This window comes from Gobio gobio, assembly GCF_949357685.1.
Source record: "Gobio gobio genome assembly, chromosome: 7".
Taxonomy (NCBI): Eukaryota; Metazoa; Chordata; class Actinopteri; order Cypriniformes; family Gobionidae; genus Gobio; species Gobio gobio.
The window spans coordinates 44,058,167-44,130,255 of record NC_137103.1 but is presented as its reverse complement, the minus strand read 5'-3'; the positions used below and the strand labels follow the sequence as shown (position 1 = coordinate 44,130,255).

The 72,089-nt window shown below is 37.7% G+C and overlaps 1 protein-coding gene across 4 annotated transcripts; it reads left to right on the top strand.

Moving 5' to 3' along the window:
• Positions 1 to 12,108: 12,108 nt before the first annotated feature.
• ikzf2 (IKAROS family zinc finger 2) lies at positions 12,109 to 44,254 on the top strand. 4 transcript variants are annotated; one of them, XM_079822280.1, is made up of 9 exons: positions 12,109 to 12,326; positions 12,404 to 12,535; positions 16,666 to 16,714; positions 22,693 to 22,797; positions 28,594 to 28,797; positions 31,906 to 32,073; positions 36,598 to 36,735; positions 39,689 to 39,814; positions 40,900 to 44,254. In XM_079822280.1, exons 3-9 carry the CDS (start codon positions 16,681 to 16,683, stop codon positions 41,625 to 41,627), a joined length of 1,503 nt encoding a protein of 500 aa, XP_079678406.1. In that variant the 5' UTR covers positions 12,109 to 12,326; positions 12,404 to 12,535; positions 16,666 to 16,680; the 3' UTR covers positions 41,628 to 44,254. The 4 variants fall into 4 exon arrangements, with proteins under 4 accessions (XP_079678406.1, XP_079678408.1, XP_079678405.1 ...); XM_079822282.1 differs by having other exon boundaries at positions 12,142 to 12,326; positions 28,594 to 28,785; XM_079822279.1 differs by lacking the exons at positions 12,109 to 12,326; positions 12,404 to 12,535 and adding an exon at positions 13,514 to 13,917.
• The last annotated feature ends 27,835 nt before the right edge of the window (positions 44,255 to 72,089 follow it).

The following is a 72,089-nucleotide window of genomic DNA, read 5'->3' as shown; positions in this document are numbered from 1 at the left end:
TGGAATATCATACATCTTGTAAGTTATTTAGGTAAAAACGACAAGTAACCAAATATAAGGTTATTTTAGCTAGAAGTGGCTGAATTCTGTCATCATTTACTCATCCTCAAGTTGTTCCAAACCTGTATGAGTTTCTTTCTTCTGCTGAACACAAAAGAAGATATTTTGAAGAATGTTTGTATCAAAGCAGATAGAGCAACCATTCGTATTTGTTTCCCTACTATGGTTGTCAATGGTTGCTCTATTTGCTTGGTTACAAACATTCTTCAAAATATCTTCTTTTGTGTTCAGCAGAAGAAAGAAACTCGTACAGGTTTGGAACAACTTGAGGGTGAGTAAATGATGACAGAAATTTCATTTTTGGGTGAACTATCCTTTTAACCGAGACATGTGAAATGATGGCTATTGCTTGCTTGGAACCGGCATCATATAGGATCATATTGTCACATGCCTTGTCTAGTGTAGCACATGGGTGTTTTGTTATTTTGGGCCATGTGCTCCTGTTTCTGTCTGATCCCTCCCCCTTGTTATCTGATTATTGTTTGATTTCTTCCACCTGTTCCCTCTTGATTTGTTACCCTTCTTAAGCTCCCTGTGTTAGGCTGTCTGTGTCGGTACGTTGTCTAGTGACTCCTGTTCCCCGTGAGCCTATATGGCATGTTTTCAAGTTGGTTTTAGTTATTCTTGATTGTTTGCTCCCCCTCCCCACTCTGCATATAAGTCCTCACTTTAGTTTTTCATTGAGTTAACGTGACACATAGCCTACTCTGGGAAATTGGCTAATTTCGAGATGGAGTGACTATCAGACAGATCCGAAAGTGAGTTTAGATTGAGTTACTTGTAGATCTGTGCTGACCCAAGCCGCAAACTGTTTCAGATGGTTCAGTCCGATTTGGCAAACTGGTACAACCAGTTCACTAGAGAACCAGTTCAAAAGAAAGATTTGTTTGCGAAATACAGACCTCCAGTATAGATATGTCCTGGGGTCCGTTCTTCGTACCTCGATTAATACATCTGAGATGATTTGACAGATCCCAGATCTTTTAATCGTAATAACAGATGTCTGGCTAATTTGGTTCTTCAAACGAATATGCGGATTGGATTTAAACAACTGGATTAAATTATCTAAGATTACTGCGTGTTCTCGTTTTCCCTGAAGAGGGCAGATGCATCGATACTCGAAACCATGATCAGCAATGCAGCGATTGGCTGGTGTCAAGACAGCAACGCATTGACATCATGTAATTAAAAAAGCCACCTGCCGCAAAACTTGGCAAATTACACACCAAAAAAAAACACGAATATCTGGACCTTTATAAGGAAACAGCTAAACGACCAAACCAACATAAGTTATAATAGATCAATGAGAAATATATAAATATATATATATATATATATATATATATATATATATATATAATTTTTTTTTTTTTTTTTTTTTTACATGATTACCAATTATTTATATTCATGACTTTATTACGTATTTGTACACCCTTTACATTTTTATTTCAATGTTGTAATTACATTTTTAATTCAATTTGAAGCAGATTTGTAACATGACAGTATTAAAGTTTCTTAAGGGTCAAGATCAAATTCTCTGCAACTCCTGCGCTGCATCAAGCTACTCCCATAATATCCATCATCACTTAAATTACAGTTTTTCTCCATTGGTTTGGCTCATTTCTTGAAACAGAAATTACATTCTCAAAATTGTAAGATCATTTGGCAAAACAGTCTTACAGTTCAGCACAACACTATAGCTCACATCCAAAAGCTAATATCTCTCCCAAAACTGTTCACTCATGCTTCAGAACTAAATTCCTTTCCCATATAAATAGTCAGTGCCACGAAAATGGCAAAGATCCTTCTCATTGCTTTGGCTCATTTCTTGAAACAGACCGGACGTTCTCAACACTCTTGGTGCTTTTGCCAAAATAACGTGGATGGTTCGGCACAACACCATGGTTCATCTGCAAAAGCTCATACCCCTCCCAAAACAGTTCACTCATGTGTCAAAACTAAATTTCCTTCTCATTTAAACAGTCAGTGCCCCCAAAATGCTTCGTCCCTTTGGCATTGTGTAAGCACTGCAAGTCAAAATGTTTAGATGTTTTGTCACTATGGCAGAGGACCATTGAAATGTTCCTCATGTCCACCTTTCAGTTTTAGCCCAGTCCTTCATTTTTGTCTAACAGAATACAATTGTGTATAAAACTGAAAAAAAAAAAAGAAATAGGATTTTAGGGTAAGAGTAGCCTCCAAGGTTTGACATCACACATTGCACTCATACTGCCAAGGAAATTGTAACCATTATCATTCACACACATAAAGTAACTTCCATACATCAGAGTAAAAAGAAAATGTATACAGCATAATATACTGTAATATAAACACACAAACAAAAAAACTATGAAAATGACCGTCCTCACCCTCCTGGCCATCCACACGCTGCTGTTCTCAATCTTACTGTAAACACTTGTAATATTGTAAAATTTCTATTTTTCTAATGATTTTTTTCAGAGATATTGTTAGAGTGAAGTATATGAATATATTGACCAAACAGTACACACAAGACCAGTATTGTATATTGATGAAAATATTTATTTCTCTCCACATTTGTAAAATCATTCGATTCATTCATGCATTTTCAATGGTTTGTTTTTTATATCTACTGAGGTTGGACTGAATTCTCTGTCCAGCCTCTCTCAATGTCAACCCATGGGTACTCAGTAGAATCGCATCTGATAAATTTGGTCCCCGTCTTCTTTGGCCACATCCTACTCCAGGTCTACCTCTTCCTACCCCTCTCTTCCCCTCTCTTCCCCTCTCTACCCCTCTTCCTCCACGGGCTCCCCCTCTCATCCTCACTCTTCTTCTTCCTCGAGCAGGCAGTTGCCCTTGTTCATTTACTTGGCCAGGTGCCTCCATGTTCAGAAATTGTACTGGTCCTGCTTGGTCAAGCTCTTTACATATATGTTTGGCAGCTTTCACAGTCATGGACAGCACCTGTCAGGTAACTAAACATACTGTTTGATTGGTCATCTGAGATGTGTGAAAGTCCTCCTTCATTAGTCAAGTTCTAGTTTCACCTGACTGTCAATTGCTGTAAGAAATTTATCAAATGTTCCAAGGGATTCATATATGGTATTCATGGTATTATGTTATTGACTAATTTTGACAATTGAACAGACTATTGTGCATGTGAAGACTTATACAATGAAATGACGCTGATATGTTTTGGAGCGAACGACCATTAGACTGAGAATCTAACAATCAGTTTAGATCAACAAGATCTATTCACTTGGAAATTGTGCTAAATGTAGGCTACCTGTACTTAATCATTTGCAAAGATGTACTGAGACATTGAGACATGTACTTAGACATTTGCAATTTGATGAAATGAATGGGGAATGCTATTCTGTTGTGAACAATTGCCAAGTGGTTTGGAGATTTGTCCATGTTGTTTTGAGAATGTAATTTCTGTTTCAAGAAATGAGCCAAACCAATGGAGAAAAACTGTAATGCACGGCTCAGATTAACTGTACAACATGTGTGTAAACCTCCAATAAAATTATAAAGTAATTATTCCATCACAAATAAATTGCTCAATCCAGTGGCTGTGTCTATAGTATTATACACAACATTATAATATTATATACATTCGTATATACATATAGGAAATTTGGAGAATTCTTCCATCCACAACAACACTATCACTGTGTCTGAAATCAAATACTTCCCCTACTATACACTCTAAAAAAAAAAAAAGGTTCTATATTGCACCAAAAATGGTTCTTGGCTCGTAATCATAGGGGAACCTTTTTTAGTGCTATATAGCACCAATTTTGGTGCTTCAGTGGTTCTTCAGCGGTTCTTCAGAGGTTCTTCAGCGGTTCTTCAGAGGTTCTTCACCGGTTCTTTGACTAAGGTGCTATATAGCACCTCTGAAGAACCACTGAAGAACCACTGAAGCACCAAAATTGGTGCTATATAGCACTAAAAAAGGTTCCCCTATGATTACGAGCCTTTTTTTTTAGAGTGTATAGTATGCGAAAGACAGTATGCCAAAAAGAGTAGTATGTCCGAATATATAATATTATTTGAAAAACAGTATGTGAAAAGTCCCTGTATGACCTACTACTTCAGCTGAGATTCTGAAGTGTGCATTTGATGGATACTATCCCATGAGGCCACAGGAAAAGATTTATGAATGGAAGTGAAGCGACACAACTGACGCTGATAGGTCACATGACAGTAACAACATGGCGGATGTAGTAGCCTACATCTAAAGTTCATTCATACTACCCATATTCATACTATATAGAGCATACTGTTTTAATGGTCGTGAAGTACTTACACAGACAGTGGACGCATTTTGGACACAGAGTATGACTCTTTGAGGACGATTTATGTTCAAACAGGGCACTGACCTTAAACACTGACCAATAAACCACACTGGAGTGGCTCAAACTAAAAAAGCGTAATTTTTGCAGTGGCTCAGTCAAAAGCCTTACAATTCAACTAATCATCTGTGGTATAATACATAAAAATGTTTGGAAATGATTTATTTTGAAATTGATGTAGTTTAGGAAACACAGGAATAGGGACTTACCCAAAGATAACTTGCCAGAGCTACTATGAGATGGTCTGTGGATGTAGATTTGGCTCAAGATATTTAATTTAAAATTAGTTGGAAAAAAATGTCTGGGTTTTTTTAACTTCTACCTGCTTGAATGAGAAGCATTAATGGCAGTTCCTGACTAAAGTCATTCCACAGATGCTAAATTGGATTGGATTTTGACTGGGCTAATCCAGGGCAGACATATATTGTATATTGTAGGTCATTGTCCCATTGGATGATGACTCATCCCCTAAATCCCAGTGACTTGTGGATTTCAGCAGGATTTCAGTTGTCTTTCAGGATTTTTCTGTGCTCGCATTTATTCTTTCTTTCATCTTTATGAGTTTTCCAGGCCCTTCTGAAGAGAAACTCTCCTAAAGAATAATGATCACCACAATATCCACCACAGTGCTGCATGGGAAAATGCATTCATTGTTTTGTTGTTGTCACACATAGCACTTGAAACCTTGATTTACTGTTTTTATTATTTAAAAAGAGCACATTGATTTGATCAAAAGTGACAGTAAAGACCTGTATAATATTACAAAAAAAGAAGAATATATTAATTAAAGGACCCTGAAAACAAAAGTGTCATGGTTTCCACAAAAATATACAACTGTTTTCAACATTGATAACAAAGAAATGTTTTTGAGCACCAAATTATCATGTTAGAGTGATTTTAGAAAGGATCATGTGACACTGAAGACTGGAGTAATGATGCTGAGAATTCAGCTTTGCATCACAGAAAAATAAGAAACATTTATTTTAAAATTGTAATAATATTTCACTATATTACCATTTTACGGATTTATCTTTTTCACAGCCTTGGCCACAGCCATAAGAGACTTTTTTCAAAAATATTAAAAAATCTTACAGACCCCAAACTTTTAGTAGTGTATATATATGTATTACTCTGTGTTTTTGGGTTTGTACCACAACATAAGTATCATTTTAGGAATTGTGTTTACATGCTGTCACTAGGCAGTGAAATGCTTCCTATGTGCAAAATGAATATGCTCGAGGTACCACGTTTAGTCAAAAGCAGGAAATGGCTTTCTCCTGTGAAAGACCTTGGGTTGTTTCCAGTGATGGGTATGAAGATGTTTCCTGTTTTAAAGTGCGTCAGTGGCTGTGAGAGAAGCCGATGTGCACCCTGCACGTTCTCACATGCTCTCAAACATTTTCACATCTCTGGCCATCCATCCCCAGTGCAAGGCTGTGCAGATATCCAACCTCACTACATGTGATCTCAGTGTGGGTGTCTGAAACTCAAGCCTATCTGAGGTTGCTTTGGTTCTCTTTCTGTGTGTAGAGAGCATAAGTCTGGTGACACAAGTATCTGTGGTGAATTAGTACATGTTGATTATGTGTGTGTGCTAGCTAAATTTGGCATAAGCCTCATTTTGGACCTTATCAGTTATATCAAAAAAATGTTTTACTATGTGGGCTTGTGTATACATAGATGTGCATTTATTGTGAGTCCATCCTGAAGATACTGTGGCAAAAGATTAATATAAAGATCAGAGATATAGTGCAAAACATTAGAAAGAGTGCACTGACTGCTGTTGCACATGTTTTCGTGCATGTCTGTATGTTTTTTTTGTATGTGCGTGTGCATTGGGGTACGAAGGGGTGGAACTGGGGGAGGTTAATGCAAAAAAAAAATGAGAGAGAGAAAAAAAAGTTAAACATTCTCAATTAGAATATGAGGAAAATGAGGCCTGTGGTTTAGGCTGTTTTTCTAATCAGTGGTTTTGTGACACATTTAAGCTTAAATATGTGTTGCATGTTGTTATACACGAGTGCACCAGCATATGCCAGAAGAAGATGAAACAAATTCCTTCGTTTCGGTTTAGAGGTAATGAGACTCGCTTCTCTTCTCGACTGAAACCAAGACAAGTTTTTGCAACCATGATTGTCAAAACTCAATCATATGATCCACACTTTGTCAGATTTTCTTGGGTATTTCTTAAGTCTTACAGACTTAGTTCCAGTGTTCCCGGTCCTCGATTTTTTCAAATGGAGAATAGTTAAATGATTTTAGAATCATAAGGAGTCATACAACAAAATAATTAAAAAAATAATAATAATCAGAAGACTTTCATATGGTAATCGGTCACCATAACTCGGCTATAGAGCACCCGTGAACAGAGGAACCATACATCAGTGAGATTGTTTTGAATCCTATTGAATTTATAGGAGATGATTTTTCTGGAGAAATAGTTCATCCTGATCCAGACATCTTTTGGCTCTGTATTTTCTTCGTGAAATCCTTATCCTGTCTTCTTACCCTGATTGATAGATGCAGTAAAATATTATTTTATCTATAACAAGTTATGTCGCAGTCTAGTCAAGTAAAATAAAGGGCACCCAAGAGTAACAGCATTGAAAGAAGTGAGATGAACTACTTCAGGAATAAACTGGAAAGCTTTATATAGAGCTGTGTGTGTATCCTGGTAAACCCGAAAGATGGCAATATCCGAAACCCTTGTCTGTGTGGGGACATTTTTGGCTGGAGGAAAGCAGCTTATAAATCAAACTAAGTGATGTTTTTTGAAAATATAAAAATGCAGAAAGTTTTCTGTAAGGGGAGGTTTAGGGGATAGAATATACAGTTTGTACAGTATAAAAATTATGTCTATGGAAAGTGAAAAAATTTGTGTGTGTGTGTTCATGTTTTTATATCCCGATGGGGACTTCAACCTGAATGCACAGTGACTCTTGTGGGGACTCGTGTCATGTGGGGACCTAAATTGAGGTCCCCATGAGGAAAAAAAGCTTATAAAAAGCTTATACATTTTATTTTTTTTTTTAAATGGAAAATGTAAAAATGCAGAAAGTTTTCTATGGGTAGGTTTAGGGGAAGGGTTAGTGTAAGGGGATATAATATACTGTTTGTAGAGTATAAAAATCATTATGTCTATGTAAAGTCCCCATAAAACATGAAAACACAATGTGTGTGTGTCCTGGTAAACCCTACATTATGGGAAAAAACTGTCCCCACAAAGATGGCAATATACAAAATCCTTGTCTGTGTGGGGACATTTTTTGGTCCCCATGAGGAAAACAGCTTATAAATCATGCTAAGTTATGTTTTTTTGAAAATGTAAAAATGCAGAAAGTTGTGTATGATGGGTGATGGGTAAGTTTAGGGATAGGGTTCGTGCAGGGGGATAGAAGATAAAGTTTGTACAGTATAAAAATTATTATGTCTATGGAAAGTCCTCATAAAACATGAAAATTGTATGTATGTATGTGTGTGTGTGTGTCCGTGTGTGTGTGTTTATGTTTTTCTATCCCGGTGAGGACTTCAACCTGAATGCATACTTACTCATCGGGACTAAATTGAGGTCCCCATGAGGAAATAAGCTTTTAAATCATACAGAATGTGTTTTTTTTTTTGTTGAAAATGTACAAATGCAGAAAGGTTTCTGTGATGGGTAGGTTTAGGGGTAGGGTTAGTGTAAAGGAATAGAATATACCGTTGTACGGTATAAAAACCATTATGTCTTTGGAGAGTCCCCACAAAGATAGCAAACCAGACAAGTGCGTGTGTGTGTGTGTGCGTGTGTGTGTGTGTCCCTGTGTGCGTGCGTGTGTGTGTGCAATAAGCAACATAATTTTCCTAAATGCCTCCTGTTGCTATTCATCCATTGGAGTGAAAGAACAAAAGATTGGTTTTGTGGTAATTTGATCTACATTTATGTGGCTAATTACAATCCCTGAAATTATCACATATTGACATTGCACTTTATGATTTTCAGTTTTGTTCAAGGTGAATTATTGAAAACATTTGAGCACCCACAAACTAACCTACCATAAAAATTTATTTTTATTCATAAACTTATTTCCTTATTTCTTTTCAGACAAATTGTGCTTAAGATAGATCTTACACTTTGGGACCAAAAAAACAGTAGATTTTCTCATCGTACCCTAAGTGCAAGTGAAAATATGCAATGTTTGTAAACCTCTCACACATACAGAATAGAGTGAAAAGGTGGAAATTCAGCCCATTTAATTATAAGACGTTATATTGTTTGAGGTTCCACAGAACATTTACAACACTTTACATTCATTAAATGAACCTTGTTACCCATGATTAAACCAGCACAGGATGTACAATGAACTTCATGCTTCAGTTAGCAGATTTGCTTTTCTATTGTAAATACTGCATGTGCCCTTGCAGCTGAAAGCATGTAATCATGTCATCCATCAAATCTGTTCGAATCTCGTTTTCATGTGTAAACTTAACTGAATTCATTTATTTAACTTATTCTTTTTATTAGGTGACTGGTTCGTCTTCTGGCTTCAGCGTCCATTGTTTAACTTTACAAGTTAAAGTTAACTTGTTTCTGGCAACAATTTTGTTAGATTTTTATTAAAAAATCTTTAAAAAAATGTTAACTCTTTTAACATTTATTTATTTTTATGGATGTGTATTTAAATACTTCACTAAGTACTACAAATACGCTGAATTTAATCTTAGTCATCTACTGACACATTTTGGGTCCAGTTATAGCCTAGACTGTTTGCTAAAATGGAAATATGCTGACACTCAACTGAGAATATAGGACTGGGCTTAAATCTACATCCGGTAGACTGTCCATTTACTGGCACTAAATGTATTGTGATCATGTAAGGATTTTTGGAGACCATTACAGAATGAATGAGGGAATTCATGGATGGCTGGAATCTTAAAAAGGGGAGGAAAGTAGACAGTAATGTAAAAAATAAAGACATAAAAGAAAGGCGGTGGAGAGGGTGGCAGAGGAGGGGGCGTCTAACGGTTTCCCCTCTACTTCAAACAGTGCTCTTTAACCCATGGAAAGTTAACCAGCAGCCTCTGAACAAAAGCAACTGATTTTTATCTGAGGATACTTCTACAAATCAGAGAGTTGTTAGAGTAAACAAACAATGCGGCCTCAAAGAACACCGTTGAACACAAGCAAACGGTGACCTTATTATTGTTCAAAGCCAATTAACTTTTGTTCATTTTCCACAAGATCACTTTTATAAATATTTGTGAGAAATGATCTTTGCCTATTTCTATAATTGTTTGTGTGTTTAGTTTTTATAGTTTTAAAATATACTTTCTTTCATTTGAATTAATTGATCAAATTATTGATTAAACGTGTAATGTAATGTGTAAAATGTAATGGATTACGTTACTAACTAAAACTTTTGTCATGTAATCTGGAGTCTAAAATGGACTACAATTTGTAAATAATCTAACCAGCAGATGGATAGATAGATGCACTGCAAAAAGTGATAAGTTGAACTAACTTAAAAAAGTGAGGAAACCCGTTTCCTTAAAATGATTAAGTGCTCGCTAAGTGAACTTGACAATTCCACATAACACGTTTTCTTTCAATTACGCATGACGTTTATTTACTTAAACTTGCACTGTGTAAATTTTAGCGGCATCTAGCGGACATCCCCTTCGAAGCACATAGAGAAGCTATACAGTGGCCGACACAAGACAAAGATGTTGTCGTCTGAGACAGCAGAGAGTGCCTTGCGCTCTGTAGAGCAGTTTATCCGTTTGGGGCTACTGTAGAAACATGACGGCGCAAAATGGGGACTTTACTACAAGGGGATCCGCGGTGTATGTAGATAGAAATGGCTCATTCTAAGTTAATAAAAACATAACGGTTCATTATGTCTTTATACACCACTGAAAACATAGTTATGTATATTGTATTGCATTTCTGTCAATAGATCCTCATAAATATTACACACTGAACCTTTAATTTTAAGGCAACAAGTTTCCTCACTTTTAATTTCAGTCAACTGATCACTTTTTACAGTGTGGATAGATAGATAGATAGATAGATAGATAGATAGATAGACAGACAGACAGACAGACAGACAGACAGACAGACAGACAGACAGACAGACAGACAGACAGACAGACAGACAGACAGACAGACAGACAGACAGACAGACAGACAGACAGACAGACAGACAGACAGACAGACAGACAGACAGACAGACAGACAGACAGACAGACAGACAGACAGACAGACAGACAGATAGATAGATAGATAGATAGATAGATAGATAGATAGATAGATAGATAGATAGATAGATAGATAGATAGATAGATAGATAGATAGATAGATAGATAGATAGATAGATAGATAGATAGATAGATAGATAGATAGATAGATATTAGGGCTGTCAAACGATATGTGTTTACATAATATATGTGTGTGTACTCTGTTAATTATTATTTATATATAAATACACACACATTCATGTATATATTTAAGAAATATTTGCATGTATATACTGTATATACATTTATATAATCTATAATATATATATAAATATAAATGGTTTATATATGGTTTAATTTTTTTTTTTAAATATATACATGCTTGTGTGTGTATTTATATATAAATAATAATTAACAGAGTACACACACATTATGTAAACACAAACTTTTATTTTGGATGTGATTAATCGCGATTAATCTTTTGACAGCCCTAATATATATATATATATATATATATATATATATATATATATATATATATATATATATATATATATATATATATATATATATATATATAGCACACAATAAGATTGATCCAGATTTTTTGTGTAACCCACTTAAAGCACCTCACTTACAGTAATACATTTTAATATCACTTCTTCAATTTACTGTAAAAGAAACAATGAAAAAGTGGAAATGCCTTTCATGACTAATAATATGACCTGCTTCGGTTCCACGGCTATTCATCTCAGTGAAACATCTCCATCACACGTATTCTTATTCAGAACCTAATGACAGCTTCACTCCCGAGGATGATAAAGAAATGACCTTAGTGATCAGTTTCTCTGACTGTATAGTTAAAGATCTGTCTTGAAATTGTAACTGATATGTATTGTAATAGCCTACTATGAAATTTAATGAGTTGTGATTCCTCAGCATTTGCAAAAAGGACTTTTGTTTCACTGGCATCACCAGCTCTACACAGTTCTGACAGGACTCCAACTAGGTCAGACGTGTATTTCTCTCGTCGACCAGTAGAGGGGGGCCCAAGAGAAATATTAGGCTACTCATTTAAACTGATGCCCACCCTGAATCTTTTTATTTTTTAACATAAAAACAATTTTGCCTGTAATAATGTATTAATTTATCTCTTTCTTCCTCTCCATTATTAATGGGATTGAAAATATTATACTAAAACGAAAACTAGTAGCCTAAGATACGCTAAGAGACCATTCAATAGGTATTTGAGGACGTGTAAGGACTGCAGCCCCAACAGTGGTCATTAGGCTAGAATTATAATGTATGCCTAGATAATCGTACTAAAGGCTTATAATATTAATAATTGTATTAATCAGTTCAAATGTAGGATGTGAATGTAATATACAACACACCACCGGGTTTAGAATAGCAGATTTAATTCCAGTTTCTCTCCCTTGTGTTCTTATAGATACCACACTGGAGATCACGCCAAACGCATTTTAAATGCAGTGATAAGGCGTCTAATCGATTACCGAGTGGAACTGATAGATCCGTTTCTCTGAGTCAGACGGTCGCTGCTGTCCGTTCTGAAGATGGAGGAAGCAGGCGAAAGGAATCACTATTGCAACGCGTCTATCGCACTGCAGTGGATACTCTGCATTTAGACGCTGTCTATAACTCCATATCAGATGAGATGGACGTGTGTCACCCCGTGCATTGCTGAAGGTAAGCTAAATGTCCGTTTCAAATGTTTTCTTTATTTGTTTAAAGGGTTTATGCGTCTGTATATTCTGTTTTGACAGGTCCAGGACGTGTATGGATCAAGGTGCGAATTATGGGGGAGTTTGACCCCACCTAATGAAGGAAGGGGTTGTACCCCTAAAAATAGGTCAAAGGAAAAGGTGTTGGTCTTACAGTGTTTATTCTTGTCACATGTAAGTATACGTGCGTTTCAGTAACAAATAAAGTTAACTTACATTTTTGTTAGTCAGGGTGCGCTAAACTATCGCTCGCGAACAGAATTTGTGGTAACCATAGCAACAGGTCTCTGCTTGCTTGCCGTTTGCCTGGTTTAAAACATAAATACTATCATTATTCTTTACTTGAATAATTCGTACAATAGCCTTGGTCACTTGTTGCGAGTGTGAAATTATTTGCCCCTAACAGTGTGCGAATTGGTAAAGGAATTTAATAGTAATCAACTTTTTTTTTCTTTTTTTTAAATAATTGCTGTAGGGCGCAGTCGGTTGAGATTGTTTTGGCGCCCCTAGCGCGCGGCATAGTTAATCTTAAACTTTATATTTTGAAGACGTTTTAAACATCTCTAGGTATTTTTGTGATATATTTAATGGTTAAATCAGTAACGTGATAAATCACGCTAGAACTTATGTTTTGTTCGAGTAGCTGATGCTGTGGTCATATCGTTATTTAGCACACTCTAACTTGTAATCTAACTTTGTAGTAAACAAAACGCTTGAAATGATTTTTAAACGTAACTTATTTGAAAACTATAGCTATAGCCCCCCCGCCCCCAATCCATACACACCAAGCCTTGTGAATTGACACCCCCCATAATTCGCACTTTTATCAATATTTATGACTCGTGTTTGTAAATAAATAAATCTCTGTAGCTATTTATTGCGCATCATGACAAGTCAATGACTGCATTTAATGGATGTGAATTAGCCTGCTGTCGGCGTATGTGTCATATGAATACTGAGCTGCACATGAAGCATATAGAAAACATGCACAGAGTCATCCCACAACCTTTTCATGGACTGTCAGACAGGTGGAAATATTGGGCTCTAAGCCTGTTGTAGGCAGTTCCCATCATTTCCTTATTTATGGCTTAATTCCCTTGGAACCGGTGGATCCAGTTGAGTGTTCGCCCTAGCCTGACATCGATTGACCCAGGTGTTGGAACAGGCGCAGGTTTCACTTCACTATGTCAAAGCAGTTTCAGATCAGAGGAAGAAATCTAATAGTCGGGGGAAAGGCGCTTAGACGCGTGTGAAATGGAAAAGCTGACGGGCTTGTTCGGCGCAAAGGAAGTCACCAAACGATAGAAACCCAAGAAGCAGCGCTTCCTAAGTTTTTTTTCTTCTTCTTCTTTTTTTCGTTTTGGTGCAAGATCGTCCCCTGTTTGTGACCAATATGAACTCCAGTTGAACATGACAGTCATCAGAGGACTTCATCATCACAGTAGACTCTGAAAAGCCTCTGTCATTGGAAATAATTTCACGCGTTTCTTTTTTTTAACGCAAGGATTTCTTTGGACACTTATTTGCGTTTTCACAGGGGGGAGACCATCAAAAAGGTAAAAGTTTCGTGCATTCATTATGATTAACATCTCGTAGAGTCTTGTAGTTCAATTAAAGTCCGGAAAGACTTTTGTATTATAATGCTAATATTTATATATACTTATTTTGCCATTTTGTATTAATTCTGTTGCATACCTCAAGTGACATATAGGCTCGATACTGTATAAAAGCTTTATTAACATCCGTTTATGGGACAGTGATGTGAAATAAAATTTTTGTTCAAAATTGCTTGAGTAGACACTACATATCCTCTATGATGAATACCTCAAGTGACATTATATATATATATATATATATATATATATATATATATATATATATATATATATATATATATATATATATATATATATATATATATATATTGTAACTGTCCAGATAATGTAAATATGTATATATAATAAGTATCACTAAGAGGTTAACATTCTTGTAATAAGTTTGATACAATATTGTATTATTATTATGCTTAAAAAAAGAAAAAAAAGCAATTATGACATATTAATAAAATTTAATATTTATTATATTTAAAAAAAAAACAATTAAGTCAGGGTGGCATAACCAGCATGCAGGAAGCCATTTTGTTTGTATGTGACAACCATAAAACAGAGACCCCTGTAGACCCTCACAAGTGTGTCATGAATTTTTTCATGTATTTTTACTTTTTCATTAAAATATTTTTGTCCATGTCAAATAGAGTAACCCTATGAAAACTTCCTGATCTTCGTGACTCAAAAATAATTTAAAAATAATCATAATAATAATAAAAATGATAATGATGATATAGTGTACGTCCGTGAAAAGTATGTTAATACTTTTTACGTGAGGGTTACACCACATGACAAGATTTTTGTTTTAGTAGAAAATTGTTTAAATGCCCCAACCCAACTCCCCACAAATGTATGATACAACATGAACCCAAAGATTACATTTCTAAGAACATGGTACATGTGTTTTGCATTAAATTTTTAGCAGTTCTCTTTTTTTTTCGGACATCCTTATTCATCATTGACTGATATAACGCATGTAACATCCATTAAATCTCAAAGGGGTTTAATTAGTAGATGAAAGTAGTGTCCTGATATTCAGAAATTGATTGGGGACGGTAATACTGGATGGTGAAGGCTGTGTACGTGCGTATCGTGAATGGTGTGTATGCTGGGGTCCCTGGAGAAGTGCAGCGCCATATATAAGGCCAACTTCACTCCTCATGCTTAGCATGACATTTCATCACGCTATCATTGTTTAGTGTTTTTTATCTGAGGTATCATTTCTTGTACTAATTTGGTTGTATTTCCATATCAAGGAGCTGTAATTTGTGTCTTGTTTATTTCAGAACACTTTGATCAGGGTCAGAGTATCCAGGTGCAATCTTGTGTAATGTCAGCATAATTTATGGGATTTTAGGAAAGATGGTTCATTGTATTGTGTAGTTCCTGACTTGATGAGGGCTTAAAATCGTATAACTTTATAGTTTACTGATTTGTCAGTGTTTAATGTATGTGTGCACATGATTGTTATTAATGCTTTAAGGACTGTGCATTGCCACATCTCGTTATGGAATATGTAATCAAATATTATTTTTATTTTATTATTCTGTTAATGAAACAGTTGTGCATTTAGCATCTGCAATTTAATAAAGCACAGCAGTGAATGTTTATTTATTAAACTGCTTGGTTTACGTGATATTTACTGATTAGGTTTAGAAATACTCATAAATCACACAAGTTGAAATCGAAAAATATCTCGTTTCTCTTTCCAAACCTGACCCAGTGCTTGTAGATGCCCTAATCTCTGTCTTAAGTGAGGTTCTATAAGGACAATTTGGCTCCATGCCAAGATAATATATTTTTTGCACTTGTACATGTATTTTTTTTTTGCACTTTTCGTCCGGCAAAACATAAACAGCATACAGTAGCTCTTATTTGTCGTGCTCCATAAACGTCACGGAATTTCTCATTTTATCTGTCATCACAAGTGAAAATTACATTCCTCCCAGTCCGTTTTAGAATATTTAACCATCTGATTGTGCTCTAATATAAGTGTTTTAGTTTACATGAATTAAACTCTTATAGTTTATAGAATCATCTATATCGTGGCTAAACGTGTTTCTATCCAGCAAAGAGGCCAGCTTGATATGATCCGATAGACTATAAGCTGTGCATTTTTACAGCTCACTTGCTCTGTCCAAGCATTTAATTTTAGACTTATTTTATAAGGACCTGAAACTCCGCGAAAACATTTAAATTTTCACACTTTGCATGTATCTTTTTTGCCTAACCAGGAAGTTGTCACTTTATATGTTACTTCCCTAATACTGTACAAGACAATTAAGACGTTTTATATAAAGCGAGAGCATACATGGCAGTGATATAGACAGTTGCATTCAGTTCAGAAGAGCTAAAAAGTGTAACAAAAAAGGTCAACAGAGAAATCGTACATTCATGTATTTTTTTCACAGCAGCTCGTTTATGTGCCAGAGATGTGTACTGATTTTGAAATGAAAAATATATTACAAATGAACTGTCGACATTGAACGTCTAGTGTTTTGCACCTTGGTGTTGCATGATTTGGAAGAAAAACAGAACATTATTATATAATTTCTCTTATTTTCTTCATTCAATTTCACAAGATGCTAATTACTAAAGATTACTAAAGTGCTAGTAATGGTTGTTAAATTACCATTTGTACATTATAGAATAATGCAAAATCCTACATCTAATTTATAACTCATCTTCATTTCACAGCTCTGCCCCCTGAATATGGACATGGAGGCGTCGAATGGCTATATTGCAAGTAAGTAAAGTATTTGCGTACATTTCACTTAAAAACTTAAAAAAAAAAAATAAAAAAAAAAAAAATAAAAAAAAAAAAAATATATATATATATATATATATATATATATATATATATATATATATATATATATATATATATATATATATATATATATATATATAAATGATCCTTTATTTTGTACATAAAAACATGCTAAATGGCCTTTGTTAGGGGTTAATGTCTGTCGTGTTCAGTCAAAAATGTTTCTTTAACGTTTATTTCCTCAATGTTGCCAATTCTGTTATACTACTCGAAAGCTAATCAGTAACAATGAAAGATTAATAGGAAAATAACAGTACAGTAATAGTTCTACTGTAATCAATCAGAACACATACAGACCTAAAATAGTCAAGCAGTTCCGTCATCACAGTGTTTTTATCATGTCACCTGCTTCTCTGTTTCTCTCATGCTGGGTGTGTATGTGGCACACACTTCATTAGGTTTAGACGTAAGCCTATTGATAATGAATTAATCATTTTCCCGACTTAAAACGAGCAACACATATTTGGACCAAGGTTTACCAAGGAATGCTTTCTGTAAATCAAATCGGAAAACCTGGTCAAAAAAAAAAAAGCTTATCTATTACTTTTTGCATTGTAGAAATATTTAGTTGCTTTTTTTACGTGTTGATTTATTTTAGATATGCTATCTAATTCCGACAGCACTGTGGGAGTTTGTCTGCAGCTGTAAAGCCAGTTCTGCTTTATGAATATGTGCAGTAGTCAAGCACACTAGCTGCCCCCAAAATCCAGTTGAAAAGCATTGACTCTTGGCTCCCCTTGAGATTTGTTATCTGGACGGGGCTTCAGTACCAGGTGCACAGTGGTACCTTCAAGCCCGTTAACTCCCCCGGCAGATTCCCACAGATGGAACATGCTGATAAAACGTCCCTCATCTAAAAATTCTTGCAGGTGTCTTGGAAAATGAAAAGTTTACAGTTTAACTTGGTTCCATAGACTCTTGAAGGCATTTTTCCTTTCTTAAAGGGCTCGTTATATTTGAAAAACATGAATGAATGTCGAACAACACCATTGTCAGCATTGTCACATCTCAGAAAACGTAACTCTTTAGATATCGAAGTGGTCAATGACTGTCAAAGTGTCTTCACAGCAATATTTTCACATCATTTACACATCTTTTTTTTCTTTTCTGGTTTAAAACTACTTACTGATAGTTTCCCTCAAAACTAGGAATAGTCAAATAGCTTGGTTTCTGTTTCCTAAAAAGACAGTCTTAAGTTTGTCCATCTCAGATCACAGGCTAACACTTGAACCTTTTGTACAGTAAACTGCTATTGATATGCTAATAAGACCTCGTCCCCTTCAGTGTGTCCTTTTAAAGAAGAGCAGTTCAGTGGTGGCAGGTGGCGAGGAGCGTGAGTGGGAATGTGTTTTGTGTTTGATGTGGAAGGATGGTGTGGAGGTGTGTGGATGGACAGGATAAACCTGATCCACGCTCGAACTTTAGCGTCTACGACATGCCACAACCAATCACTCTCTTTCCTGGGAGAACCGATCCTGTTAAAAACGTCTCTTTTTTGTCTAGTATCGCCGCTCTGGCACCGAACTTGCCTCCAGGCTCCACCCACTACTAATACAGCCGACGGCAACCAGAAGGAACAAATCACATCAACGTTCTAGAAGTCATTGAGTTTAATGAAAATATTTGCACCAGTGTGGTTTCAAACAGCTTCCGGTAAAGTCCACACGAAATCCAGTTTGACCATATTTATATGTATCATTATTAAATGATTCTTGGGTGCATGTTATTTTAATTTAAAGGGGGAAAAAAAAAATTATATATATATAATTTTTTTCAGTATTTAACATTCACTTTTTATGATTCAATCAATACCTCATGAATATTTTTTTTCCCCTCTCATTGAATATTTGCTCTGAAAACATATTACACAAGTCATACGTGTTGTGTTTTATGTGTTTTTTTTTACGACTTTTACCCGTGGGCCACTATTAAAAACACCCCCGATTAGTTTCCTCATCGATCCACTAAAAAAGTGCATGGAACAGTCCATTCTGTAGGTTGCTGTTTGATTTGTATACACAGTCTCAGCGAATGAGTGAATCGGGATCTGATTCTGACTCAGCACTGTCACAGGCCAGACCTGTAGTCACTCCAGTAGTCTCCAAAGGGCCTACGGATTTTCGGCATGCATCACTGCATGGGGGCAGATGGTAGCCTTATTAATATAAACCGTATGCTGTAGGCTGTCATTACAATAGAGCTCTAGGGCCATCAACAATCATATGTGTAGGAATCTCAATGTGATTTATAGAACAAATTAAACAAAGTGGAATCATTCTAAAACTGAGAAAACCACATATTTAAGTGCGTCAGAGATTGTTCAAATGATAACATAGCCAAGTGCTTACTGCAAGACTGGGAAGCAAGAGCAAGGAAACGAATAGCAAAGAATTTGAGCATAATTTATAATATACCAATATTTCAATGTTATTATTTTTAAAATAAATAAATAAATGTATTAATACTTTTATTCAATTTCGGATGTGCTAAATTGATCTAAAGCGACAGTGAAGACATTTATAGTGTTAAAATCTATTATACTATTTATAATATATAAATACTATACTATATAGAATCCTGAAATAAATGCATCATGGTTTCCACAAAAATTATTAGGCAGCACAACCATTTTCAAGATAATAACACATGTTTCTTGAGCACCAAATCAGCATATTTAAATGATTTTTGAAATATCATGTGACTCTGAAGACTGAAGTAATGATGCTGAAAATTCGGCTTTGTCCTCACAGGAAAAAATAAAATATATTAAACAGAAAACAGGTATTTTAAACTGTAATAATATTTCACAATATTACTGTTTTTACTGTATGTTTGATCAAGTAAATGCAACAACTTCTTTCAAAAACGTTAAAACATCTTACCCTAAACTTTTGAACGGTAGTGTGTGTGTGTGTGTGTGTGTGTGTGTGTGTGTGTGTGTGTGTGTGTGTGTGTGTGTGTGTGTGTGTGTGTGTGTGTGTGTGTGTGTGTGTGTGTGTGTGTTTAGATGGGAAAGAGAAACGTCTAATTGACTTTAAAGTCAAGCTGTGAGTCTATAAAAGTGCACAGGTTGATAAGCTTCAGTCTTCTTGTATGCGCCTGGCATTAGAAATATTTATCGCGGTTCTGTTTAGATGTGGGATAAGAGAGCTCTTTCGGCTGCTACTGTACACGAGTTTAGTTTGCTCTCACAGATCTTTTTTCCTGAGAACCTCTCTCATGCCGGGAGGCCATCAGACACAGCGCTCTGTTATGGAAAATCCTCCCCTCAGCCGTCACTCAAATCGAAGTGGCTGCTTGTTTCCCGTTGCCAAGGGACTGCCGGTTACCTGAGATTTCCCTCAACCCCGGCACCGTAACCGGAGACAGGCTTTGGGATTGTGTCATTGGCTGTGTCTCCCGAGTTGCTCTCCCTGTCAGAATGACAGTGTCTGTCTGCCAACCTGACAGCACAGATATCTGTCGCCTGATATACCTCAAAGGCCCTCGTTTACTGATTCATTTACTGTAATCACAAATGTAATGTTTTTAAAACCTTTATAGTTCATGAAGGGTGGCGTTTATTGTTGCATAGTAGTTTAAGGATTGAACCTGTTGATTCACAGGAAGAACACAGACAAATTAATCATTAAAAATGCCATGAATACTATTTTAGAGTCCTTTGGCAGACTCACTCTGCTACCTAACAAACCTGTTTGAAGAAGGTGCTGACTAGATTTAGTGCATTGGTTAGAGATATAACAGCCAGCTTAACTGTGACATCCAAGGTACTTTCCAGTCATAAACGTGGAGTTCAAGGAATGATCTAAGCCGTAATACCGCCCTTGGTGGTTGTGTGTATGCATAATGCAAGCATTAAGAGCTGTCTAATGTCGTTGCCGTTGTATTGAGTGTTTGGCTCTGAAGGGGTCAGTGGGTAACGGGATCAGGGATCAGGAATCGCTCCCCCTGAGTGGACACGCTGAAGTCGTATTATTTCCCGAAGCCAGTGCGCGGCTAGTGCGGAGAGATGAGGAAATCCAATCTGAATCTTAAGGATGTGGCTGAAAGCTTAACAACCTCTCCACAAATGAGTTGATGGCTCACCGTCTCTGTAAACTGAAGTATTGTGCTGGTCATTGACCCTAGAGAAATTTCAGCTGCGGTAACAGAGACGGGTTCTATTAAAAGCAGTTAGTGTGTACAGTACCTGAAGACCATGGGATAGGTTGTTCTCTTTTACCTAGGTATCAGCGAATATTGTAGAGGATCGTAGAACATTTTAGATGGACATCTATTAGAGTATTAAACAGCAGGGTTCAGTACTGTGCAAAGTGAATATAAGCCGTTGTTGTGTAAACTAATCAGTCAGATTAATTCAGTTATTTTATCATATTATATGAATATTATTTTAAAGGTTTCAATCATTTATTTAGCTGGACCACAGCTTACCTGGCAAAATTCAGTAACTGTGTGTGTGTGTGTGTGTGTGTGTGTGTGTGTGTGTGTGTGTGTGTGTGTGTGTGTGTGTGTGTGTGTGTGTGTGTGTGTGTGTGTGTGTGTGTGTGTGTGTGTGTGTGTGTGTGTGTGTGTGTGTGTGTGTGTGTGTGTGTGTGTGTGTGTGTGTGTGTGTGTGTGTGTGGACTGGTAATCATCACGTTATGGGGACAAAATGTCCCCACAAAGATAGCAATATCCGAAATCCTCATCCTTGTGGGGACATTTTTAGGTCCCCATGAGGAAAACATCTTATAAATCAGACTAAGTGATGTTTTTTGAAAATGTAAAATTGCAGAATGTCTCCTGTGAGGGTTAGGTTTAGGGGCAGGGGCAGTGTAGGGGGATAGAATATACGGTATGTACGGTATAAAAACCATTACGCCTATGGAAAGTCCCCATAAAAGATGAAAACACTACATGTGTGTGTGTGTGTGTGTGTGTGTGTGTGTGTGTGTGTGTGTGTGTGTGTGTGTGTGTGTGTGTGTGTGTGTGTGTGTGTGTGTGTGTGTGTGTGTGTGTGTGTGTGTTTTCATGTTTTTCTATCCCGGTGGGGACTTCAACCTGAATGCACACTGACTGATGGGGACTTGTGTCACCATGGGTACCTAAATTGAGGTCCCCATGAGGAAACAAGCTTATAAATCATACAGAATTCGTTTTTTTTTTGTGGAAAATGTAAAAATGCAAAAGGTTTTATGCGATGGGTAGGTTTAGGGCTAGGGTTAGTATAGAATATACAGTTTGTACAGTATAAAAACCATTATGTCTATGGAGAATCCCCACAAAGATAATGTGCGTGTGTGTGTAAATATTATATAGTATAATTTTCAAAAATCATTCAGTTCATTTAGACCACATTAACCACATTGTTGTTACCTGACAAATATTGTTTACATTGTAGGGAGTATATTTGAGTTTTAAACTGTATGATTGAATATAGGAAATAAAAAATATTAAGAAGTAGGCTACAGTATGAAGTAAATTTGTGATTTGAACAGAAGGCTACATGATTTTATTAAGCAAGTTCATCTTTGCTCTATAATATAGTCCATGTTGTGTAAGAAATAACATTATTTAAGTGAACATGTGTTTTACTTCATATATTTTACTATATTGTGTATCATTGCTAGAACACTGTATTAACCAATGAGCATCTCAGACCGGAACTGTTGCATAGTTGCAAACAGTATTCAGTACGAAACATTAAAATGCCAGTAAGAAATGAATCTAGAAGAGTTTGCTTTATTCTGTTTTGTCTTTGACTGATAATCAAAAAGCATGGCTTTTATAAGAGAGTTGTTCCTTGAACTGTCTGCTTGTATGAATCTGAGTTCAGAGCTGCATTTAGCCACAATAGCTGTGCTGCCTGGAGCAAGGCAATGTCCTCAGTGCACTTGTTTCTGTCTGTCTCCTAGGTAACGGCGATTGCTCTCCCAGGAAGGAGAACTCGAGAATGCTGGTGGACCTGTCGACCAGCACACCCAATGGCCAACGTTCCCAAAGTCCTGATTCCCCTGCTTGTAAGTAGGCCTGTCTTCTAACAAGTCCACTCCCCTCAATAATAATAATAAACATTTATTTGTATAGCACTTTTCATACATGAAATGCAACTCAAAGTGCTTCACAAGCATAAAAACAAATAATAGGTATACAAATTCACACAAAGTCAATATAAAAAGTTGGGCTGGGTAAAAAATATTGATTCCTCGATTTTAATCGATTCTAATTTTTTTATGACATCCACCATTTAAATGCTTATATAAAAAAAAAAAAAAAAAATTGCAGTATAGAAATATGATTATGTAATTGTAAAGTTAATATTATAACTTAAAAAAAAACATAAGTGAGTGTAATTTAAGTGTTTGTATACAAATCAGTAAATTTTTACCTTCAATATTATAGTAGGCTACAACTGACTATCATAGTTTAGAGCATTAGTGCAGAGATTTGTTTTTCTTGAGAAAATTTGCCATGTTATTGTACCTGATATATATCCAAAATAATCGATATTGAATCGAATCACAAGCTTGTGAATCGAAATCGAATCGAATTGTGAAATGTGTGTCAATACCCAGCCCTAATAAAAAGATTAAAAAACAGAAAGGTTCAAAATGTAAAATAAAGAAGTTGGCAATACAATGTCACCTCAAAATCAATGATAAAACTGACAAAACAAATAGAAAAAAATCAAACACTTCACACCATATTGTTATACCGATAAGCAACTTTAAAAAGATATGTCTTAACCCGCCTTTTAAAAATATGAATGCTTGGAGCCTCTTTTACTTAATCTGGTAGAGAATTCCAAATATTTGGAGCATAGTGGCTAAAAGAAGTACCACCAAATCGTTTATGTTATGGGAACCAATGTAATTCCATTAAAACGTTTTAATTTCATTATTACTCTGGGTGCTGCATTTTGTATCAGTTTTAACTTTGCTACAGAACACTTAGCTAAGCCAGTGTATATAGCATTACAATAATCAAGATGAGAGAAGATAAAAGCATGAATACATTTTTTAACATCATCCAGGGATAAAAAAGGACGAATCTTGACAATATTTCTCAGATGATAAAAGCTAGTTTTGTCACTTGATTAATTTGAGACTTAAAACTCAGATTGTTTACTTCTTTCTTAGATTGTAGGGTTAAGCTACCCAATCCAACTTCTATCCTCTCCCGCTCATATTTTGAGCCTACAATAAGAATTTCATTTTTTTCTTTGTTCAGTTTCAAAAAATGTGTGTTCATCCACTTTACAATGCTGGACAGACAGTCAGACAACCTCTCTAATACAACAGTGATAAATATAACTGTTTATCATTATGTCATTTCTGAATTATGCTACCCAAAGGGAGCATGTATAATGAAAATAAGATAGGCCCAAGGTTTGATCCTTTTGGAACACCATGCAATATTTCATGTGTCTTTGATATACAGTTACCTATATTAACCAAAAAGTTCCTTTCTGTAATATACGTTTTAAACCTATTTAAAACATTACCAGAGAGACCTACAAGCTTTTCCAGTCTGTTTAACAGAATACAATGATCAACCGTGTCGAATGCAGCACTTAGATCCAAAAGGATTAAACCTGAAGCCTTACCTTTATATGTATTTAATCTCAGATCATTTACTACCTTTAGTAATGATGTGTCAGTATTATGACCTTGCCTGAAACCTGACTGATCTTTCTCCCGAATATTATATTAATCTAAAAATTGACTACAACTTTTTCTAACTCTTACTCAAAAATGATATGTTAGAAATTGGTCTGTAGTTATTAAGGAGAGAACAATCCAGGTTTCTTTTCTTTGGAAGCGGGTTGACAACAGATGCCTGTTCTCATTTGACTTTCTCAGATGTGGTGCATTGATTAGATTAGGTTAAAGGGATAGTTCAGCCAACAATGACATTTCTATCATCATGTACTCACCCTCATATTGTTCCAAACCTGTATTTCTTTCATTCTTAGAATGGAAAAAGCGACATTTCAAAATGATGGGTAAAACTTTATTTTGATAGTCCACTTTAGATATTCTTCTGACTGACTATAAGTAACTTTACAACTACGTCAAATTCCAGTCATGCTAATATCTGCATGGATGCAAAAGCGCTAGTCCATATGACTCTATCTAAAGTCTTAAAGCCTGATGAATACCTTGTTTGGTCGAAACATTGTAATTTAGTGATATGTTAAAGTTTCATGGGAGCAGATAAAGCAGATAAATAATATAATATCCTTATATGATGAAAAGAAAACAATTTCACGCGTTATTCAATGAAAGCATGTCTCACAATTGTGCCACTGAGAGCTAGCGGTGTCTCTGAATCATTCTCTGAGTCATATTTTTTAAATGAATCACTGATTTGACTCCCACTTGTTTAAATGATTTGTTCATTTGAATCAACTCACTGACTAAATGATTCAGTTGCAGCAGCAGCAGTTGTCATGTTAACAGCTTACTGGAGATGAGGATTATTAGTTAAAAATTAATTCATCTGTTTTGCACAACGCTTTCAGATGGCTTCAGAACATTAGCACATGCATCGTATTTACAATATGACTCATTTTACAGTATTTTACAATATTTTACTGTGCTTTTGTTTCCTTTTCTAAGCTTGAAAGAGTTTTAAAGCTTGAAACAAGGGTGAGTAAATGATGATAGAATTGTTATTTTTGGGTGAACTATCCCTTTAACATTAGAATATGAAATGCAATATCTCGTTTTCTATTGCAAAAGATAAGAAAAAGGAGAAATGAGTGAGCATCAGCTTGCAAGGGACAAAGGAAGGACCTTTATCTTGCAGTATTATAGAAGTTACAGCTTTATCTGCGATCTGATGGGATAGGCCCAATGTGTGACATCTCCCTTCCTCAAAATCAACTGCTGGTCAGCATGAGCATGCATACTGAGAAAAGGGAAGCGCTCGCCACCGAAGGATGGAGGCACAGACCATGATCCCAGATGGAGATAGTTCTTGTAGATAATTTATTGGTCATATTGCGCAGGACGTTGAGAAACATGTTACTGGGTAAAGAGAAGTCTAACCTACACATACATGGTTTAGTTAACACCATGCTTGCACAGGACATAATGTGTCTACTATATCGTACTGCATAGAAATTAAGTGCAAGCCATAATTTAATATTTAAGGGTTAGACACTGCAACAAGAAGTTTCTGCAAAGGTGAAATTTTAATAGAAAGAGACCTTCGAGTTAGACTGGCACGTCATTTATGCAGCCAACTTACTTTGCTTATGTACTGTGCCTGTCATGAGAGTCTGTTAGTCGATGACTCGGGTGAATGTATCCCCAGCACTGAGTGCGTTTTGTTCTCATTCATCTCCTTTGATCTGTTGATGATGAGAATGCTAAAGGATTCTGTATGTTGTCCCGGCAACCATTTCAAGTTCACTCAGCTGCAGCCATCATAGACACTCCGTAACGTGTACGCTAGAGATAGTTAAACCACAGGCAGCTGTTTTCTGATTGACAGAATGGACAGAGAAATAAGAAGAAACATACAGTACGTCTCGACGCATTGAGGTAATGCCGTTCGACTGTGATTGTTTTGACATTTGCTATGGGTATAGAGTTTTTGTCTTGAGCTCCGAGGCTTGCGATTGTTCATGCGAGTCATAAGTGTTTCTTTGAAAGTGAAGATCTCTTGTGCAATATTAAGCAACTATGGCTGTAATACTTCATTGGAAGTGCCAGCGGGTGAAGCGAGGGTTATGTTGTGGCACTGCCACACAGCACTTACAGAAGTATCTTTCAAAAGCTCTGTGAACCTGCATATCACCGTGTGTAAACAGTCTTTTAATCAAAAAGGGACGTTTTGCTTGAGTGTAATTTGACTGTAACTTACTTATAATCTGTGTTCTTGAATGTATAGCACTATTTAGAGGCGATTTTCGACCACAATACTGAAATAACATATTTTTTTATAAAATAAAACCATTTTAATTTTCTTTTTATTATTTACAATTTGATATCAATGATTAACTATACCTAAATTACAATTTTTAATATTTATATACAATCAATCCAAAATTTACACTTTCAACATTTTCTCACGTTATCATAGTTTATTCGCTATATTTTAGAAAATGGTAATAAAATATAACAAGAACTCACAGTTAAACTGTGTCAGAACAAATTAATCTTGATAATATCAGATAACTTTGATAGAAAGGTATGTAATGGCTAACAATCAACCAATCAGGTGTCAGCTGTTAAATTTAAGTACACAATTAGATAATACCAATTTAGGTCAACCAATTACCAAGCAATGCTTCAGTCTGTGGTGTAAAAGGTCGCATTAGCAACTAAAGGAAAAAACACTGAAGCAAAACATGGTCAGGTCAAAGTGTCTGAATAATTTTGGTCCCAAATTTGTACCAATATTACTGGTAGTCCACTGTATTTTTGGATATAATATGTCACAGTTTACTTTATTTTGCCATCCTCACTTACATAAATGAACTATAGTGTCCTGCACCCACTTGTAAAAAAATTATATCTGGTGTCTGAATAATTGTTGAATAATTTGAATAATGTATGTGTGTGTGTGTGTGTGTGTGTGTGTGTGTGTGTGTGTGTGTGTGTGTGTGTGTGTGTGTGTGTGTGTGTGTGTGTGTGTGTGTGTGTGTGTGTGTGTGTGTGTGTGTGTGTGTGTGTGTGTGTGTGTGTGTGTGTGTGTGTGTGTGTGTGTGTGTGTTTGTGTATAATAATGGATGGATTAATGAACCTTTCCTCACACTCAGACTTATAAGACTTCAACCCATAACTACAAGATGGCAAAAAGGTTAAAATCCATAATGAGGGTGCACTAAGGAGCACAACGATAGTTAGGTATTTAAATTAGGAACGTCAGTGTTTTTACCAAGTTACCAAGGAGAAAATACAATTTCATATGTATGTTTGTGAAACTCACATTTACCTCCTCAGGGAAAACTAGTCCCGTTGGAATTGTGTTTATGAGTGATATCGCACTGGTGTGAGAGTCCACAAACAGTAGGAACTACTGAGCTTTTTTAAGGGGGATCAGACAGATTTCAGTCATACTCTCAGACTGTGACTCAAATCTAGCGAAGCAGCAGAGCGGTTTGCCTAAGGGACAACACTCATACGGATGGGAAAGACGGAGGTGACTCAAAGCTTAGTCTCAAGCTCTCGCCCAGAGATTAAACTCATGGTAAAATTACAAACAGGTTTGTCTGGATGGTATAGAGAGCTGCCTGCTCTTTTTCCACCTGTCGTGAAACCTGGAGAGTGTGCGTGGTTGAGACGGAAAACTTGCGGGCCGGGCTGTCGCGTGTTTACGTGTCGCTATGTGTTTATACGTCCCTTTGCATGTCTATTTTTGTCACGCTCTGTGTGTCTCTGCGTGTGGGGGTGGCCTCCCTGGAGGTGCTCGACAGCCTGCGCTCTGAGATAAATGGAGAGGCCCGCTCAGTCCAGACCAAAGCTCTGGCCCACCTCCTCTTCTCTGTCTCCCACTGTCAGTCATGTAGAACTCCACCTGCCCACCATTTGCCTCGCTACACTAGAGACTACAGCTGCATCTGCCTTTTGTCCTGTTTGCTGTCATCCCAATGCTATTATCATGTTGGAGAACAGATTTCTTGGTCAATGTGCTGTCATAGTAACGAGTGACTTCAAAAGAGTCTTGTCACAGTCTCAATCCACACGTTAGTGCTTAATCATGTGTATGGAAAGAAACTACTGTAGTGTGCAGTGGGTTATGTTTGGCTTATGTGGTTCGAACTGTTTGAAAACTTGTTTTCAAAGCTTGAATGTTTTCTACAGCACGCACAATCAAACAAGAGGAAGGTACCGAGGAGGAGACGGAGAGAAGGCCCAATGGTCCAGATGAGGCAGGTCACAGTGGCGAGGAAGGCTCTGGGTTGGAGGAGCCCATGATTGACAGCCCAAACAATTTACAAGATACTGGACCAGGAACAGATGTGCAGAGTGAAACGGGAATAAGACTGCCAAATGGTAAATATAATGGTAAATATTAACATAATTTAAAAAAATATATTTCTGAAAAGTCATGGGGAAAATTTTTGATTTACTGTATTGTTCCAAATATAAGGCAAAATGAAAAATAAAAATGGGGTTGTCCTATTATTCAGGGTCTAGACTTTTACATTTCAATTATACACCTGCAACAAAAGGGATCGCCAAATACATGTAAAACCAGTGTTCCCCCCAGGACTGATAAAGGCAGCGGAGTCCTCATACAAATCTCATTAATCAGCCAAGAAATATGGTGTGTCAGAGTTTATTGTTGGAAAATGGAGAGCCCAAAAAGACAGCCTTAAAAATGCTAACAGTCAAAGAAAAGCACACCGCGGTCCTAAAAGCATCCGCTTCGAAGAAATTGACAGGCAAGTGTGTCAGTACGTAGCCGAAAAAAGAAATGAGGGGCTGCCCATAACAAGAGCCCTCATCTAGCTGAAGGCACTGGATATCGCCAAAGAGCTGAACACACCCACCAGCGAGGCCCATCATTTCTTATTTCGGCTATGTACTGACACACTTGCCTGTCAATTTCTGCGAAGTGGCCGTTTGGATGTGGCGTAATGGATTAGCATTACTCCACAGAACAAAGAACAAATCTTGCCCAGCGCTTGCCCTCCGACTTCAAGGAGAAACTTTCCAGCGCTTTATGATCATCCTAAGGAAAAAAAAAACATTCATATCCCCTGGATCAGATAGCTAATGCGGAACAAACACTTTTCTGACATGTTGACATCTGTCACGGTACATAAGAAAGGTGAGAAATCAGTCATTGTGAAATCTACTGGAAATGAGAACTATGGGTTATTTTTATGCCATAAAGTGTTTATTTTAAAATGTGATTATTGGTACATTTTACCAGTATTTACCACAATTTTCAATATAAAAATTTCAATTAGAAAAATATGCAATATGAAAATTATTTTCAAAAAGCCTCAAAAAAGCCTTTTTATAAAAGGTACGTCTTGAAAAAGGTGGGGGTCATTTTATAATCAGGGTCGTCTTATATTCGGAACAATACGGTATATTACAAATTTTGTTTGTAATATACCGTATTGTTCCGAATATAAGACCTTAAAACCTTATGGAGAAGTCATGGAACCTTCTAAAGTGATTATATTTCTTCTAGTTTTGCTCTGGTCTAAAGATTGCATCAGCTAGGTATTGGTCTTTGTGAGGGCTTGAGTAAAACTTTACAGAAAAGAGAGACAGAAAAGGTTATGGGAAAAGTCAAAGAATTAGTAAGTGTGGTAACCCTAAATAAAACGGAAGTTTAAAAGATAAAATATATTTTTTTAAAGATTCACTTACTGTATGTATATTTTATAATATAACAATAAAAAAATAAAAAAATCGAATTATATCATGTCCATTTTATATAAGGCACCACAATCCAGCAATTCAAAGTGCAAATGATTTGCCTAAATTTATTGTGACATTTCTCAAGTAAGTTTCGACAGAGCATATTTCACTGACTTCCCATTGAAATAGCAAAACCCTTTCGTGACCAAGGCTTGTCACTCATGTGTTCTTCCTTTTTTCAGTGTTAAAAGGGTGTGGAGCTCATAGATGTTCTATAAGAAGACAATAGTTAAGACTAGGAGTTATTCTCAGGGAAAGCATCCCTGGAATCCTCCACAACCTGTTCCCAAGCCCTGGGCTGACGCTGATAGTGCACGCTAGCAGGACAGGGTCATATTTCACTTTTCCAGGTTTTCATCTCTGCCTACAATGATAAAACGTTCACCTAATCAAGCCACGGGAGCACCCCGACGCTCAATGTGGGGTTAAAGAAACTGAGGATTGAAATGTCTGTGTGTCCATCACACAGATGTGTTTTAGAGTCACAGGCTTTAGAGTTAGAAGGCTATATTTAGAGCAGGTGCTCACGCAGCAGGTCTGATGTATGACTAATCCAATTAATTCAACATAATTAGGTTCCCAATCAACAAACTGTATCAAAGAGGCTTAGCGTAGTTATCATAGCTGTAAAGTTATTTTTTGAGGCTCAAACGTAGTGCTCAAATTACAAAAATGGCAATGATGGAGGTCACATGGTATAATTTACGTGATACTATAGTTGTGTCCCAAAAGAACTTATGCACTGTTTACTCAACTGTGTAGTGTATGAACTCTATTTAGGGTTATTTTGTCATTCAGCACTGGAGTATGATAACCCGTCCTCCTTCGCTGCGTAATTAAAGCTGCGACAGATGAGTACATGAAGTGTCCAACATTCCACACTTCATTTTTTCAGTTAATTAAGTGCATCATCCGGGTATTTAAAGTGCACTTTTTCTTTTGGAATTTCTAGTGTGAACACTGCTCACACTGTTTATACTACACAACGGCAAAGAATAGTGCACAAGAACGCGAATTGGGACGCACATTATGTTTAATTGTCAGTTAGTACGCGTTATTCTGTGGAAAACTGTAAATAGGGCTGGGTGATACTGTATATCTAAAAATTAATAAATAAATCAGCTTTCCAATGAAATTATAATGTATTATAATGACTGTTTCATATTTTAATATATTTTAAGATGTAATTTATTCCCGGAATGGCAAAGCTGAATTTTCAGCATCATTACTCCAGTCTTCTGTCACATGATCCTTCAGAAATCATTCTAAAATACTGATTTGTTGGTCAAAAAACAGTTATGGTGATGACATATGAATCATTGAATCGATTCATTGAATTAGATAGTTTGAACAGATTCAAGAAAATGAATCAAACTCATATTTAAGGTATATTTTGGTTTCAAAAATGGACCTATGGTTGAATACATTTTAATATGAAAAAGGCCACTGAGACTTCCAAAAACATTTCAGAACATGAATCATTTATATAGACTGATTCGGAAAAAAAAACTTTTTGCAAATCTTACAAATCACCATTTTTTCTTTTGAAGTTTATATCATGGCCGCTATTTAAATGTCTTGTTGCTTTATTTTATATTTTTATATTCAATATATCAGCCAGCCATGAGTGGAAAAAGCAGTCCTTGTATGGGCTGTGTGGTAAACAGTCTATATAAAAAACATTGCACTGAAAACCGGTGATCAGTGTCTCTTGTTCATGACTCTGTCCATCAGGTGACCGGCCGTTCCAGTGTAACCAGTGTGGGGTTTCATTCACTCAGAAGGGCAACCTGCTGAGGCACATCAAACTCCACACGGGAGAAAAGCCCTTCAAATGCCCATTCTGCAGCTACGCTTGTCGCCGTCGTGACGCCCTGACCGGACATCTGCGCACACACTCAGGTCAGGCCACCACATCTCTACACTTGCTATAAGAAGACACGTCAATGGGCGGTAGTGTGATGCATAATGTGTGCCATAGCCTTCAAAACGATTGCTGTTCTGTGGCCACAAAAAACAAGCAGTTCTGGAAAAAACAAGCAGATCTGTTCTGTCCTGAGGGACGTGTACAGACAACCTAGCAAACACTGCGGTTAGGCCACCTAGGACATGTTGTCGTGTTGCCTGCAAGGCTTGTGCTCCACCAAAGGAAATGCTCTCTGTCAACCAAAGGGAAGTGTCGCTTTGGTGAAGCATCACTCTCTAACCCACTTTCATATCAGCCCACCATCAGTTGTCTAGTCCTCATCGTTGAAGATCCGGGTCATACGATACCATCAGCGCTCAGCTCAGGACTTCACAAGCTGTCACTCAGGGACAGGCTTGTTGAAATGCACAGGGAGAGCAGGAGCGGCCTATCACTCTCATCGTGTTTTGCTGCCTCTCTTCGTCTTTTGTCATTTCCTGTTTTGCAGCTCTAATCACAGCGCAGGGATAGCACAGTTTTATAGGCCAGGCAGCTGATGTCTGTGGTGTCCTGTTTTTGTGGGCAGAATATATGAAATAATTCTTAAAGACATAGCTTACTTCTGGTTTCACATATGCTCTGATGGTCGCTGTGGGAGAGCTATTTTAGTCTTCAAAACAATATAATTTTATATTAAATATGCTACCATTTAAGAGTTTGGGGTCTGTACCATTTTTATTAAGTTCTCGAGTCTCTTAAGCTCACCAAGGCTGCATTTATATGAACATGGTAAAAACTGAACAATTGCAAAAGATTATTTCAATGTAAAATAACTGTTTTCTATTTTAAAATGTAATATATGTCTGTGATGGCAAAGCTGAATTTTCAGCATCATTACTCCACTCTTCAGTGTCACATGATCCTTCAGAAATCATTCTAATATGCCATTTTTTTATCATTATCATCTTAAAAACAATATTTTTGTTTGTTATTATTTTCAGGTTTGATGAATAGACAGTTAAAGCATTTTTTTACATTATAAATGTCACTTTTAATCAATATAATGCATCCTTAAATGCATCCTTGATGAATAAAAGTATTAAATCTTGCCGACCCAAAACTTTTAAACACTGGTGTAAATTGTCTACGCATGAATTTCGTTTCAAAACTTACATTTCAATGAAAAAAGAGATGGTTGCCATTTTGTAATCTGTTATCTAGACAAATGATGGTGACTTTGAAGGAGCGTCTTTTTTTCTTTTCACTAAGTACTTCCATTTGTCTGATTTCATTGTTTTGACGGCTATACTATTATTCTGAAATGTCATGAATAGTCATGAGACAGGAGTAGTCGGTGTATCCATACTGGTAGTATAGATTCTCCATCATTTAATCAACAAACTATGCAAAATTTGTGGTGTGTGTGTGTCTGTGTTGTGGTCTATCATATTGATATCAAATGTCAGTGCGAGAACTTTTACCACTAAAGCCTACGCACCCAACTACCTCAGCATATAAACGTTTGTGGCCGATGAGAGTCATTAAATCATTTGCATATCCATTTCTATAGGCATTGTAAGGAGATGCCACAAGAAAGGTTTGTGCTACCACAGTGTGAGACGTGTAGTTTTTGCTGGAGTCGTTTTAATGAGTAATTTAGGAACTTTTAAGCAGCAATGTCACCTGGGGCGGTCTCGCCCTTTTTGCCACGAGTCCATCCCCACTCCTTGGTGACCCATCCGGCTTTCCAGCAGCCACTTCAGCTGGAGCGGAATGCGAGGAACTCAGCAGGTTTGACGACTTCTTGTGCAACGAGCGCCACATGAAAGGACTCATCCTCTTTTGGCCCTTGGCAACAGGAGGATTAGTGGCAAACAGCCCAGGAAAGTTACGTTGAGAAGGAGTAAAAACATGCAAATCCACACATTGGCTATCCAATCGTTGACAAACGGTCATTGAAATCCATATGCATGCACGCAGACCACAGACGTGATCTAAAAGATGAAACTGAAACAGCATATATTGCACCACAGTTTTAGGCGTGATTCATAACGTTGGTGACTTCGCTTTGGGTTGCTTTGGCTGTTTTTGGCAGCTTAGTAAAATAAGAAACGTGAGGTGAGTGGCTAACGCTTGATTCAGAGAATGCATGCGTTAAGCCCACTGCGTGTTCATCTACCAGTTGAGTAAGTTGAGCACTTTTGCTGATGCTCTACAATTGATAGGCATTTACATGAAATGAAATGTCATCCTCATTTCCTGTTTTCAACCCGAATGGATGCGGTTTAGAGGGCTTTAATGCATCACTATGTGCATGAATTTGCATTTGAATAAGTGCTTAGACAGGGATTTTTTTTTAAATCATCCAAACTCTGCTACAGGAACTCATAGGGTTTTGAACAGTTGCTATTAATCGATAAAAACGTTTGTTGCATTTCTTTTGCCACGTAAATTCGCATCTTCATCTCCATCGCATATTAGGGTGATCGCCTGTCCCAGACTTTACAGTTTGCAGGTGTTTTGACAGTTCATTGAACCAAATCGTTCAGTTCTGTTTTTCCATTTGTAGTCTATATGTGTCTGTGTGGATGCACTGTATCCTCTAAAATGTCTGCGCCACACCATTTCTGATGTGCTGTCATGCAGACACCCATTAATTAGAAATATTGAAAGTGTGACAAAAAATGTCACTTTCAGAGCTCTCTCATCAGGAGAAACTGTTTCCAATACAGTCACCCACTGACATATAAAGCCCCCTAAAACTATTGACGTGTAAGAGTCTGCCCTAGATCCCTTGATTACCTGACCTTTACAGAATGACATTAAGACCAAGTTCATGGAAGACTATTTCAATGTAATAATAGTAAACAACTAGTCAATCGTCACAGCTGGCATGGTGTAACATAACACAATCATATATATTTTTATATATTATTTGAATTGATTTTTAAAAATATTTTTTATTTGATACAATTTAGAATTATTCAAATATAAAACATTTTTTTAATGTAAATTTTTTTTTGTTTTATTTGCATGTGCATTTTATACTAACATTAAGTTTTTATAAGTATAAAAATATAAAATACTGTTTATATTATTATATAATTATATAATTGTATAAAAAAAAATATATATATATATATATATATATATATATATATATATATATATATATATATATATATATATATATATATATATATATATATATATATATATATATGTATATATATATATATGTATGTATATATATATATGTATGTATATATATATATATATATGTATATATATATATATATATGTATATATATATGTATATATATATGTATATATATATATATATATATATTTTTTTTTTTCTTTTTTTTTTTTTTCTTAGAACTTAGGTAGACTGTAGAACATTTTAACACACTGAAATTGAAACATTGTATTCCAAGCAAACCAAAGCTACTTTTTTGTTGCTGTGGTCCATCCTTTCCCACAGAAGTGGCTGGGCCTCCGTTGCTTGACATGCATTCTACATGTGAAAAGTCACCTAACAGCGTCTCAGTCTGTAGCTGTCTCACTTTCACTGTTTGCTTCAGACGGAAAGCACTATGGCACTTTGAAGAGGGTTACCGAAAAGTGTAGGGGGTATTTTTACAATTGGCACACTTTACAGGTAATCCCACAGGCTTGCTAGTAACAGGTGTGAATTATCATTATTTTCTCACGTGCAGTAAGTGACTGGTTAACTGAGTTCATACAGTATGACTCAATTCACTAGGCTGTTTTGTTTCACTGCTGCACTCTTTATGAATAATTCTGAAAGTCCCTTACACCAAGGATTGACCACAGAGCTGACAGCACCCCCTGTCTCAAATTCAATTATGTTTTTAGCTGACATAACAGAACAGCGCAGATGTAATGGTGGACTATGTTCCGAATTGATACTGATGAGTGAATGAGAAAAAACATGACAGATAAATGAATGAGTCAACCAATTGATGAATGAAACTCGGAATGAATCAATGAACGAATTGTTCCATTAGCTATACTGGAAAACTCACATCTGTTTCTGGAGGCTAAGCATCGTCCTCCTCCTACTCTTCTCTGCCCACGACGGAAGGACAAGATGCTTGCATCTTTCTTGGGAGGTTCTGTCCCGCATTATCGCCCTTGCACTGACCTAATCTTAGTGGAACTGACTGTGAATCACTTCACACCTTATCCGGCTGAGGAGAAACACTCACTCGGTTTCTGTTTATTGTTCAAAGAGACTTTCCAAGTCATTGCTCGTGGTGCCAATCTGTAGATCGATGACGATAAAACGAAATCAAATACAACTACTATAGTACGTAATTCTATCCTCTTCTGGAGCAAACCCCCTTAACGCGTTGTAGTGGTTGCATCATCACGAAATCTGACTTTGCCCACTTTCTCGCTTACTCAGTCGGAGACTGAAACTCAGTTGTGTGAGCGGTCTGAATGAGTTATTTTACATCTTAATACTTATTTTACTACTCTCTGATGTCTTTTAGTGGGCAAACCACACAAGTGCAACTACTGTGGGCGGAGCTACAAGCAGCGCACGTCATTGGAGGAGCACAAAGAACGGTGTCATAATTACTTGCAGAGCGTCGGAATGGACTCTGCCTCCAATCCTGGCCTTTATCCAGGTGAGTGACTCATGACTTCATTGAGACAGTAAGATGATGGTTTTCCACATCATTAATCAAGTGTTATTGTGACTTATTGTGAAATCGTTTTGTTGTTGGATGACACAACGGTGTCCATGAGCTGGTACTTTCCTTGGAAAAAAAACAATATGAATTACTAACATAGGATTCCTACACTAAACATTCCTGGGGTATATTTTGTTGATAGATAAGGTACAAGGTTTTGCTGGTTGGCATGATCTACCCTGCTGGTAGATGTCCAAACTACATTATCTGACAGCCATTGGTACATTATCATTCAAGCTAAAATCAGTGTTGTCTTGACATTATTGTTGTTTGTCCAAGGAAATTAGTTACATGGCATTTGCGGTTTATAAAACGCACGTAGGATCAGTTTTGATTCTAAATACCATGGATTTTATCCTCTATCAAACCTTAGGAACAGATCAGGATTTGTTAAGGCAGAAACTGACATGAAAATTAACTTTTTACGTTAAAGGGTAACTTCAGTGATTTAGCATTAAGCTTTGTATCAGTAGAAACCCGGTAATATATTCGAATTATGGTACTTTTCCCCCTCATATCCCCCTGAGACGAGATAATTATGCTTTTTATTTCTGGAAAAAATCCTCCGATGACGCAAATATCGGATTTTTGGCCAGAGCCTAGAGACTACAGGAGCTAGTTCCGCATGTTTTCAACCCGCCCACGGGAAGGGATCTCCCTCACAGAATGTAAATGAGCACGGCCACGGCTTTCAACTTTTCAATTAAATCCTATGAAAGTTTAGCTTCCATAACGCGCTGATAACGTGCCAGACTGGACACGCACCGAGAATGACAGCCGCGCATACCTCAGCTCTGCTCAGCTCTTCTCGTGATGAATGCAATCTGCAACTCCTGCTGTGTCTGTCACGTGACTTTCGTTCGGCTCACTCACACTTCATTGAAAAGACATGTTCAGTTTTTAATTGTAGTGTCTATTCTCTAACTGAACGACATGATTTTTATTACTATGAATATCAAAACAACATTGGGGGCGGTGCCGCGGTCGGCAAGTGATAACCAATAGCCGTGGGTTTGGGAGTGGCCTCGTAGGGCAGCGAAGCAAGTGCATTCTGGGAGTTGTTGTCTTTCATCCACATGAGACAAAAATACATTTTCTGTCTTTTCTCAGTCTAGAAGGCACCAAATTCAAAAATAATTTCACATTTATACTACATAAAGGACAGTTTAAATACATATTCATCTTCCCAGCGCTGAAGTGCCCCCTTAAACATACCAGTAATTCAATTAATTTAACAAGTTTCTAAAAAATAATAAAAAATAAGCAATTACAGTATGCATAAATATAATTAGCAAATTAGCAACATTTTAACTATCTTTACTGATTAAATCACTTAAATTAATTTGTATATATTAATGATTTCCTGAAAATAAAACAAATTATTTTCCAACCATGCCTATCGCACACAGCGCTCTTGGATTTCCTTGCCCATTGATGATAAGTGCCGTACTTCTTCTAAACCATAAAGAGTTATTTGTGTGCATTCTGTAAGTGGAGTTGATGTGCTTGTACACATTGAATTAAGGACAGGGTAGGCGATTTTTCCAGAAACATTTTTTGTTATGCTGGTTAAAAGTCTCTTCACAGCAGTCACAAAGTCAAGTGGTCTTAATGTGTTTATATGTATAAATAATCGTCTATGGAAGGTGTAGGAACATAAAATGTTCATCCAATCATTGCATGCGGTCCGAACAATGTACAATGCCCTACATGCCTGTCAACATATTTATTTCCATTCCTCTATTTTCGCACCCTGCTCGTGCATACATCACACATCATCAGCGCATTTCATGCTATGCGTAGTTAAGCCGCTTTTCTCATTGTGTAACCATTCCGATCCGGGCCAGCCGGTACTGTTACAGTTTCATTTTCCACTGTGGGGCTGATAACGGACGCTTTTTGGAATGTAATTCAAACGCGTCAGTCGTTGCCTTGGTAGCGCAAAGTTTGTTTAAAGACAGTATGTAAATAGCGACCGCGTTATGGAGGTCGATCAAGTATTTCTTTTAATTGTATTATTAATCTGTGATTTATTTTGCTCAAATCGCACGCTTAGCCAGCTACAGAGAAACTGGTAGCCAGGCAACAGACAAGTGACCAATCCTGAGTGGCGACGTCAGTTAAGTTTTAAGTTACGTTAGCTAACCGTGCTGAGAATTCTGGGCTGAGAGCGGTTTGTAATCGTGCCGTGCCGTGCCAGGCTCAAGAGGAAACACAACTGGAACCGTTCCTTATCATTCTAAGAACCGTTCGACCCAATGGTGGAAAAGCAGCTTTAGACAAAAATCTGTCACCGAGCTCCGCAGCCCAAACAGCAGCAACCTTTTACAGTTCCTCCTGAACCAAAACAACCAGCTTATACTGTTCACTGTAATTTGGAAGACATGGAAACCTGTGACTTATTAGTAAGAGCTCTTTAGTTGATATGTTCATTATTATTATAATGTTTTTTGCTTTGAGACATGAGGTAGTTTAACACCGTCTCTCGTCTCGTGACGCTTTGCAAACTCTGCTGTGCACGCGCGTTCATGTGTTTTGAAGGAGGCGTGGCTTTGGAGAGAGAGCTCTGAAGGGAGGGTGGGATCTCATGTGTTCAAAGCTAACTTGCTAGCTTTACACTACCTTTAAGGAGATAAACCACGGTTTATAAAGAGAGATGCATTTAGGAAAAGTTTTGTTCGTACTGATGTTTTATAAATCGTTTATAGGAAGATTTCGGTAACTGCCATTTGTTCACATTTAGGATCGTGTCTTTATAAATGAGGCCCCTGGTGATTGGCTCAAAACAACCTCGCTGCAAAACTTTGGGATGAATGGAAATGCTGATGAATAGTTTTCTTCATGTATTATAGACCAGCTTGGTTGATATGCTGTATCGTTTTCCCAGGGGAGGTTCCAAAGGAGCAGAGGTCACTAGAGTCTGCTAGCATGGCGGCTTTCGACCGGCCTCCTGTAATCGAAAGGCTGCCGAGTATGGGTAAACGGAAGAGCACCACGCCACAGAAGTTTGTGGGTAAGTGTCACCTCAGCAGTAAGTGTGGTTGAATCTACAGTATGAAACACACTGATCTTCAAAGTTGTAGCGGTGCTAATGAATGTAAGGCAGGTCACATAGCGGAATAAACATTTTTAACCTCACACATACAGTCCCTGTTGCAAAATGCTAATTATGTTACCAGTGCATACACAAAAATATGTTTTGGGCCATTTGAGTTCAGCTTTAAAATACTGAAAGTGAGCTTGTCGACAACGCAGGTCCTGATTTGAACTTTTACGTCATTAAGTCAACTTACACAATAATCATAAATTAACACAAACATCTCTTTTTAATAAGCAATGAGTACCTCCTACTTTCTGTAGAAGCGACGGCAAATAGAGCTGGATGGATAAGGCACAAGCTATAATGTCTAATATCAAAAGGAGGCGTATTTGTGCATACAAATGAAGACAGTTACTTATTTAAATACAGCACAGTACCGTTTTTAGAGCATTTAACGCCTGGTTAAACTGGATTGCGGGTGGTTAGTGAGTAATACGCAGGTTTTTGAGCTGATATACCACATGCAACACATGTTCAGTGAACGCTGAGTTTCCACATGAAGGAACAGAGAGCAGAACTCACTTTAAAAAAATAAAGACACATACATTTACATTGTAATGGAAGATCTCTTAAGGGAGATTAAAAAAAATTGTATCTAAAGAGAGAGACAGTAAATATAGTTTGAAAGGAAACTTAAATGTGTTTTTGACGATATCTGCAGGAATCAAACTAAGTATTAAAGTGAAAGAGAGAGAAAAAAGGTTTGAGTAGGAGTTGTTGTTTTTTTCTTTCATTCTGTGGTTTTTGCACACCTGTAACTTTGCCATTGCTTTTACTGACTACGCCAGTGCAGTTTACCGCATCCATATTATGCAGGGGTTAAATTTTCTCACTTCAGTCTCCAAACGGGGCTTTCCATCATTAATGCAATGAAAAAATAGTAGCAGGTTCTTAAATGCACCTTTTACAGTAAATTGCAAGCTTAGTATATTTTGTATCATAAAGGAAAGTAATTTGAGGCTATTGTTAATGCATCTTTTATTGCATTGTCTATTAAGGTGAGAAAATGGTTCGCTATTCGTACCCTGAGATGAACTATGAGATGGGCCTGAAGTATGAAAAGGAAGCTGAGTTGATGCAGGCCCAAATGATGGACCATGCCATTAGCAATGCCATCAACTACCTGGGCTCTGACTCCTTAAGGCCTGTGGTCCATCACCCATCCCTCTCCATGGCCGAGGTTGTACCTATGGTGAACCCGCTATTCCATCCAGTGTACCCGCTCGGCCCCCGCATGGACCGGCCCAGTAGTCGCGAGCCTCCTGCACTGCTCCACCCAAACCCAGAGTTCCCGCACCCAACCAATGGCGCGATTCCCTTAGTCAGGCCTAAAAATCCTCAAATGGCCCGAGACGGGTCGCCGTGCAACAGCGGACAGGATTCGGCCGATTCGGCACGGAGCAGCCCTCGGGACAAGCTCAGCGCTGCAGGGCCCAGGCCGAGATCCAGCCCAGGGTTTGGCCGGGCAGAGGAAGGCAGGGCGATCGACGCCAGCCGCGTCACCGCGAGGGACGGCGTCCGCGTCTTCAGCCGCGAGGGCCAGGAGCTGAGGGTGTTCCAGTGCGAGCACTGCCGCGTTCTGTTTCTGGACCACGTCATGTACACCATCCACATGGGTTGCCATGGTTACAGAGACCCGCTGGAGTGCAACATCTGCGGCCACTGCAGCAAAGATCGCTACGAGTTCTCCTCGCACATCGTTCGCGGAGAACACACCTTTCGTTAGCACTGACGTTTACTGCAGACGGCATGAGTTTACTGCCGAAGCATTACGTGAGCACCAATCGGCAGATATATGAAGGTTTGGGTCCAATAGAAAATGTTTTCATTTTGGAGCTGTTTGAAGATTTTTGTTCTGGGTGAGGGGACGAGTAGGTTATGTTGTGAATGTTTAGTTTCTTTTCAATTTATTTTTTTTATTTTTTTTGTGTATGTACTGAACCTTCCAGCAGAGCAGCTATGTGTTATCTAAAGTTGTGAAGTTCTTTCTCTTTTTTTTTGTCATCTTTATTACCTCGATGCATGCTGTCATTCCTGTTTCATGGACCTTGATCAATATTACAGGTAAACCGAGCAACAAGAGGACCACTGGAGTACTAAACTCTTTAGTTTTGTGTACAAAAAAAGACTTTAATTCATAGCTTCATGCTGCTGTGGCTTCTTAGTGCCTTGCTGATGTTTTGAACGGCACGATTTTGCCTTTTACAGAGTGGTTTGTATCCTTTTAGCGCCTTTTCCCATCACTCGCTCCATTTCGATGAAGTTCCCGGGGTGTGTGTGCCGAAGCTTCGGTTCCCGTGCTAATTTCCTGTTCCTCATGTCGGTGCTATGCTAGTTTGACAAAAGCGGTCCTGTAGTCGGCACAAAGTCTTTCGGACACATTACAATGAAGTGTTGATGACAATCCCCTCTCGTCGATTTGAACGGGAGACCGAAAAATTTTTGCCATGCTAAGGACAGACGAGTTTTCCGCGCTGTTTTGCTGCTCTTGCACACTTACTATCATCTCTTGCGTTCTTATGCACTTCGCTGAAAACAGCACTGCGACATGCCTTGATAAACCTGTTTTTGCACTATTAGCTTGAGGCCTTGGGCAAAAATATGCTATTTCCATGCTATTGATAAAGGGAACAAAGATCATTGTGTAGTTTAGCTAGTCTCAGTGCAGTAGTTTGTCATCTGTGATTGAACACGGAACAAGTCTGCACCTATATTAACATGCTTTAACAACAGGGTTGCCATACTTTGGATTGAAATCTGTGAATTTCACTCAGCCTTTCAGACCGAATGCCTCATTATTATACCTCGTTAAATCAAACTCCTCTGACTGTCTTCAGTGTTACAGCACAAACTCTTTAGATCAGTAAAGTGTTTCGATTTTCTAGATTGTCTTTTTTAGCCCACACATGGACCTTGAGCCTTCTAAGAGCTGAAATATGCACGTAAATGATGCATTTTTCATTCGACTCTAGTTAGCTAATGCATTTGATCGTTTTCGGACATGGAGAGACAAATAAAAAACCCTTCACCGTAAAAAGTGTTCTGTTCACTGTAAATAAGCGTCATGCTTAATTGAAAAAAACGTGACAATTCCACATTACTTAATATTTTCAAGGCAACGGGTTTACTCAATTTTATAAAGTTAAGTCAACGGATCACTTTCTACAGTGCAGTTACAAATGACAAACAATCTGTCTGGTAATGGAACAATGTAGATCTTTCAAATCAAACAAAGACTTTTATAGATGCTAGAAGATTGCTGTTGAGATGCCATCGCTAACCTGACTGCACGAGAGCTTTACAAGATTAAATGCGGTTTATTAATCAGACGATGTTTCACCCCCTCCAACCCTTTTAAAACTTTCCCATGCTTGATGCAGAGACCTTTTCTCATTATTTTCAGGGCGTTAAAATCAGTCGTGAAAATTTAGACTATTTGTTTTTAAAATGTTTTCCCTTCCTGTTTCTCTTCCCTTTTTACTTGCTCTTTCTTTCACACTTTCTTTGTTTTTTGTTCGATGTTGTTGAATATTTACATGAAGCGTTCTGTAGCACAACCATAAATCCAGCTTTAATCAACGCATACGGCTCAACGCGCAGCCTTCACGAGGTTCAGAACCTCCCTTGCACATTTGTTGGGCTTTTATGTCAGTGCTAAAAGAGCCTTGCATCACTATCAGACTTTGTTGTACCTATTGTTTTAAAACTTTACTTTTGTCTTCTCTGCTTTGAGGAAATCTCCCAAAAAAAAAAAACTGTGAATATGCCCTTTAAACATTATGAGGAAAAAGACTTAAAAGGCAACCAAGAGCACTGATAGAAATGCAGTCATATTGTTTGAACGTCATTTTATTGTTCTTTAAAAACAAAATAGCTTTTTCTTTTTTTACACCTCCAAAAAATGACACAAAGCGCACACACATACCGCCTCTTAAATCCTGAAACATTTTGAAGAATTTTATTTGTTCTTGTGAAGCATGAATATCTGTTATGCATTTTTTTTTTTTTTTTTTTTGGATTGGTGTCACACGCAAGGCATGAATTTGAATGTGCTCCACAATTCCAGGGCATTTTATAGAATTATTATCAAAGCTTATTGTATATTATACATTGTATTTGTTTCGTTTCAAAAAAGGAACAAGGTGAAGGAAACATTGATGTAAGACTATGTTTACAACCGAATGAACAAGAGCACATGAACAAAACGTGTTCTTACGATGAGTCCACACTTTTGGGAGTGGAGAGTACTTGAACTTGCAAGAAAGGCACTCTAGAGTCAGGTTTCACTTTTTACCTTAAAGTGTATGGGACTGCTATTTTCTCATCTGTGTAAATATATATTTTTTTTGTGAGAGAAAGGTGTTTTTTTTAACTGTTCTTATTCACTGTGGACCTTACGAACAGTAAGACAAGGGTTTGCAGTGTATTTTTATATAAGTGAATAAATGTATGAATTATATACAGTATATTTTGGTAAACATGTTGAAAGGGGTTATCTTTTGCTGTGTGTCGGTTGGCTTTTTGGGGTTTTCTCAGGTACAGTGTTGTCAAAAATCTTCTTATAAGGCATTTGTATGGAACTGTTGGAGAGATTTGAATTAATATTGAATTGTTTAGTACCGTTTGACTTGAAGTGAAAAGTCAAATATCCAAATAAATATATATACTTATATATTTTTATTTTTAAAGATAGAAATCTTATAAGTAAGACCAAGGTTTACTGATGTAAACGGCTTCTAAGGTTGACTTTTGTAACCTTGGCATCTTTAAGGAAAGTGTGTCGTTCTATGTAGGTTTTTAAAGCATGGGCTTTTCTGCATTAAATACTGTCATCACATGAACCTGTCGCTGTCTGTTCCCCTCCTTTCCTCCTCATTTTCACACAGAGCTGTTGTGTGGTGTTTATATTGTTGCTCATGTGAATCTTTCAGTCTTGTATACTGAGAATAGATATGTGGTCTCGTATAGAACGAGGCAGCCCTTTTTTTTAAGGACTTGTGGTTTTAGTCAAAGGCCATCTCTTTTGTTTCCGCTGTCCTTCTCCAGTTCGCAAATATGCTCAGCAGCCTGAGAGAGCGTATGTCGAAGTCAGATCAACAAACACATGCAGTGTTACAGGAACAACAAGCCAGAGTACTGGGTGATGAAGAGGGCACAAAAATAAGAAAAATCAAGTGTTTGTTTTATTTATTTATTTTTTCATGTGTTTTGCATGAAACATTTTATCCAAGATGCATTGTTATTCAAAACTTTGGGGTCAGTAAGATTTTTTACAAGGACGCATTAAATGGATCAAACGTTTGAACTTGAATATTTTGAAAAATGTATCTGTTTACACAAGAAATATGAAGCAGCACGACTGATTTCAATGTTTATAGAAAAATTAGAATGATTTGTGAAGGATCATGTGACACTGAAGACTGCCGTCACAGGAATGAATTGCATTTTAAAAGATATTAGAATAGAAATAAAATGTTTTCTTAAATTGTAATAATATTTCACAATATCAATGTTTTACTGTTTTTGATGAAATAAAGGCAGCGTGGTGAGCATAAGAGACTTCTTTCAAAAACATAAACAAATCTTAGCGACCCCCAAACGGTTGGTTGTGTGTGTGTGTGAGTGTGTTTTCAATTAAATAACATATAATATTAAATAATATATGTAATAGAAGTCTGTAAGTTATTAATTACCATGCCCAGTGGATACTCACCTGGTTTTTACGGTCCCTTGGCAGGGGACCAACCCTCCTCCCTTTTTCATCCGGGCTTGGGATTGGCATCGGACCTAAAAAAAAACCTCAGCTTTTCAAATGCGGTGCTACTAGGCGCCTCTCTATGCGACCGACTTCGAAATGACACCATCAGACTGAGGTGCGAAAATCAACCAACAGTCGAAGAAGTAATCCAAAAGCGCTTGCTACAGTAGGCCGAATAAACGAGTCTTACAGACTCTGGTGGCAGCGGCCTGCCAAATCGAAGGCGAAATGGCGCCCATGAAAATCTGAGCAAAACAGATCGAGGCTGACCTTGAAAAACAAAGGCTTAGCCTTCCTGTGCCAACATTTAAAAGTTCATATAAACCAGAAACTTCTAGTCGTGGATGTTGATTGGTCAATTATGCAAATATGCACAATAATAACAGAAGGATGCCAAATTTGAATTTTTATTATAAACATTTTATAAAAGCAAAAAGGCCCTCAAGTCTGTTTGAAATGTCTAAACATGTTCTTTAAAAACCGCATTGCTTCATTGTAATTACCGCCTTCAAATACCATCTTTCAAAGCTTTCTGACTGAGACAAGTTTGATTGATGGGTAAAGGCAGGTATTATCTGTCTGCAAGCGTCTGCTGGAGCAGGACGTTTAAATGTTTTATCTGGACACAGACATGCGATCCTGTTTATTTTACACTGAATGTGTTCTGAGAAGCCCTCGAGGGACCTCTAACAGCACTGAACCCGCCGGGGCTTCACCAGCATGGCCAAGAAAAAAGGCGCTTCTTGTCACAGTCTGTGACCTTTGCTTTGGCTCGTGTGTTTCTTGGGTGATGCTCCAAATGCCAAGAGGCGGTGGGTACCTCCTTGTCTGTGGCTTTCTGTGCAGCAATGCTGGCATCCCCTCTACATCTCAAAGTCCACATGCATCAAAGTCCTGGCTCGATTCGTGTGCCCACAATGTCAAAGCCCCCCTGAGACGCGTGCATTTGCAGAGAGATGACAGAGATAAGTTTGCGTTGAAGGGGCTGTGTTGGTTAAGACATGATTGCAACAGAATATCTCAAAACCTCTACTCAGCCCTCCCTATTGTTTGGGGTTTTGTCAGTTTGCTACTGTCTCTCTCTTCTCTCTCTCTCTCTCTCTCTCTCTCTCTCTCTCTCTCTCTCTCTTTGTAAAAGGTTGTTGGCCTGATCTTGTCTGAACATGACTCATATCCTTAACGGTGAAGGTGAGCTTTATCTCTTCAACTGTCTTTTTTGCTAAGCTTTGATTTTAGGAGTGCTGCCAATGCACTGGCTCATACAGGCCAATACTCTTTTAAAGACATAGCATGAGATAATATCTGTGTATTAATCTGGAAGGTATTGTAGTATTCATTTGTATAGAAAAATACAAACTTCACTTCCGTTGGACTGTTAGTGCCAGTGTTAGGGAAGCTCCTGCTTCATCACAAGCTAATCGTTTAGCTTGTTAGCTAAAAGCTACAAAAAGTAGCTTACAACTTGTTTAAAGGAGGGGGGGGGGTATCAATCTCATGACAATCTTGAGTACCTATAGAGTAGTATTGCATCATTCATATCTCCGAAAATTATACTTATAAAAGACAGATATGCTTTCTGAATTAAAACGAGCGGCCGGAGGTGTATCGTGTGGGCGGAGCTAAAGAGTCACCAGTGCGCGCAGCTATTGCGTTGAGAGCGTCTGAAAGCTGTGACATCCTAAGAAAATTTCGGGGGAAAAAACACTTTTAGAACACCATGTCATGCGCAAGTTTTACAACATTTGCGCGTGTTTACTCATGGTTTATGAGGACATGATTTGGTTTATAGACTATTGTTGTCACATCTGCTTCTGTGTCTTGCACTTGTGTGACTTTTATGTTGACGTTTATTTGTGCCTAGGTTCTGTTTTCTTTTCTGTGGAGTTTTGTAGTTCTTTGTAGTTTTTCATGTCGATTAGTTTTCCCAGGTGTTTCCCATTCACCACACCTCTTGTTATCTCATTTAGCTAGTCTCCCCTGTGTGTATATAAAGCCCATGTTTTCTCTGCTTCTCTGTCGTCGTTGTTTAATGTTAAGGTTTGTTGTTATGCTGGTGTCTGCAGTTCCCTGTGTTTTCTTTGTTTTTGCTTAGTGTTTTTTTGTTCCTGGTTTTTGATTGGTTTTCTCATTAAAATCCCCTGCATTTGGATCCTCACCTCTGCCTGCCCTCTTTGATTTCCTGGGTGTTCCTTGACAGAAAACCCCACAGGAAATAGGACACAGAAACAATGCACAGACAAACTTCAACATAAAAGTCCCACATGGTGCCAGACAGAACAGATGTGACAATTGTATGTGACTTAGCAGTAGCAAGGGAAACGGTTTTGCACGTCAGACTAGTGTTTACATAGAAAAACAATGGAATAGTAGTGCATTTGAATGCACGCTTTGTGTGAACGCCCCCTAAGTTTTTTATTAAATAATTATTTTAATTGAACATATTTTCCCACTCTTTGTGTATTGTTGTTTGGAGTGGTTTTACAATAAACAATCAGACACCTCTAGTGGTCAGTTAAACAAATGTATTTAAACACACCATACATCGCATGCTCTATTGATAAATTAACTATACGTTCATGTTGTTTACATGATGTGCACTAACGCTGCGATAGCCAACAACACACAGACATTTGAAGCAGTTTTACTCACCGCCTGCGGTTACAACGCAAAACTGTGAACCTTTATCGTTGGGACCACTCTATCTTTCAGCATTATATGATCTGAAATCCGGAGTTGAACTGGGCCTTGTTTATAAAACAATCATCGCCGAAGTGCAGGGAACAAACAAAAACACTTGCGCAACTCCATTGCTGCTCTGCAAAAACAAACTCCATCCACTGTCCTTAACGCTGTTTTTTTTGGGAAGCTGTACAGGGTTGTCTTGCCATGGCAACCAAAAACACGCTTCTTTGGTGACATTGTTGATTTCGTGAAGTCCTGTGGCCTGTGCAGCGCAACCGACGACTTCCCTAATGCCGAGCAAAGTGCATTGATGGGCGTGCATTTGCACTCTCTCTCTGGTCGACGTGTGCGCACGCGCCCTTCCGGGAGAAGTGACCGAACGGTCTGTACAAGAAAAAAATGCCCTTGTTGACGTCACATAGGCCCATACTCGAAAAAAACTTTCCGAAACTTGTGAGAAACCGGAAGGAGTATTTTTGGCACAGAACAACGGCACATCAAACGTCCAACTTATTTTTTGAAACTTTGGCCATGTTAAGCACGGGAATCCATAACCCCCTGTGGTGAAAATGAAGTTTTTAATGTTGTTTTTATGTCAATGTGGTGTTTTTAACATGCTTTAAGACAAACCATGTGCAAATTTATGTCAACACCATTTCTGAGTATTTTCTCCTTAAAACTCCAGTGAACTAAAAAACAGTCTCAAAAACGCGATTTGAAATCGCTGGTGTTTCTGACGTCACAAACTTGTAACCAATTACGTCAATGTGCGGGCGGGCTATGTTATCCTGGTATATTTTTCTGTTGGTATGAAAAATCGGGTACATTTAGCAATATAGCGGTGTATGATGTATATTACGATGATATGATGAACTATATGCCTTTCTCCACTGACGTTCTATGATGTTCAGGGGATATTGATTGTTAGAAGGCAGACTGAGATGGCGAACGTGAACATGGTTTGTGTAATATTGGCAACACATTATCAGCTGTTTGATAAAGTAGTCAAGCAAAAGGCTAATCATGTTAATTACTGTTATGTGTCAAACAGTGTAAAGAGTGATATCATTGTGCAGTGTTTATACAGTAACTGGTGTGAGTGAGTGGAGGCGGGGATAATTAGCATATTCATAGATCCGCGTATACTAAATGAAGCAAGGGTGTAGAGTCAAGCTATTTTAAGAGATGAAGAAATTCTTTCACATGAGAAAAACATGTAATTTTGGTGATCAAAGATGAGTTTAAAATGATTGACTACAGGGGGACTTATGGGGGCAATATATTTTTAAAGACCCCCTGCTGTGAAAATCAAGTTTTTAATGTTGTTTTTTTGTCTGTGTTGATTTAATATGCTTTAAGACAAACCTTGTGCAAATGCATGTCAACACCATTGCTGAGTATTTTCTCCTTAAAACTCCAGTGAACCAAAAGACAGTCTCAAAAACGCGGTTTGAAATTGCTGGTGTTTCTGACGTCACAAACTACCATGCAACCAATCACGTCAACATGCGGGTGGTCTTAATAGCTTATCATCATTACTATGCTGCAAAGCAGGGGAGTCTGAAGAGACGCACCGGAAGTGATCACGCACGCAAGGCTGTTGGACATAGTGGTGTATTAGAGGTAAAAAATGATATAAATACTGTTCGGTTTCGTGTCTTAAGACATCAGTGTGTCATCATGAGCCGCAGGGTTTAATATGGATTTGTCTGTGCACGTTTTTTTTTTTACTCTCATCAAATTTTCATTTTTGGGTGAACTGTCCCTTTAATTGATATAACTGAATGAAAAACATATTGATGAACAACAGTATTTACCTAAATATTTTAATAGAAAAATAGAAGATGCCAAGTAAATCGGTTCATTTACGCAAATCATCCGAATGAATCGATGCACTAGAATAAAACATAATTTACAACATATGAGACAGCCCTGCTGAGGAAAAAAAACAGACCAGAAGACCTGCCCAAGTTTGTTTCAGCAGAGAAAAATACAATTTGTAGAATGTCCCAATGAAATAACCAAACAGGAACATGCACTACTGTCAGAGGAACATTTTCTGGGTATCTTCACAGTTCACTCTCTATCCAGACGTAGGCTGTCGTGATACTGCCGCTCTATGACTTGAAACAAAACGCTAAAACCAGCTTGAAAAAAGCTGGTTTTCATCCTGGTCACAGCTGGTTTAGCAGGCTTAAAAGGGGCTTTCACCACTTCTTTAGCTGGTCAGGCTGGGAGACCAGTTAACAAACCAACTGAACAGCAGCTTTGACCAGCTTAAACCTGCTACGCCCAGTTTAAACCAGAAGCCAACCAGCATAGGCTGGTTTTAATGCAAACACAGTAAACATACAATGTAAGATTAAAATAGCAATGTAGTATTTTGTCACATGAAAACGTTAATGGTTGGAAGACGTAGATTGTTAGCGGAAAACTATGCTGTTTTATAAATAGCTTGAGCTACTGCCTAGTGAAAATGTAGGCAAAGGTTCAGGTTCAACCTACTCACTCTTAGTTCCAAACCTGTGTGACTTTTTGTTCATCTGTGAAACACAAAAGAAAACATTTTGAAGAATGTTGGAATCCATATTGTTTGTTGACCATTTTTGTTCATTGAATGAACAAAAGCACCACAGGAAAGAGAAAGAAAGTCACAGGTTGGGAACAACATAGAGATAAGTTAATGATGATTTTGGCTGAACAAATTAGTGGCATTGCTTCAGCGCTAACACTGGTTCGTGTCAACAGACTTTCAGTACATTAACAAGTGGGGATGTTCATGTCTCACCTATTATCTGTGTAAAATCTTAGGGAAGCTGCAGACCAGAATCCACCACAGTGTGAAGGAGAGCTAAAACTAACGTGTGACTTGTACCATAAAATGCTATTGGCCTTTGGTCCTCATGCTGTGGCAAATGTACAATGAGCCCTCAGCTAGGTGTGAACTACTCTGTGGCATTTTGTTTTGCTTCCTTATTTCAATATTCTCACGTATCTTGAGCATCACAATGGAAAGAAATGTATAACTTTATTGTAAGTTGCATTATTAATTTGCCATGCATAGATTTTGATGAGTTTTAAAGATTTCTGAACGATATACCACTGTTCAAAAGTTTGGGATTAGAAAGATTGAAATATATATATATATATATATATATATACTTTTATTCAGCAAGGATGCATTAAAGGCACAATATGTAAGATTTTTGGATTAAAATGTCCAAAAGCCACTAGAACAGGGATATATATATATTTTGTTGTACTTACATTATTCCTAATATTTCCAAGAATGTTTAAATCAAGAGAAATAAACAAGTTTAACCAGGACACAGACCATGTCCGTGCGTCACTTATCAATGACATCATACCGGTATTACCCTCGTTTTCTGGTTTTAAAGGGTAACTAAACCCTAAACCAACTTTTTTTAGTTAATGATCTGTAATACTGGGGCTTTATTAATGCTGTTCATTGATTCGAGTAAATGTTTTGACATTTGAGTATAAAGTGTTTTAATTCTATAAAATATGGTGTAAAACCGCCAAAGTGCTGCCCTCTTAAGGTTGAACGGTGGCTACTGCAGTTGAGTTTTCCTATTGGACGTTGTGGTACATCGTGACGTAGGATGGTACCTCCAACGGCTCACTATCCGCGCCCCTGGCACGAGCTCACCACGCCCTCAAAAATGATTTCCCCAATCACATGATGAGAACGGCTTCACTCCAGTGTGAACTCTCATGTTACATGAGGTAGAAACATTATGAATGAAACTGACTTGACACATGCTTTAACATTGTATTAAAGAAAATACGGTTAAATAATGCAGTTGTCAGTACACGTCAGGCTTTTCTTTGCGATATTATTGCCGCCCGTCATGTGTACAGATAATTTTCATACATGAGACGCGCTTTCAAACCCTGACACGCAAGTGGTTGCCGCGGACGCAGATAGATTAGGTCAGTTCTCTTGCGCGGCTGCTTCACTAGCATCGTCGGCATCGGGAGTTAACGCAGTTTGAGCCAGCGGCTCGCATTGATAAGGCTCCGGGTTTGTGTCTACAGACAATCCACCCTCCTCCACTTCAGGTGAAGGTAGGAGAATGACCGCTCTGTTGCAAAGCTGGCGTCACTCCAGTCATTCTCCATCTTTGCCACTCGCGAGTCAGACAGCTGTCAATCAATCCGTCACTGCGGTTCTCAGGTGCACGCCCTCCGCTCAGTCCCGCCCTCGGTTCATCCCCTCTGTCTCCGCGGGGCTCTGCCCACTTTTCCATCATTTTTCAAAATTTGCCAGTGGGTGGAGTTAATTTCTGAGCAGGGGTTTAGTTACCCTTTAATGTGTAGAAACCATGGAAACACTAAATGCTTTTATATATTATGTTTTATTTGACCATTGAGCAACTGTTTGGATACATTCATTGAAAGGAAACAAATCATTGTTATATAGTTAAATACAGTTAGTCTTATTGTTTAATCTTGTGTTCTTGATTTACAGTGAGAACCATGTTTTACCATGTTTAATGTACAAGTGTGCAACAAGTGTCATAGCAGCCGCAGAGCGAATGCACAGAGTAGCATTATAACGTAACTTTCAACACACTTAAATAATGCATCTAATATGATAAAACAGCACTGTGTTACCCCACATACACACAAACGGAAGAAGCGGAAGCGCTCGTCTGCGGCATAATAAAAGCTCTACTGCTCCTAAGCCGTGTGTCGTGCTTGTCTTTTATTAGCAATAGCTCCAGCGGCCTCGATCCGCTCCACCCTGCTTCATAATACAGTAACATTAATAAATATTTAGTAGCTCATTCATGAATATGATTTCCGGCGGATCCCGGCGGATTCTTTTCCACCGGCTATAGAGGTGAAGACAACAACTCCCGTGATTACGTGAAATCAAGGCTAGGGCTGTAACGATTTGACCAAAAATAAAAATCTTGATTAATTTAACATTTTACCTCGATTATGATTAATGAACAATTATTTTGCTCTCTTTTTTTTGCCCTCATAGTTCAATGATAAGGTTTGCACTGTACATATTTTCTACTATTAAAGGTGGGATATTTTTTTCTAATGAAAAAGTGCATTTCTGTGATTTTAAAACACTTTCAGCAGTTATTGTCTATGAGGCAGATTTTAGTTTGTTGTACATCAGATACATTAGCACAGTAGGCCTACATTACATTTATTTGAATGCATTAATGAAAGAGTGATTGTGTGTGTGAATTAGTCATACCGTCTCTATTAATTATGAAGCTGTGGTTTATAGTTACTTCAAAAGGTATTCAAAACTATGCTATAACGGTTGAGTTTCTAAGCTACTTTAGTGATAAATCAAAGGACGGGGTTGACGATGACTTTCTGCGCTCCTCTCTGCGCGCGATCTTCACGCGATGTGCGATCTACTGCCTGTGAGTGTTTGTGTGTCACAATATATCAGGCATTAGTACAACATAATACACATCTGATGGACTAAAATCACTTCAATGTTCAAACTGGCAGGCCTTAAAACACATACAAATGACAAAGCTTTGTGAGGACACAAGTGAAAGTGATATGGCTTCAGGGCGCGGGCGTTGTAAGAGGCACGACATAGCTCGGCTCTGTGTCACAGAAAAAAGCTCATGAGCACTGCACAGAGAAGTTTTCCATAACGTTGTTCTTGAATAGTGCACAATTGCTTTAATGTTCAAACTGGCAAGCCTTCAAACTCATTTAATTGACAAACTTCATGAGGACGCAGTTGAAAGTGATCTGGCTTTGGGTCTTGCGCGCGCCGTCTCTGTGTGTGTATCACCGCATATAAGAACGGCAATTAACTTACCTGTATAAACTGTGTAAAACATGCAATTACCATAGTAAATCTGAGCATCTATAAACAAAGATAACTGCTCCTGCATCTTTCCGTGTGCCTGCAAACTGCACTTGATGTGACTGACGGGTTGGAGTCACGTGAAAACCAAAATAACCGACATGGGAAAATTACGTTGGTTAGAGATTCTAAATTTCGGTTTTGATTAGTTTTCGGTTAATCATCCAGCCCTAATTAAGGCATCATTAAGCTACGCCTTTGTTTTGAATAAGCGACCACTAGTGGTGAAAATTACATATTGTGCCCTTTAAGTTGATCGTAAATGACAGTAAAGACATTAATAATGTTACAAAATATTTAGAAAATAAATGCTGTTCTAGAGAGGAGAATTCGGCCTATAGTGGAACCTTGGATTCAGGAGGAACAGTGTGGTTTTCGTCCTGGTCGTGGTACACTGGACCAGCTCTATACCCTCTCCAGGGTGCTGGAGGGTTCATGGGAGTTTGCCCAACCAATCCAAATGTGTTTTGTGGAATTGGAGAAGGCATTCGACTGTGTTCCTCGTGGCGTCCTGTGGAGGGTGCTCTGGGAGTATGGGGTCCGGGCCCCCTGCTTAGGGCTGTTCGGTCCCTGTACGACCGGAGCAGGAGCTTGGTCCGCATTGCCGGCAGTAAGTCAGATTTGTTCCCGGTGCATGTTGGACTCTGGCAGGGCTGCTTTTTGTCACCGGTTCTGTTTATCATTTTTATGGACAGAATTTCTAGGCACAGCCAAAGGCCGGAGAGTGTCCGGTTTGGGGACCACACGATTTCTTTGCTGCTTTTTGCGGATGATGTTGTCGTGTTAGCCTCTTCAGACCAGGACCTTCAGCGTGCACTGGGACAGTTTGCAGCCGAGTGTGAAGCGGCTGGGATGAGAATCAGCACCTCCAAGTCCGAGGCCATGGTTCTGGTTGGTGGAGAGTTCCTGCCTCAAGTGGAGGAGTTCAAGTATCTTGAGGTCTTGTTCACGACTGAGGGAAGGATGGAACGGGAGATTGACAGATGGATCGGTGCAGCTTCTGCAGTAAACAGGGTTGCCAAGTTTTTACAACAAAACCCGCCCAATTGCTACTCAAAGCTAGCCAAAAACAAGCCCAATAGCTTTCCGGGGGGGTTCTCTGGAAAAAATGACATTTGGGGGGTAAAATATGTGTTATTTTGGCAGGGCTGCCTGCTAAAATTCACATTCCTGGGTCTGTATATCACATCATTGGGGTCGCTTCAACCCGCGGACTTGGCAACACAGTGCAGTTGAGTTCTGTTGACATTTGACAACTAAAGTTTTGCGTCGCTCCGTTGCTCTGTTTGTTTGTAGGTCTATCCAATTGAGATCTTTCCTGGTTCGGTTGAAACACGCCCCATAATCACAGCCCAACGGAGCAGTATCAGACTCATATTCTGACTAGAATTGAGTATGATGACATCAGGCTACTGTATCACGGTTTCCACAAAAATGCAGCAAATCAGAATATTAGAATGATTTCTGAAGGATGTGACACCAAAGACTTAAGTAATGATGCTTCAAATTCAGCTTTACCATAACAGGAATAAATTAGCCTACATTTCAAAATATGATAAAATCGGATTTTAATTTGTAATAATATTTCACAGTATTTCTGTTTTACTGAATTTTGATCAAATAAATGCAGCATAAGAGACTTTTTTCAAATACATTAAATAACATTAAAAATACATTAAAAAAAATCTATCCAACCCCAAACTTTTGAACAGTGAGTATATTTCAGAGTAACATGCAACAAGATATTTAGCATTTAGTGTCTTTTAACAATGATTACTCATTTTTCAGTTTATAAATGGATGCTAGTCATCACTTGAAACTTCAAGCAGAACTCAATGGAGCATGATTTATATTTTGGAACATTCAACCTCCTTTTATGCTTCCCTCTTCTCTCTAATAATCAGAACCAATCAGATGAGACAGCTTTATGAGGGCTGCAGTGAAGCATGCTAATTTTTGGACGATTGGTGTTGTGTTGGTAGGAACTGATCCCTGTGACCCAGAAATATATTCAGGATTGTTGTGCAATCATCACAGGTGACTCCTATTCCAGTTTTTCCAGCCCGGCTGTGTGGGGGTTGTCTTAGCTGGCCTTTGTGCCATCCATTGCACTGGAGAACACACCCTATTAAAAATGCATGCCTTTAAAAGACCAACCACACGCCTCCACACAGTCAGAGGCCAGGATTTAACGTGTGCTATGACAGAACATCCGAAAAATGTGCGGAGCTCAAATCTTAAGCGTCATGGCTGTCATGGTGTCTATTTGCTAAAGAGAGTTATGAAAATGATGTGGGAAAAACAGAACAATTGTCATGCTGTGTTTAGCACTGGGAGTGTCAGGAGAATCCAGCTCCACTGGTGTGGGCGGTTTGCTGCTACTGTCATGAAGTCCCAACAGCCAGTATCCTTTCTTACAAAGCCTCAGGAAAGCAAGGCCAGTGTATCGCGTGCCTGAAGCTACTGTTGAAATCCTACACAGACTCATGAGAGGTGAATATCTGTGAGAGAAGAAAAATGCATGCTGTCAACAACACTTTGCCTGAAGCCACTTTCGTTAAAAAAGCTTGGGTGTGATCTACTTACTCTTGATTGAAAAATAGTTCACCAAGAAATTAAGCATTTTATTATTACTTGTCCAATATTAGTTGGTAATTTATACTGTGACACTACTGGTTACCCAGCATGCTTTGCGGCCGGGAACACTCGCTTAGTTACTCGCTAAGACTACAAAAAATGTATTTTTATTGTAGGTTTAATTTTCACTGTCATATCACATGTGTATGTGTGCTACCACTGTTGATATTGTCCCAGAGTACCAGCCTATCAGCTGATTGTTTTAAAGGGATGATTCACCTAAAAATAAAAGTTCTATAATCAATTATGTTGGCTTTTGTGGTAATAAATTTCCTCTATGGAACACAAAAACAGGTGTTTTGAAGACCATTGGACCCTTTTGAATTTCATTGTGTAAATTAAATAAAACATTTTTTTTTAATGTATTGTATTCCATAAATAATTGACACGGTTAACAACAAATGGCATTGGTTCTTCCATGTCATGTGACCAATCGCAAGAGCTAGAAGGAAAGATTATTAAGATTAAGATTAACTCAAATGTTGTTCTGTTCACCACACAAAGCTACTGTATTGTATTAGTGGAAATGTTGCATTCACTTTTTTTAAAAGAGCGAATGCAAAGTTTTTCGGGGGAATGCAATACTTTTGTGACAGTTTTGAGTGCGAAGGCAAAGTTTCTTGAGGGAACGCAATACTTTAGTGGGAGAAAGAAAAACTTAAACAAAGTTTTGAGAGCAAATGCAAAGTTTCTTGGAGGAATGCAATATTTTTGTGAGAGAACGTAAAGTTTTGAGAGTGAATGCAAAGTTTCTTGGAGGAATGCAATATTTTTGTGAGAGAACGTAAAGTTTTGAGAGCAAATGCAACGTTAATTGGAGGAATGCAATATTTTTGTGAGAGAACGATAAAGTTTTGAGAGTTAATGCAAAGTTTCTTGGGGAATGCAATGTTTTTCTGAGAGGATGATAAAGTTTTGAGAGCGAATGCAAAGTTTCTTGGAGGAATGCAATATTTTTGTGAGAGAAAGAAAAACTTGAATGCAAAAGTTTTGAGAGCAAATGCAATGTTTCTTGGAGGAATGCAATATTTTTTGTGAGAGAACGTAAAGTTTTGAGAGTGAATGCAAAGTTTCTTGGAGGAATGCAATATTTTTGTGAGAGAAGGTAAAGTTTTGAGAGTGAATGCAAAGTTTCTTGGAGCAATGTAATATTTTTGTGAGAGAACGATAACGTTTTGAGAGTTAATGCAAAGTTTCTTGGGGAACGCAATGTTTTTCTGAGAGGATGATAAAGTTTTGAGAGTGAATTCAAAGTTTCTTGGAGGAATGCAATATTTTTGTGAGAGAAAGAAAAACTTGAATGCAAAAGTTTTGAGAGCAAATGCAATGTTTCTTGGAGGAATGCAATATTTTTGTGAGAGAACGTAAAGTTTTGAGAGTGAATGCAAAGTTTCTTGGAGGAATGCAATATTTTTGTGAGAGAACGATAAAGTTTTGAGAGTAAATGCAAAGTTTCTTGGGGAGTGCAATGTTTTTCTGAGAGGATGATAAAGTTTTGAGAGCAAATGCAACGTTTCTTGGAGGAATGCAATATTTTTGTGAGAGAAAGAAAAACTTGAATGCAATAAGCATTTCCCCTCTTCTTTCTTTCCCAATCATCGTGTCCCTTTGGGGGCTCCGGATGGACCACTTTTATGGGATTTTATGGTGATCTTTGTCTTTTTTGAAGCTTGGCCGTTTAAATTACCATCCACTTTATTTGTATAGAAAACAGGAGCTCAGACCTTCTGCCCTTCTGACTTCAGTGTTGTGTGTAACATATTAAGGGTAAGTAAATGCTTTTCATTGTTCAGCCCAAAAGTGTATTGGATTCTACACAAGCACTCTAGAGAGTGCTGGGGCTGAATTCTCACAATTTCCCTAACTAGTCATTGCTTGACCCTCTCTACCCTGTAATATCACAATTTTGCCTAGCTACAGGGATGTTACACCTCCATCTTGGTTTCTCTAAAGGGGCTGAGGAGTGCTATTTCCTGTGCTGAGCGTGAAAGAAAGAAAAAGAAGAAGAAAAAAGAACAGAGAAAGAGGGAGAGAGAGAAAGAGACTGCTGCAAAGGCCTCTGGGTATTGGTTTGTGGTTAGTCGGAGAGCTAGGGCGCAAGCGAGAGGAGGAAGAGCGGGAGGGGGGCTTCCACTTTCCTTCCTACCGCTCACCAAATTCATACAGCCACTGCCAAGGGGGAAACTCCCAAAGCGGGACCCATTTAGGGCAAAACAGCCTGAAAACGCACAAAAACATGATCGCCAAACCCTAAAGCTTGCAAAGAACTTTGCACTCGCTCGAGGAGGGAACAAACTTTAACGGCATAGGCAGAAAACTGAGGGTTGTGTGTTTGCACCTGTGTGGAGCCTGGGTAAAAGGAGATGTGTGGAAATAGACATCTGTGGAGAGGTGGAGGAAAGTGAGAGAAGGCTGGAGGGAGTTGTATGTGTGGGGAGAGAGAGACAGATAAGTGGAGGAAAACTGTGAAACAGTGGTTTGATAAAAATGGGTGCACAGCTGTCAATAGCTGAAGTGAAAACAGGAAACAAATGAAGATGACATCTCCCAACACATCTGACACCATGGTGACATTCAGAAGGTATTTTAGGATGCAAGAAGGAGGGAGAATTCTCGTCCGGACGTCATGAAGCACAAGTTTTGACCTCTGCCCGATCACACAGACCCCTGGCGAGCGGTCTCATGCCATGCCCTCCTCACGGGTATGAGGCACACATTAGGCTTCAGAATCTGACTGTTAGCAACTTGCTCGCTCTGTTCACACTCTCACATCCTGAGCAGGCGTTTGAGCGTTGCGGACTGAAAAGGTCAGTGGAACGTAACCACAGAGGAGCTGAAGGAGCCAGTCTAACACTGGTCTCACATCTCTGTATGGAGTGTGTCACTTACTCAGCAATCCCTTATCGCAAAGATGTCCCTGACACTGTGGAAGCATTTCCAGACGCTTGACAACATAACAAAAAAAGAAACGTTTCATTTCATGTAATTCATATTTTATTTTAGATTTTATTAATTTAATATCAAGTTTAAATAAAATATTAGATTAGATTTTTATTTTATTTTTATCATTTTTTAAGACTTATTTTGTAAATTTAGTGTAGAAGCATTTCCGGAAGCATGTCAACATAACATAAAAAAAACGTTTCATTTCATGTAATTCATATTTTATTTTAGATGTAATTTGATTTAATATCAAGTTTAAAATAAAATATTATATTATTATTTATTTATTTTTATCATTTTTTAAGACTTATTTTGTAAATTTAGTGTAGAAGCATTTCCGGAAGCATGTCAACATAATTTAATTTTATTCATATTTTATTTTGAATTTAGTATTTTTTATTTAATATTTAAAATTAAATTAAATATCAAATAAAAAACAACAGTTAAAGTCAATAAAAATAACAGTGTATATGCAAAAAGTATAGAAATAAAATAAATAATAAAACAAAAAAATTAATTAACCTACATGTAGCCACCCTTTGCCTAGATAAAACACTCTTTTCTCAAAGCAATTCATGAGATAATCCAGTGATATTTTAGTATCATTGAGGCACTATTACTATTATAGGTTTTAATAATGTTTTAAATTCATATATATATTCCACATTTCATTGTAATTTTGGTTAAAGTTTTACTAATTTAGTTTGTTTTGTGTGTATATAGTATACTTTTATCATATACACTCTAAAAAGTTCTAGGTGTTTTTTTTTTAAGTGTTTTTTAATATATACGGTATTTTGAATAGTAAAATTCTGGGTTGTTTGTTTGGGTCAAATATGGCCAAACAACAGCGTTCAACAGCGTTCACATGTATGAGCATTATCTTAATCAATTTCATTTTTTTTTAAGAAATTCATTTGTAGGCATGCATATTTACATTCAGCTTTAAAATTCTTCAGATCAGAAGTTTTTTAGATCATCATGAGAAACATACATTTAGTCAAATTCCAACTTTTTGATTACATCACTTGTACTGTCTAGCCCACGTAAACGTTTGGTGTGACAAATTTCACCTCTTTCATTTGGCATTGTGCCTTCTTCTCCAAATGTCATAGCGACCACTGTGTCTCCACTGTACTGTAATGAGTAGGAAGACTCTTGGTAGTAACTGTGGATAAAGTAGTGTGTGTGGGCTGGTATTAGTTGTCTGTGAATGGCGCGATCAGTGAGAGGTTAAGGCAGGTCAGGTGCGAGACACTTCTCACCCAGGCACACACAGGTTGGGTGGAGTATTATTTAAAAGCTATTTTTTCTACCCTGTCTGACAGGAGGATCCAGATCTACTGTCAGCAGTTCATCATGGGTTCAAAAATCTAAAATGAGATTTTTCCTAAGATCTGGCAAAAAAGGGATAGATATTAATCTGAGCCTATAAGTAAAGATTAAATCGTCAAATGTAAAGCAAGTAATTTCTTACACTGCAAGGAGATCCCATATTTATTTACTATGATTCTGCAGACATAATAATAAAGATGGTGCTAATGATACCTGATCTGACTTGGTACTGGCTAGGGATGAAACGATTACCGGTTTCACGATAAACCACGATAAAATTTAGTGACGGTTAGTAATATCGTTTAAAATTTAATCATCATTAAAACCGCGTGTGATTATCACGATTTTGAAAACTTTCATCTCATTTGAAGAAAACCGTGATAATATTGATAACCGTGATAATTTGGGTCACTATAATCGTGATGTGAAATTTCCATACCGTTTCATCCCTAGTACTGGCAGATGGATAAAGTAACCAACACACACACACACACACACACACACACACACACACACACACACACACACACACACACACACACACACACACACACACACAATCACACACACAAGGCCTACACAAACAAACAATCACCTAACAGGCCTTCACTTAAACCAATTCACAAAACATTTGTAAATTTGACTGTACAGGAGTAAATCCATCAGGTGGGTACAATATTGGCAATAATTCATATTATTAATGTTAATAATTGATCATATTAAAGGTAGGATAGGCAGTTTTTGTGTACTGGTTGAAACTCTTTTCACATCCTGAATGATAGCAATCAATAATAGATGTAGTCTAAATATTAAAACATGTAGCCAACATCTTCTGTGGGAGTCTCAGGACCAAAAAAATGTTTGTCCAACCATTGCATTCGGTCCGAATGTCAACATATTTATTTCCATACCTCTACGCGCCCTGCTCGTGCAGACATCACACGTCATCAGCGTGTTCTGTAAGACTGTGCAGAGTTGTTGACAGGCACCTTTTACAGTTCCTCCTGAACCTAGAACCTAGATTTGATGGCCGAGTACGAATGCGGGCAGTAGGTACTCGTGTTTGTGCGGGTTGCGGGAGAATAAAACTATTTGCAGTACTCAAGCAAAATAGAAATATCTACAAATAAAACATCTAAAAGCAAACAAATTGTCATTCATCTAATAATCTATTGCACAAAAGCAACAAGAACAACTAAAACAAAATAAAAACGACTTACATTTGTAAGCATGGGCAGAGTCTCTATTTATAACATGTTTTTGCAGGTTTGTGCAATGTAGCCAATCACAGACATGTGTTGATTTCTTGAACGCAATCCACTCACCGCTCAAAGTGAGTTTTGTTCAGTGCTGAATTCTGCATGCTGGCAAATCCTGAGATTATAACAAGGAAAATTTTGACACAGGCTTGAACGAAATTGTTGAAGAAAGTCGTTATTTTTGTTTGTTTTTGCACACAAAAAGTATTCTCGTCGCTTCATAACATTAAGGTTGAACCACTGGAGTCACATGGACTATTTTAACGATGTCTTTTCTGGGCCTTGGAAGTGTTAATTACATTGCTGTCTATGGAGAGGTCAGAGAGCTCTCGGATTTCATCAAAAATATCCTATTTGTATTCTGAAGATGAACGAAGGTCTTATGGGTTTGGAACGACCTGAGGGTGAGGAATTAATGACAGAATTTTCATTTTTGGGTGAACTATCCCTTTAAGGGAGCCCACTTTGCTTATTCTGCCATGCCAAATCATGCACGCGCTTGCTTTATGTTAAATTACTTGAAACTATTTCAGGGACATACTATACAGAAAGAAAATCTATTCATACTTTTATGGGTGCTTTTGCGGACGGGAGTGGGACAAAACCATAGACTGTAAAAAAATATGGACGTAGTGTCTGTGACGTCACCCATAGGATTCTGAAGAGCAGTTTTGAAGCGTAAAGTAGGGACGAGCTGGCCGTTGCCATCTTGGCAGCGCGTCATCGCGCGTCACTCCCGGATAATAGAAAATGGGCAAAGAGGCGGGACGTGGGCGGTGAGTCGATGACTAAGGCCTAGTCCACACATACACAGGTATTTTTATAACCAGAGTTTTTCCTCCTCCGTTTAAAAAAACAATCGCGTCCACACAAGCACGGTTTAAAAAAAATCTCAGTCCACATGAAAATGCAAAACCGCGCTATGATTGGCTGCCTGATTTCCACATGGGTCCCATCCACGGAGGGATGCTATGGGCTCAGAGAAACCCTTCTACAAGTTTACTTTGGACTCAGTGACAGGTAACTGTACACATAGGCAGGCCCAAGTGGACTGAAGCTTCACACACTTGCCTTACTATGTTGTATTATTGCATTCTGGCGCTTATGTTCTGCAATACAATGAGATAACTGCGCATGTATCTGTATAGGCTACATGTGATAAGCGCTATTAGCAGAGTTATTAAAAGCTACGTCCGCCATTGCATAGACTCGACTCATGTAACGTTAAACAAAAGCGATAACGGCGCACAAACTGACGTCAAACAAAGGAGAGAACGGCACACATTTTGACTTAACAAGCCTAAATCTCCGGTTTCACCATCTAAACGACAACGCTGTAACCGGAGTTTCTAAAAAACTTCACCCTGGCCGGAGTTTTCAAAAATACTGCGTTTGCATGTGGACGAACAGCCAAACCGCATAGAAAAAGCTGCGGTTTTGAAAATACCCATGTTCGTGTGGACAGGGCCTTACAGACCACAGATAAATGGCTATACTCCTAAGTGGCCATGCCCTTAATTATGCAGAACTTTAAGGCTTTATATAATGTAAACGAATGAGTTATAAAAAAAATACAAGGGCAAAATTAGCCGAATAGACCAAAACCACAATTTGTACCAGTGTAAACATGTTTTTTTTTCTGCTGTAAAGATGGCAATTTTAACATGGGGCTCAATGAGATTCTGCTCCCTTCTGGAGCCTGACTCTAGCGGCCAGTCGATGAATTGCAGTTTAAGTCACTTCCGTATTGGCTTCAAGAGAAACTGCGGGAGGTTGCCGCCTGGACAAAAGGAGCGGGATAAGGTAGGTTAACGTATATTTTTGCGGGAGCGGGACAAAAAAATCTGTGCAGGTATCTACTCTGTAAATTGTTTACATTCATTATTATTGGGATGTTATGTACTTTGAGACACGAGGTAGCCTAATATAGGTAATGCAGTCTCTTGTGACGCTTTGCAGAATCTTTTGTGTGCATTCATGTGTTTTGAAGGATGAATAATGTATACAATGAAGACAAGCGAATCACAATCCAGTATTTAAATAGATGTTAGTAAGAAGACCAATCACAATGTAGTTTGGGAATACTCCGATGACGTCATCTGCCTTCGTCGCAAATTTGGAAGCTGCGGTTCAACAATTTTGTGCACTGGAAAAAGAAACTATTTTGCACCTGTTTTTTCACTGCATTTACTCAAGATTATTTTGGAAAGATTTAGAAAACTTTATTAATAGAAAAATGATTTGTATGATAGAAATATGTGTATTTGATGTCCTTTTTTATACTCAGAATGATAACTTAGAATGCAAAGAACAACATATTATAGAGTTATTGATTTTATTAGGAAAATATCATATACATAAAAAAAAGTGGGCTCAATGTAAACCAAATTTTTCACACTTTGTAAATGACTTTACATTGTATGTAAATCTCTTGGAACAAGCAAAGAACAAAAAAGCAATGAAAACATGTAATGCTTTGAAAGCACTGGACTTTATGTAATTTTTTGTTTGTATGTTTTGTTTATGTTTTTTGTTTTTCATTTCCTGACAGCTAAAGTTAATGTGATATTATGAGTATGTAATACCTCATGTTCTTTTGGCATTGAATAAAAAAAAAAAAAAAAAAAAAAAAAAAAAAAAAAAAAAGCTGCGGTTCAACAGGAGATTTTTAAAAGGTAATCTTTCTTTCTTTTCTGAGTAGGCTAGTGTGGTGTTTACAAAGCGTAAAATAGCGCATCCAAGGATAACGCAAACAAAATGTCTACAAAATAAACTCAGCAGTTCGGGGTTAATTTAAACAGACATTTAAGCCAGATTTTAGATTTATTAAACACAGAGTGCGGATAGTAGATGTATCGAGTTCACTTGAGTTAAAGATGTTGAATCGTACCGCGTCGGATAGCATGGCTCATTTCCCGTATCTGCTGTCCAATATGACAACGAGTTCACACAGGGCTGTTTCTGACATTTTGTAAATTGAAATTCCAGTTTTTTTTCCAGAAATTCCAGACTTACCAACTCTCTCCCCCTACCATTCCAATCACTATAAAACAAAACATCGCTGTGTGTTTATGTAATCCGCAAAGTTTGCATATGCCCAGAAACAGCCATGAGACCACACATAATTACAATATATATATATATATATATATATATATATATATATATATATATATATATATATATATATATATATATATATATATATATATATATATATATATATATATATATATATATATATATATATATATATATATATATATATATATATATATATATATATATATATTATACATATATATATATATATTATACATATATATATATATATATATATATATATATATATATATATATACATACATACACACACAAATATATATTTTCTTTTTGTTGATTTGTGGTGATCATACAGTATGAAGAAGACTGGTATGTTTCTCTCTCTGTGGCTATGGGCCTTTCATCACAACAGAAGTAGGTTGAATAATTAGGAAATTGTGTAGAGTCTGGATGCTGCTGGAGGTTAAGTGGTGGGAGTGACTTAAGCGTGTGATAGTGGAAAGTCTTAGTGTACAGAAACAAACTGAGACTTGTGCATGGACTAAAACACTCATGCACACAACATGTAAAAGTATGACTGCATGCAGGATTGCAAACCCATACATATAAGGTCAAGATGATTCAGTCTGTACACATGACACATGAGCATTCACACATGATGAGCCGGTGTTAACACTAACCTCCCTCTCTATCTCTACAGAAATAGTGAGAGCTGTGAATGTGAACCATCGTGTCCATACACCCCGAACCACTCGAGACCGCAGGACTGCACTCTTGTCTTTTTATAGAGACTCAGTGCGGGTTTCTCAGCTCTTTTATCTATGAGAAAAAGACAGGCGCATGGCCTCTCAGTGGCTCGCTTTACCTTAACGACAAAAAATAACTGGTGTACACATAACAAGCTGGAATTGAACTTTCAGTGTTTACTTTTACTTTGTCTCTGCATTAGACCATTTTAATGCAGTGGTGCACGGAATGACTAAATGCACTTTCCATACCAGCTGAAGCCATGTCCAAAAAACACCCAGTTTACCCAAGACTAATGCTGCCTCCATGTGGCAGAAGGTTTTTTTGTTTGTTTTTGTTCTTCTGTTAAATTTGAATCTGTTTTTTTTTCACTGTTGAGTTCATTACCAAACTAGGAAAGTAGTGTTAGAAAGTAGTGTTTTTTCCCCAAATGACCAGCAGATGTCATCCTTTCACAAAAAACATATTGTGTTTTGAAGATGTAGTTAATCCAAAAATGACAGTTCTGTCATTATTTACTCACCCATATATTTTTTTTCTTTGTTTTGCGTGGAAGAAAAAAAATGTATATTTTCAACATACAATAGTTTTTTAGTGAGAAACAGAAACCGTTACATCTAATTTTCATCGATGGCAGAGGGCAAGATTATCAGACTTAAATTTGAGAAATTTCTTCAGAATTTTTTGTGAGTAGATAATGACAGAACATTTTAGTTTTTTCTGAATTTTCCTTTTATAAAACAATTTGATTTGATGTTCATCATGCCCCTGTATTTCTGTTGTTTATATGTGAAGTCATGGATTTTTTATCTTTATTTTGACTAAACTCATAATCAACTTGTTTGTACAGTAGGTCTTTTTCTTGGTCATTGTTATGTTCATTGTATGTATATAAAATACGTTTTATTTATCTAGAGGTAAAACGTTTTAACAGCAAATTTGTGTACCTTCAATGCTAGGTTTTTATAGGATGATATTATCTGTCTCTTCAGCCACATTTATGTTTTTATCACACTGCCTTTAGTGCCTCTGTGATCCTGAAGATGGCAGCATCCTATAGCAAATCCTGCTATCACCATAATGGTCCAGAGTCAGAAGACTTCTGTTAGAGAGCACACTTAAAGGGATAGTACACCCAAAAATGTAAGTGTTGTCATCATTTACTCACCTTCATTTTTTGGTGAACTATCCCTTTAAATGAACAAGCAGAAGCACTTTGAATCATTACAACTACATTTCATCACACTGTTAGGCAATGACTCTGTTCTCTGCTCAAATCTAACTCCACTCCACTCATATTGGGGTCCCAGTGAAAATTATAATCATGGAGTAGCCCATTTTAAAATTCCATTGAACGCATCACACAGACTGCTATTATTAATCATCACTTAGCTAAACCAAAGTCTCTCTCGCTTTCTTATTCCCACAGCTGTACATTCATACCACTCTGCATGTGTTTAAGTGGGTAAATGTTTGTTATGAATAGACTGAGCAGATGAAAACAGTGAGAACCCAGAGCGAGTCAGAAAACTCTCGCGATGAGATGGTTGCAGAGAGCGTCTACCGAAAGGAAAACAATTACACAGTCACTGAATCCTCGTCTAAGTTCTGATGAGGGCGGTTAGCGATGGCAGTGACCACATAATGGCGTGTGTGTAATTCGGTAATGCTTCTCATTGCTCAGCGACTTCAGATTTAAGCTGCCTAAAGACCACGCAATTTGTCAATTGACTCCGGCCCATTAAAAAAGTAACAGATCATCAAACTTTAGGGCATATTTAGATTACTGAATGCAGACTCATTGAAAAGAGCGTGATTATGTCATAACTTGGTCATTTGTAGGCTACATTGTGATGTATTCATATTACGTATTACATTACGGTGTAAGATAGTAAAGTTAATTCTGTGTCATTCAGGTCAGTTATTTTCTCAAAAATGGATAATCTGTTCTCAGCAGTTTGCTGTAGACTGGTTCAGTTAAAGAATAAAATGTTTGTTCAAAGGAGAAATTAAATGCAATGTTAATGGAGTTTTCTAGATGAGATAACAGCTTCATTTTTAACCAGAGTAAAGGGGGTTGTGAATACATTTTAATGTTAAAGAGGACTTTAATATTTTTTTACATTTTCAACTTTGTTTAGTGTGTAATGTTGATGTTCGAGTATGAAAAAGGTCTATATAGTTGCAATACACAAAGTCCACTACAAAGGGAGTTATTCACTGAAATGCCTTGTTCAGTTTACTTGATAAAGTTTTAAATATGGATATTTATCTTACACAAACGCATCGATTCGCTTCAGAAGGCCTTTATTAACACCCCAGAGCCGCGTGGAGCACGTTATTTGATGCACTTTTTATTGACTTCAAAAACAGAGCAACTATGAATCCCATTCTAATGCTTGGATTAGCCTGGACTTTTGTAATATACCTCAGATTTTATTCGTATGAAAGAAGAATGTCATATACACCTAGGATGACTTGAGTGTGAGTAAATTATGGGCTAATTTTCATTTTTGGGTGAACTATCCCTTTAACCCATCCAACTTATGCTGAGTTCACACTGCCTGGTTTTGGGCCCGATTTTGACTCGCTGACAGGTTTTGCGAAATCACAGACAAATGCCTTAAATCAGTGGTTCTCAAACTTGATACCAAGTACCACCTCAGAAAAAATGTGGCTCTCCAAGTACCACCATAATGACCAACATTAAAATACAGTAGCGTAGTAGGCCTAACTATTCAGCTACAGCTCTGCACAGATCAAAAACGAGGCAGTTTATTCCTAATAAGAATATTTATTGTTGTCAGCCACTTTAACATTGTAAATACAGTTTGTACATTAACACTGCACTGTGCTTCCATACAGGCAAATAAAATAATTAAATAATGATTCAATTCAAATGTGTAGTAAAGTTAAGTAAAACTGTACTGTACTTAAATGGGGGGGGGGGACTTTACTCAAATAAAGATTACATTTAAATGTATTGTGTTAACATTAATTTATTTAGCGATTCCTCTGCGTACCACTAGAGGCAGCCTGAGTACCTCTAGTGGTACTCGTACCACACTTTGAGAACCACTGCCTTAAATCATAGGCAAATCAGTGATGGGGGGTTAGGTGCCTTGTTCAAGGGCACCTCAGTCATTTCCTGCTGGTATTGAGAATCGAACCTGCAACCTTCAGGTTTCCAGTGTGACTCTAACCATTAGGCCACGACTGCCTAACAAGGACACTAAATACCACAGCCTCTAGCGTCAGTCGCTAGTGCGCCTCTTGAGGCCAGAAGATTGAGGTTTACTCACACAGCTCTTACTAGCTGTTTTCCATTACATTTGCAGACAGCGATATCACACAAAGGTACCTCACAAAGCTGATTTCGGACCGACTCTGAGGCAGCATAATGTCTTTTTGATCTAAATAGAGCGAGCTTTGGTGAAAACTAAGCGAATATTTAATTACTACAATAGTAATTTCTTGTTAGAAATTACATCAAAAGTGGAACACATTGGTCAAAAACATACAGGTACATTCACAAACTGACCAACTGCACCATCTTTATTTTTTAGCTTAACTGTCACAGAATGGAACGCACAGTATTGTGGGATATCAAAGGCAGCGAAGGATACATCTATGCTGCCCTCAAACATCGATTAGATGAAGGTCTTGGGAGACAGGAAGTCAAGCTAACATTGGATTCAGACATGCCTTGATGCCTTCCTGCCTTGGAATACGTCCTCCAAATGCCAATCATCAGAACATACTGGTCCAGCTGACCAATCAGATTTCATACTTTCTGGAAGGAGGGGCTTCATAGAGACCAGAGCTAAACTGAGTGTTATCCCAGGAAATAACACAAGATCGCTCAAAGAAGCATATGAAGGAGAGAATGGTTGTTTGCAGATGCCACGTTTGCTGATGTTCTGTTGCAGGACTCCTCCCCCTGTAACTCGCACTCTCATTGGCTGTAGGTCATTGCCAGTGTAATTTCCAGTCAAAACACATTTCACACTGCGGTACTCTTGAGTCGCTGACAGGTCCAGATATTTAGCATGCTAAATATCTAATTGGCGATGGATTGGCGCTTCTCTCAGACCTTGTCTTTGATAATACACACTACGCGATTGGCTAAAATCGTGCAGTGTGTATATCTAATGACATACTGGGAAGAGAGGTGCTGCAACAATGCAAAATATGTGAAAAAGTAATGCGTTTTTTTAACATTCAAGCATGAAAACCTATTCTAGTAGACCAACCAAGACTTTGTAAAGGTGCATAATATGGCCTATTTTAAAGGACTGCATTTGCTTTGATAACTATAACACCTGAGTTATTATTTCAGATCAGCTTGTACCCTGAGCCATCTCTGCCCACTTCTGTAGCCATAATACATTCAGTCTGATATAATCTCTTGTGATTCTGATGGTCTGTCGGGAAAAAGCATTTCCTGAATGTAAATAATTTCAGTTTTTCCAAAATTGACTAATTCTCTGGCACGCGCTGCTGTTGGTCTTTTGTGGCAGGCTGTTGAGCGCCGAGGCCGTTTGAATGCAGGAAGTGTAATGGGAGATAGCAGGGGAGAGAAGGACACCGGTGGAAATAAGCTCTGCCTAGTTTGATAAAGCCGCTTCATTACTTGGATATTGTGTGTCTGGAATCATTATGCACAGAAGGGCCTCTGGAGGCTCAGGTTTTATTGGCGGTCCTTGCACAGCTAACTCTCATCCATTAAACAAATCATGGAGTCATGTATTAGATTAGCTCTACACCCGGCATCAAGGGTGTTTTTGCCAATCGACGGAACCTCTGCTATTCACTCTCCTAATCCGGAGAATGAATTATGCGATTGAGAGCATCTGGAAGATATTGTCATACATACCATTCTGAGAGATTTATTAAAGGAGCAAAAAAAAATCCCATTTGAATATTTTGTCTCTTGATTGTGTTGTTCGCAGTTGAGCTGACAAATGAGAACAGGAAAGTGTCTTGTTAAGTGACAGCTGATGTGTTATAATATTTAATCAAATCGCAAGACTTATTTAAAAGAGGTTGTCGTCTCCATATGATATTAGGAAGAAGCCAATGTCGTTTGCAGGGCTGTATGCTTGGGTGGAAACAGCTTGATCTCCTGCTGGCTGTGACCCTTGTTAACCCCAGAGGTGTGGTTATGACTCCCTCCTGTGGTGAAAGGTCAGTACTACAGTAACTATGCCGATACGCCACACCTGCAGATCGAGCTGTCCAACTTTTCTTTGACTCCATCAGAAATGTGAACAGCAGAGTTTATAGGAATGAGGACGTAGTGCAAATGAAAGCAATTTTCTAGGTCAACCCAGTTTCCTGGCTTCTTTTAATGACTGTAAACAGTGTATGCAATATTGTGATATATATTTCATTTATTTTGCCTTAGTAAAATGTCTCAGGCCTGTGTGTATTTTTAAAAGCTCCATGTATATATTTCTTGAATGGTGGCATTCAATTTAATTTGGTCAAATTTAATCAAAAGCAAAATAATAGAAATTCCAAAGTTAGGCATTGTTCCTATATTTTGTTCTTGAGTAGTGTGACTGTGTGACCTGTTTAAATGAGGGTGTGTGTGTGAAGCATACCAGATGCTTTACTGTATTAGTGTGTCTGACTATCCTTGTATTTGATAACAGGTGTGAATGTGAAGTATGTCATTGAAAGGACATGGCTGAGTGTCAGATTGTGGCTTAGTGGTCTGAACCAGGAGTTTTTCAATCTTTACAGATCCATGGATGTATAACCAACTCAGGGACCCCTAATATAAAACATTGTTTTTCTCTGTGACACTTTGTAATATAGTGTTCCTGCCATTAATAACATTGGTTACAGGGGTTCAACTGTAATAGAAACCCTATAAAATATCAG

Excerpts from the sequence above, each read along its gene's own strand:
- ikzf2 (XM_079822280.1), top strand. The coding sequence starts at position 16,681 with ATGGACATGGAGGCGTCGAATGGCTATATTGCAA. Across the intron at positions 32,074-36,597 it reads ACATCTGCGCACACACTCAG|TGGGCAAACCACACAAGTGC; the intron begins GTCAGGCCACCA and ends GATGTCTTTTAG. Across the intron at positions 36,736-39,688 it reads CAATCCTGGCCTTTATCCAG|GGGAGGTTCCAAAGGAGCAG; the intron begins GTGAGTGACTCA and ends TCGTTTTCCCAG.